The sequence below is a fragment of the Pongo pygmaeus genome, chromosome 2, assembly GCF_028885625.2.
Source record: "Pongo pygmaeus isolate AG05252 chromosome 2, NHGRI_mPonPyg2-v2.0_pri, whole genome shotgun sequence".
Classification (NCBI taxonomy): domain Eukaryota; kingdom Metazoa; phylum Chordata; class Mammalia; order Primates; family Hominidae; genus Pongo; species Pongo pygmaeus.
In genome coordinates, this window is record NC_085930.1 from 209,283,198 (window position 1) to 209,354,144 (window position 70,947).

At 53.6% G+C, this 70,947-nt stretch overlaps 2 pseudogenes; both read left to right on the forward strand.

Annotated features, from left to right (window-relative positions):
- Positions 1-22,660: 22,660 nt before the first annotated feature.
- LOC129033017 (interleukin-9 receptor-like) lies at positions 22,661-31,026 on the forward strand (annotated as a pseudogene).
- A 34,677-nt stretch (positions 31,027-65,703) lies between these two features.
- On the forward strand, positions 65,704-67,738 carry LOC129033270 (tubulin beta-8 chain-like; annotated as a pseudogene).
- Positions 67,739-70,947: the final 3,209 nt, after the last annotated feature.

The following is a 70,947-nucleotide window of genomic DNA, read 5'->3' on the forward strand; positions in this document are numbered from 1 at the left end:
GCCTCCGCTCCACCGTCGCCCGCCCGCCCGTGCCCCTGCAGCCTCCCAGCTGCCACCGTGGAGCGCCTGGCGGCTGAACGCAGACCCCAGGCCCCGCGCACGCCGGCGATGCCGACCATTCCAGGCGGGAGGGAAGGCGGGCAGAGATGGAGAGACGAACGGGAGACCCAGAGTGGCCGAAGGATGGGCGGAGGGAAGTTGGGAGGGAGGGAGGGAGGGAGGGAGAGAGAGGGAGGCAGTGAGGAACGGAGGGAGAGACAGAGCGACGCAGGGACAGAGGGCGGGCGGGAGGGAGCCAGGGACAGAGGGAGGAAGGCAGAGAGATTAAACGGTCTCTGGCCTCCGGGAGCAACGGGACCCCCGCGCTCCGGGAAAAGGGTAAGCGCCCGGCGCGGGCTGAGGGCTGGGCCCACGGCCGCCGCGTCGGGCCGGCGGGGCACCCATTCGCCCCGATTCCGTGGCCCAAGGAACGGGCGGCTTCCTCAGAGACAAAAGACCGGGACCCGGTTTGCCGTCGGGTTTTCAACCGCGTGGTTCACAGACCGCACATCCCCAGGCTGAGCCTCGCAACGGAGCGCCAGGCCGACAGCCCCGACCACAGAGGAGCCACACTCAGGACGACTGAAGCGTGATTTGGGATTCCACGCTGCTGTGCCCTCTGCAAGGGGGCCTGTTGCTCACGTCTCTCCGGCGCCTGAAAGGCTGAGCATGTTGACTGTTTGCTTCCGGAGCTCTGCGGGCACCCACAGGCATCCAGGGAAGGGTGGAAGACCGGCATGGTGTCTCTTCGCTCCCCTTGCCAGTTTCCAAACCGGCCACACTGCAGACTCCCCATGTTGCGGGACACAGGAATCCATCGTCAGGCCATCACGCCGGGGATGCATCCTTTCCCTGGGGTCTCGCTCTGGTCTTCTGCGTGGGAATGAACGAGAGCCACACGCCTGTGCGTGTGTGAGACGGTCACGGCCACGGCGACACCCACAGGCATTGCCTCCTTCACGGAGAGAGGGCCTGGAAAACTCAAGACTCCCACGGAGGTCCAGTTCCACACTCCCCTCCAGCCTTCCAGGCTGGATTCTCCCTGCTGAAGGCGCGTGGGAGCCCAGAGAGCGGCCTCCAGTTCCCGCGGGATTCCTGGAGAGGTCCGGAGAGCCAGCCCCCGAAACCCGCCCCCCTCACCCCTTCCCCCTCTCCCCCTTCCGCTTCGTCCCTCCCGCCCCCACCGCCACCCCCGCCCCCCCCACCAGCGTCACCACCACCACCACCGCCCCCCCTCCCCCCGGCCCCAGGGGGCCCCCACGCCCTGGGACCCTTCCGGAGGGCGGGCTGTCCCAGGGCTCACCGCCATTCATGAAGGGGTGGAGCCTGCCTGCCTGTGGGCCTTTATAAGAGCGGCGGGCTGGCTGTCCGGGCCGGTCTCCTGGCTGCACCTGCGCCCAGTGCACAGGCCGGCTGAGGTGCCCGGGAGCCCGCGGGCCTCTCTCTGCCCGTGTCCGTCCGTGAAATTCCGGCCGGGGCTCCCCGCGATGGCTCTCCCGACACCTTCGGACGGCCCCCTCCCCGCGGAAGCCCGAGGACGAGGACGGCGAAGGAGACTCGTCTGGACCCCGAGCCAAAGCGAGGCCCTGCGAGCCTGCTTTGAGCGGAACCCGTACCCGGGCATCGCCACCAGAGAAGGGCTGGCCCAGGCCATCGGCGTTCCGGAGCCCAGGGTCCAGATTTGGTTTCAGAATGAGAGGTCACGCCAGCTGAGGCAGCACCGGCGGGAATCTCGGCCCTGGCCCGGGAGACGCGGCCCGCAAGAAGGCAGGCGACAGCGGACCGCCGTCACCGGATCCCAGACCGCCCTGCTCCTCCGCGCCTTTGAGAAGGATCGCTTTCCAGGCATCGCCGCCAGGGAAGAACTGGCCAGAGAGACGGGCCTCCCGGAGTCCAGGATTCAGATCTGGTTTCAGAATCGACGGGCCAGGCACCCGGGACAGGGTGGCAGGGCGCCCGCGCACGCAGGCGGCCTGTGCAACGCGGCCCCCGGTGGGTGTCACCCTGCTCCCTCGTGGGTCACCTTCGCCCACGCCGGGGCGTGGGGAACGGCGCTTCCCGCACCCCGCGTGCCCTGCGCGCCTGGGGCTCTCCCCCAGGGGGCTTTCGTGAGCCAGGGAGCGAGGGCCGTCCCCGTGCTCCAGCCCAGCCAGGCCGCGCCGGCACGAGGGATCTCCCAAGCGGCCCCGGCACGCGCGGATTTTGCCTACGCTGCCCTGGCTCCCGCGGACGGGGCGCTCTCCCACCCTCAGGCTCCTCGGTGGCCTGCGCACCCGAGCAAAGGCCGGGAGGACCGGGACCCGCAGCGCGACGGCCTGCCGGGCCCTTGCGCGGTGGGACAGCCTGGGCCGGCTCAAGCGGGGCCACAGGGCCAAGGTGGGCTTGCGCCACCCGCGTCCCAGGGGAGTCCGTGGTGGGGCTGGGGCCAGGGTCCCCAGGTCGCCGGGGCGGCGTGGGAACCCCAAGCCGGGGCAGCCCCACCTCCCCAGCCCGCGCCCCCGGAGGCCTCCGCGCGGCAGGGGCAGGTGCAAGCCGTCCGGGCGTCCCCCCAGGCGGGGCTCCTCCAGGAGCCGGGGCGCTCGTCTGCACTCCCCTCCGGCCTGCTGGATGAGCTCCTGGCGAGCCCGGAGTTTCTGCAGCGGGCGCAACCTTTCCTAGAAACGGAGGCCCCGGGGGAGCTGGAGGCCTCGGAAGAGGCCGCCTCGCTGGAACCACCCCTCAGCGAGGAAGAATACCGGGCTCTGCTGGAGGAGCTTTAAAAGGACGCGGGGCTGGGACGGGGTCGGGGCAGGGCGGTGGCCGGTGGCCTCTCTTTCGCGGGGAACACCTGGCTCGGCGTGGAGGGGCGTGTGTTCCCTCCGGGCCGACCCGCCTGGGAGTCCTGCCTTCCAGGTCTAGGCCCGGTGAGAGACTCCACAGAGCGGAGAGCTGCCATTCTTTCCTGGGCATCCCGGGGATCCCAGCGCCGGCCCAGGTACCAGCAGGTGGGCCGTCTACTGCGCACGCGCGGGTTCGCGGGCAGCCGCCTAGGCTCTGGGAGCAGCAGCCCGGGCAGAGCTCTCGTGCCTTTCCGCCACCCCACCCCGGCCTGACCAACCCCTCGCCACCCCCACCCCCCACCCCCGGATAATGCGTCCTCCCCTGGGCTGGGTGGAGAACCCCGTCCCGCGAAACACCGGGCCCGCGCAGGGTTCGGGCCCTCCATCCCTCCGGCGGCGGCTCGCCTCCTCTGCGCCTCCGCTCCACCGTCGCCCGCCCGCCCGTGCCCCTGCAGCCTCCCAGCTGCCACCGTGGAGCGCCTGGCGGCTGAACGCAGACCCCAGGCCCCGCGCACGCCGGCGATGCCGACCATTCCAGGCGGGAGGGAAGGCGGGCAGAGATGGAGAGACGAACGGGAGACCCAGAGTGGCCGAAGGATGGGCGGAGGGAAGTTGGGAGGGAGGGAGGGAGGGAGGGAGAGAGAGGGAGGCAGTGAGGAACGGAGGGAGAGACAGAGCGACGCAGGGACAGAGGGCGGGCGGGAGGGAGCCAGGGACAGAGGGAGGAAGGCAGAGAGATTAAACGGTCTCTGGCCTCCGGGAGCAACGGGACCCCCGCGCTCCGGGAAAAGGGTAAGCGCCCGGCGCGGGCTGAGGGCTGGGCCCACGGCCGCCGCGTCGGGCCGGCGGGGCACCCATTCGCCCCGATTCCGTGGCCCAAGGAACGGGCGGCTTCCTCAGAGACAAAAGACCGGGACCCGGTTTGCCGTCGGGTTTTCAACCGCGTGGTTCACAGACCGCACATCCCCAGGCTGAGCCTCGCAACGGAGCGCCAGGCCGACAGCCCCGACCACAGAGGAGCCACACTCAGGACGACTGAAGCGTGATTTGGGATTCCACGCTGCTGTGCCCTCTGCAAGGGGGCCTGTTGCTCACGTCTCTCCGGCGCCTGAAAGGCTGAGCATGTTGACTGTTTGCTTCCGGAGCTCTGCGGGCACCCACAGGCATCCAGGGAAGGGTGGAAGACCGGCATGGTGTCTCTTCGCTCCCCTTGCCAGTTTCCAAACCGGCCACACTGCAGACTCCCCATGTTGCGGGACACAGGAATCCATCGTCAGGCCATCACGCCGGGGATGCATCCTTTCCCTGGGGTCTCGCTCTGGTCTTCTGCGTGGGAATGAACGAGAGCCACACCCCTGTGCGTGTGTGAGACGGTCACGGCCACGGCGACACCCACAGGCATTGCCTCCTTCACGGAGAGAGGGCCTGGAAAACTCAAGACTCCCACGGAGGTCCAGTTCCACACTCCCCTCCAGCCTTCCAGGCTGGATTCTCCCTGCTGAAGGCGCGTGGGAGCCCAGAGAGCGGCCTCCAGTTCCCGCGGGATTCCTGGAGAGGTCCGGAGAGCCAGCCCCCGAAACCCGCCCCCCTCACCCCTTCCCCCTCTCCCCCTTCCGCTTCGTCCCTCCCGCCCCCACCGCCACCCCCGCCCCCCCCACCAGCGTCACCACCACCACCACCGCCCCCCCTCCCCCCGGCCCCAGGGGGCCCCCACGCCCTGGGACCCTTCCGGAGGGCGGGCTGTCCCAGGGCTCACCGCCATTCATGAAGGGGTGGAGCCTGCCTGCCTGTGGGCCTTTATAAGAGCGGCGGGCTGGCTGTCCGGGCCGGTCTCCTGGCTGCACCTGCGCCCAGTGCACAGGCCGGCTGAGGTGCCCGGGAGCCCGCGGGCCTCTCTCTGCCCGTGTCCGTCCGTGAAATTCCGGCCGGGGCTCCCCGCGATGGCTCTCCCGACACCTTCGGACGGCCCCCTCCCCGCGGAAGCCCGAGGACGAGGACGGCGAAGGAGACTCGTCTGGACCCCGAGCCAAAGCGAGGCCCTGCGAGCCTGCTTTGAGCGGAACCCGTACCCGGGCATCGCCACCAGAGAAGGGCTGGCCCAGGCCATCGGCGTTCCGGAGCCCAGGGTCCAGATTTGGTTTCAGAATGAGAGGTCACGCCAGCTGAGGCAGCACCGGCGGGAATCTCGGCCCTGGCCCGGGAGACGCGGCCCGCAAGAAGGCAGGCGACAGCGGACCGCCGTCACCGGATCCCAGACCGCCCTGCTCCTCCGCGCCTTTGAGAAGGATCGCTTTCCAGGCATCGCCGCCAGGGAAGAACTGGCCAGAGAGACGGGCCTCCCGGAGTCCAGGATTCAGATCTGGTTTCAGAATCGACGGGCCAGGCACCCGGGACAGGGTGGCAGGGCGCCCGCGCACGCAGGCGGCCTGTGCAACGCGGCCCCCGGTGGGTGTCACCCTGCTCCCTCGTGGGTCACCTTCGCCCACGCCGGGGCGTGGGGAACGGCGCTTCCCGCACCCCGCGTGCCCTGCGCGCCTGGGGCTCTCCCCCAGGGGGCTTTCGTGAGCCAGGGAGCGAGGGCCGTCCCCGTGCTCCAGCCCAGCCAGGCCGCGCCGGCACGAGGGATCTCCCAAGCGGCCCCGGCACGCGCGGATTTTGCCTACGCTGCCCTGGCTCCCGCGGACGGGGCGCTCTCCCACCCTCAGGCTCCTCGGTGGCCTGCGCACCCGAGCAAAGGCCGGGAGGACCGGGACCCGCAGCGCGACGGCCTGCCGGGCCCTTGCGCGGTGGGACAGCCTGGGCCGGCTCAAGCGGGGCCACAGGGCCAAGGTGGGCTTGCGCCACCCGCGTCCCAGGGGAGTCCGTGGTGGGGCTGGGGCCAGGGTCCCCAGGTCGCCGGGGCGGCGTGGGAACCCCAAGCCGGGGCAGCCCCACCTCCCCAGCCCGCGCCCCCGGAGGCCTCCGCGCGGCAGGGGCAGGTGCAAGCCGTCCGGGCGTCCCCCCAGGCGGGGCTCCTCCAGGAGCCGGGGCGCTCGTCTGCACTCCCCTCCGGCCTGCTGGATGAGCTCCTGGCGAGCCCGGAGTTTCTGCAGCGGGCGCAACCTTTCCTAGAAACGGAGGCCCCGGGGGAGCTGGAGGCCTCGGAAGAGGCCGCCTCGCTGGAACCACCCCTCAGCGAGGAAGAATACCGGGCTCTGCTGGAGGAGCTTTAAAAGGACGCGGGGCTGGGACGGGGTCGGGGCAGGGCGGTGGCCGGTGGCCTCTCTTTCGCGGGGAACACCTGGCTCGGCGTGGAGGGGCGTGTGTTCCCTCCGGGCCGACCCGCCTGGGAGTCCTGCCTTCCAGGTCTAGGCCCGGTGAGAGACTCCACAGAGCGGAGAGCTGCCATTCTTTCCTGGGCATCCCGGGGATCCCAGCGCCGGCCCAGGTACCAGCAGGTGGGCCGTCTACTGCGCACGCGCGGGTTCGCGGGCAGCCGCCTAGGCTCTGGGAGCAGCAGCCCGGGCAGAGCTCTCGTGCCTTTCCGCCACCCCACCCCGGCCTGACCAACCCCTCGCCACCCCCACCCCCCACCCCCGGATAATGCGTCCTCCCCTGGGCTGGGTGGAGAACCCCGTCCCGCGAAACACCGGGCCCGCGCAGGGTTCGGGCCCTCCATCCCTCCGGCGGCGGCTCGCCTCCTCTGCGCCTCCGCTCCACCGTCGCCCGCCCGCCCGTGCCCCTGCAGCCTCCCAGCTGCCACCGTGGAGCGCCTGGCGGCTGAACGCAGACCCCAGGCCCCGCGCACGCCGGCGATGCCGACCATTCCAGGCGGGAGGGAAGGCGGGCAGAGATGGAGAGACGAACGGGAGACCCAGAGTGGCCGAAGGATGGGCGGAGGGAAGTTGGGAGGGAGGGAGGGAGGGAGGGAGAGAGAGGGAGGCAGTGAGGAACGGAGGGAGAGACAGAGCGACGCAGGGACAGAGGGCGGGCGGGAGGGAGCCAGGGACAGAGGGAGGAAGGCAGAGAGATTAAACGGTCTCTGGCCTCCGGGAGCAACGGGACCCCCGCGCTCCGGGAAAAGGGTAAGCGCCCGGCGCGGGCTGAGGGCTGGGCCCACGGCCGCCGCGTCGGGCCGGCGGGGCACCCATTCGCCCCGATTCCGTGGCCCAAGGAACGGGCGGCTTCCTCAGAGACAAAAGACCGGGACCCGGTTTGCCGTCGGGTTTTCAACCGCGTGGTTCACAGACCGCACATCCCCAGGCTGAGCCTCGCAACGGAGCGCCAGGCCGACAGCCCCGACCACAGAGGAGCCACACTCAGGACGACTGAAGCGTGATTTGGGATTCCACGCTGCTGTGCCCTCTGCAAGGGGGCCTGTTGCTCACGTCTCTCCGGCGCCTGAAAGGCTGAGCATGTTGACTGTTTGCTTCCGGAGCTCTGCGGGCACCCACAGGCATCCAGGGAAGGGTGGAAGACCGGCATGGTGTCTCTTCGCTCCCCTTGCCAGTTTCCAAACCGGCCACACTGCAGACTCCCCATGTTGCGGGACACAGGAATCCATCGTCAGGCCATCACGCCGGGGATGCATCCTTTCCCTGGGGTCTCGCTCTGGTCTTCTGCGTGGGAATGAACGAGAGCCACACGCCTGTGCGTGTGTGAGACGGTCACGGCCACGGCGACACCCACAGGCATTGCCTCCTTCACGGAGAGAGGGCCTGGAAAACTCAAGACTCCCACGGAGGTCCAGTTCCACACTCCCCTCCAGCCTTCCAGGCTGGATTCTCCCTGCTGAAGGCGCGTGGGAGCCCAGAGAGCGGCCTCCAGTTCCCGCGGGATTCCTGGAGAGGTCCGGAGAGCCAGCCCCCGAAACCCGCCCCCCTCACCCCTTCCCCCTCTCCCCCTTCCGCTTCGTCCCTCCCGCCCCCACCGCCACCCCCGCCCCCCCCACCAGCGTCACCACCACCACCACCGCCCCCCCTCCCCCCGGCCCCAGGGGGCCCCCACGCCCTGGGACCCTTCCGGAGGGCGGGCTGTCCCAGGGCTCACCGCCATTCATGAAGGGGTGGAGCCTGCCTGCCTGTGGGCCTTTATAAGAGCGGCGGGCTGGCTGTCCGGGCCGGTCTCCTGGCTGCACCTGCGCCCAGTGCACAGGCCGGCTGAGGTGCCCGGGAGCCCGCGGGCCTCTCTCTGCCCGTGTCCGTCCGTGAAATTCCGGCCGGGGCTCCCCGCGATGGCTCTCCCGACACCTTCGGACGGCCCCCTCCCCGCGGAAGCCCGAGGACGAGGACGGCGAAGGAGACTCGTCTGGACCCCGAGCCAAAGCGAGGCCCTGCGAGCCTGCTTTGAGCGGAACCCGTACCCGGGCATCGCCACCAGAGAAGGGCTGGCCCAGGCCATCGGCGTTCCGGAGCCCAGGGTCCAGATTTGGTTTCAGAATGAGAGGTCACGCCAGCTGAGGCAGCACCGGCGGGAATCTCGGCCCTGGCCCGGGAGACGCGGCCCGCAAGAAGGCAGGCGACAGCGGACCGCCGTCACCGGATCCCAGACCGCCCTGCTCCTCCGCGCCTTTGAGAAGGATCGCTTTCCAGGCATCGCCGCCAGGGAAGAACTGGCCAGAGAGACGGGCCTCCCGGAGTCCAGGATTCAGATCTGGTTTCAGAATCGACGGGCCAGGCACCCGGGACAGGGTGGCAGGGCGCCCGCGCACGCAGGCGGCCTGTGCAACGCGGCCCCCGGTGGGTGTCACCCTGCTCCCTCGTGGGTCACCTTCGCCCACGCCGGGGCGTGGGGAACGGCGCTTCCCGCACCCCGCGTGCCCTGCGCGCCTGGGGCTCTCCCCCAGGGGGCTTTCGTGAGCCAGGGAGCGAGGGCCGTCCCCGTGCTCCAGCCCAGCCAGGCCGCGCCGGCACGAGGGATCTCCCAAGCGGCCCCGGCACGCGCGGATTTTGCCTACGCTGCCCTGGCTCCCGCGGACGGGGCGCTCTCCCACCCTCAGGCTCCTCGGTGGCCTGCGCACCCGAGCAAAGGCCGGGAGGACCGGGACCCGCAGCGCGACGGCCTGCCGGGCCCTTGCGCGGTGGGACAGCCTGGGCCGGCTCAAGCGGGGCCACAGGGCCAAGGTGGGCTTGCGCCACCCGCGTCCCAGGGGAGTCCGTGGTGGGGCTGGGGCCAGGGTCCCCAGGTCGCCGGGGCGGCGTGGGAACCCCAAGCCGGGGCAGCCCCACCTCCCCAGCCCGCGCCCCCGGAGGCCTCCGCGCGGCAGGGGCAGGTGCAAGCCGTCCGGGCGTCCCCCCAGGCGGGGCTCCTCCAGGAGCCGGGGCGCTCGTCTGCACTCCCCTCCGGCCTGCTGGATGAGCTCCTGGCGAGCCCGGAGTTTCTGCAGCGGGCGCAACCTTTCCTAGAAACGGAGGCCCCGGGGGAGCTGGAGGCCTCGGAAGAGGCCGCCTCGCTGGAACCACCCCTCAGCGAGGAAGAATACCGGGCTCTGCTGGAGGAGCTTTAAAAGGACGCGGGGCTGGGACGGGGTCGGGGCAGGGCGGTGGCCGGTGGCCTCTCTTTCGCGGGGAACACCTGGCTCGGCGTGGAGGGGCGTGTGTTCCCTCCGGGCCGACCCGCCTGGGAGTCCTGCCTTCCAGGTCTAGGCCCGGTGAGAGACTCCACAGAGCGGAGAGCTGCCATTCTTTCCTGGGCATCCCGGGGATCCCAGCGCCGGCCCAGGTACCAGCAGGTGGGCCGTCTACTGCGCACGCGCGGGTTCGCGGGCAGCCGCCTAGGCTCTGGGAGCAGCAGCCCGGGCAGAGCTCTCGTGCCTTTCCGCCACCCCACCCCGGCCTGACCAACCCCTCGCCACCCCCACCCCCCACCCCCGGATAATGCGTCCTCCCCTGGGCTGGGTGGAGAACCCCGTCCCGCGAAACACCGGGCCCGCGCAGGGTTCGGGCCCTCCATCCCTCCGGCGGCGGCTCGCCTCCTCTGCGCCTCCGCTCCACCGTCGCCCGCCCGCCCGTGCCCCTGCAGCCTCCCAGCTGCCACCGTGGAGCGCCTGGCGGCTGAACGCAGACCCCAGGCCCCGCGCACGCCGGCGATGCCGACCATTCCAGGCGGGAGGGAAGGCGGGCAGAGATGGAGAGACGAACGGGAGACCCAGAGTGGCCGAAGGATGGGCGGAGGGAAGTTGGGAGGGAGGGAGGGAGGGAGGGAGAGAGAGGGAGGCAGTGAGGAACGGAGGGAGAGACAGAGCGACGCAGGGACAGAGGGCGGGCGGGAGGGAGCCAGGGACAGAGGGAGGAAGGCAGAGAGATTAAACGGTCTCTGGCCTCCGGGAGCAACGGGACCCCCGCGCTCCGGGAAAAGGGTAAGCGCCCGGCGCGGGCTGAGGGCTGGGCCCACGGCCGCCGCGTCGGGCCGGCGGGGCACCCATTCGCCCCGATTCCGTGGCCCAAGGAACGGGCGGCTTCCTCAGAGACAAAAGACCGGGACCCGGTTTGCCGTCGGGTTTTCAACCGCGTGGTTCACAGACCGCACATCCCCAGGCTGAGCCTCGCAACGGAGCGCCAGGCCGACAGCCCCGACCACAGAGGAGCCACACTCAGGACGACTGAAGCGTGATTTGGGATTCCACGCTGCTGTGCCCTCTGCAAGGGGGCCTGTTGCTCACGTCTCTCCGGCGCCTGAAAGGCTGAGCATGTTGACTGTTTGCTTCCGGAGCTCTGCGGGCACCCACAGGCATCCAGGGAAGGGTGGAAGACCGGCATGGTGTCTCTTCGCTCCCCTTGCCAGTTTCCAAACCGGCCACACTGCAGACTCCCCATGTTGCGGGACACAGGAATCCATCGTCAGGCCATCACGCCGGGGATGCATCCTTTCCCTGGGGTCTCGCTCTGGTCTTCTGCGTGGGAATGAACGAGAGCCACACGCCTGTGCGTGTGTGAGACGGTCACGGCCACGGCGACACCCACAGGCATTGCCTCCTTCACGGAGAGAGGGCCTGGAAAACTCAAGACTCCCACGGAGGTCCAGTTCCACACTCCCCTCCAGCCTTCCAGGCTGGATTCTCCCTGCTGAAGGCGCGTGGGAGCCCAGAGAGCGGCCTCCAGTTCCCGCGGGATTCCTGGAGAGGTCCGGAGAGCCAGCCCCCGAAACCCGCCCCCCTCACCCCTTCCCCCTCTCCCCCTTCCGCTTCGTCCCTCCCGCCCCCACCGCCACCCCCGCCCCCCCCACCAGCGTCACCACCACCACCACCGCCCCCCCTCCCCCCGGCCCCAGGGGGCCCCCACGCCCTGGGACCCTTCCGGAGGGCGGGCTGTCCCAGGGCTCACCGCCATTCATGAAGGGGTGGAGCCTGCCTGCCTGTGGGCCTTTATAAGAGCGGCGGGCTGGCTGTCCGGGCCGGTCTCCTGGCTGCACCTGCGCCCAGTGCACAGGCCGGCTGAGGTGCCCGGGAGCCCGCGGGCCTCTCTCTGCCCGTGTCCGTCCGTGAAATTCCGGCCGGGGCTCCCCGCGATGGCTCTCCCGACACCTTCGGACGGCCCCCTCCCCGCGGAAGCCCGAGGACGAGGACGGCGAAGGAGACTCGTCTGGACCCCGAGCCAAAGCGAGGCCCTGCGAGCCTGCTTTGAGCGGAACCCGTACCCGGGCATCGCCACCAGAGAAGGGCTGGCCCAGGCCATCGGCGTTCCGGAGCCCAGGGTCCAGATTTGGTTTCAGAATGAGAGGTCACGCCAGCTGAGGCAGCACCGGCGGGAATCTCGGCCCTGGCCCGGGAGACGCGGCCCGCAAGAAGGCAGGCGACAGCGGACCGCCGTCACCGGATCCCAGACCGCCCTGCTCCTCCGCGCCTTTGAGAAGGATCGCTTTCCAGGCATCGCCGCCAGGGAAGAACTGGCCAGAGAGACGGGCCTCCCGGAGTCCAGGATTCAGATCTGGTTTCAGAATCGACGGGCCAGGCACCCGGGACAGGGTGGCAGGGCGCCCGCGCACGCAGGCGGCCTGTGCAACGCGGCCCCCGGTGGGTGTCACCCTGCTCCCTCGTGGGTCACCTTCGCCCACGCCGGGGCGTGGGGAACGGCGCTTCCCGCACCCCGCGTGCCCTGCGCGCCTGGGGCTCTCCCCCAGGGGGCTTTCGTGAGCCAGGGAGCGAGGGCCGTCCCCGTGCTCCAGCCCAGCCAGGCCGCGCCGGCACGAGGGATCTCCCAAGCGGCCCCGGCACGCGCGGATTTTGCCTACGCTGCCCTGGCTCCCGCGGACGGGGCGCTCTCCCACCCTCAGGCTCCTCGGTGGCCTGCGCACCCGAGCAAAGGCCGGGAGGACCGGGACCCGCAGCGCGACGGCCTGCCGGGCCCTTGCGCGGTGGGACAGCCTGGGCCGGCTCAAGCGGGGCCACAGGGCCAAGGTGGGCTTGCGCCACCCGCGTCCCAGGGGAGTCCGTGGTGGGGCTGGGGCCAGGGTCCCCAGGTCGCCGGGGCGGCGTGGGAACCCCAAGCCGGGGCAGCCCCACCTCCCCAGCCCGCGCCCCCGGAGGCCTCCGCGCGGCAGGGGCAGGTGCAAGCCGTCCGGGCGTCCCCCCAGGCGGGGCTCCTCCAGGAGCCGGGGCGCTCGTCTGCACTCCCCTCCGGCCTGCTGGATGAGCTCCTGGCGAGCCCGGAGTTTCTGCAGCGGGCGCAACCTTTCCTAGAAACGGAGGCCCCGGGGGAGCTGGAGGCCTCGGAAGAGGCCGCCTCGCTGGAACCACCCCTCAGCGAGGAAGAATACCGGGCTCTGCTGGAGGAGCTTTAAAAGGACGCGGGGCTGGGACGGGGTCGGGGCAGGGCGGTGGCCGGTGGCCTCTCTTTCGCGGGGAACACCTGGCTCGGCGTGGAGGGGCGTGTGTTCCCTCCGGGCCGACCCGCCTGGGAGTCCTGCCTTCCAGGTCTAGGCCCGGTGAGAGACTCCACAGAGCGGAGAGCTGCCATTCTTTCCTGGGCATCCCGGGGATCCCAGCGCCGGCCCAGGTACCAGCAGGTGGGCCGTCTACTGCGCACGCGCGGGTTCGCGGGCAGCCGCCTAGGCTCTGGGAGCAGCAGCCCGGGCAGAGCTCTCGTGCCTTTCCGCCACCCCACCCCGGCCTGACCAACCCCTCGCCACCCCCACCCCCCACCCCCGGATAATGCGTCCTCCCCTGGGCTGGGTGGAGAACCCCGTCCCGCGAAACACCGGGCCCGCGCAGGGTTCGGGCCCTCCATCCCTCCGGCGGCGGCTCGCCTCCTCTGCGCCTCCGCTCCACCGTCGCCCGCCCGCCCGTGCCCCTGCAGCCTCCCAGCTGCCACCGTGGAGCGCCTGGCGGCTGAACGCAGACCCCAGGCCCCGCGCACGCCGGCGATGCCGACCATTCCAGGCGGGAGGGAAGGCGGGCAGAGATGGAGAGACGAACGGGAGACCCAGAGTGGCCGAAGGATGGGCGGAGGGAAGTTGGGAGGGAGGGAGGGAGGGAGGGAGAGAGAGGGAGGCAGTGAGGAACGGAGGGAGAGACAGAGCGACGCAGGGACAGAGGGCGGGCGGGAGGGAGCCAGGGACAGAGGGAGGAAGGCAGAGAGATTAAACGGTCTCTGGCCTCCGGGAGCAACGGGACCCCCGCGCTCCGGGAAAAGGGTAAGCGCCCGGCGCGGGCTGAGGGCTGGGCCCACGGCCGCCGCGTCGGGCCGGCGGGGCACCCATTCGCCCCGATTCCGTGGCCCAAGGAACGGGCGGCTTCCTCAGAGACAAAAGACCGGGACCCGGTTTGCCGTCGGGTTTTCAACCGCGTGGTTCACAGACCGCACATCCCCAGGCTGAGCCTCGCAACGGAGCGCCAGGCCGACAGCCCCGACCACAGAGGAGCCACACTCAGGACGACTGAAGCGTGATTTGGGATTCCACGCTGCTGTGCCCTCTGCAAGGGGGCCTGTTGCTCACGTCTCTCCGGCGCCTGAAAGGCTGAGCATGTTGACTGTTTGCTTCCGGAGCTCTGCGGGCACCCACAGGCATCCAGGGAAGGGTGGAAGACCGGCATGGTGTCTCTTCGCTCCCCTTGCCAGTTTCCAAACCGGCCACACTGCAGACTCCCCATGTTGCGGGACACAGGAATCCATCGTCAGGCCATCACGCCGGGGATGCATCCTTTCCCTGGGGTCTCGCTCTGGTCTTCTGCGTGGGAATGAACGAGAGCCACACGCCTGTGCGTGTGTGAGACGGTCACGGCCACGGCGACACCCACAGGCATTGCCTCCTTCACGGAGAGAGGGCCTGGAAAACTCAAGACTCCCACGGAGGTCCAGTTCCACACTCCCCTCCAGCCTTCCAGGCTGGATTCTCCCTGCTGAAGGCGCGTGGGAGCCCAGAGAGCGGCCTCCAGTTCCCGCGGGATTCCTGGAGAGGTCCGGAGAGCCAGCCCCCGAAACCCGCCCCCCTCACCCCTTCCCCCTCTCCCCCTTCCGCTTCGTCCCTCCCGCCCCCACCGCCACCCCCGCCCCCCCCACCAGCGTCACCACCACCACCACCGCCCCCCCTCCCCCCGGCCCCAGGGGGCCCCCACGCCCTGGGACCCTTCCGGAGGGCGGGCTGTCCCAGGGCTCACCGCCATTCATGAAGGGGTGGAGCCTGCCTGCCTGTGGGCCTTTATAAGAGCGGCGGGCTGGCTGTCCGGGCCGGTCTCCTGGCTGCACCTGCGCCCAGTGCACAGGCCGGCTGAGGTGCCCGGGAGCCCGCGGGCCTCTCTCTGCCCGTGTCCGTCCGTGAAATTCCGGCCGGGGCTCCCCGCGATGGCTCTCCCGACACCTTCGGACGGCCCCCTCCCCGCGGAAGCCCGAGGACGAGGACGGCGAAGGAGACTCGTCTGGACCCCGAGCCAAAGCGAGGCCCTGCGAGCCTGCTTTGAGCGGAACCCGTACCCGGGCATCGCCACCAGAGAAGGGCTGGCCCAGGCCATCGGCGTTCCGGAGCCCAGGGTCCAGATTTGGTTTCAGAATGAGAGGTCACGCCAGCTGAGGCAGCACCGGCGGGAATCTCGGCCCTGGCCCGGGAGACGCGGCCCGCAAGAAGGCAGGCGACAGCGGACCGCCGTCACCGGATCCCAGACCGCCCTGCTCCTCCGCGCCTTTGAGAAGGATCGCTTTCCAGGCATCGCCGCCAGGGAAGAACTGGCCAGAGAGACGGGCCTCCCGGAGTCCAGGATTCAGATCTGGTTTCAGAATCGACGGGCCAGGCACCCGGGACAGGGTGGCAGGGCGCCCGCGCACGCAGGCGGCCTGTGCAACGCGGCCCCCGGTGGGTGTCACCCTGCTCCCTCGTGGGTCACCTTCGCCCACGCCGGGGCGTGGGGAACGGCGCTTCCCGCACCCCGCGTGCCCTGCGCGCCTGGGGCTCTCCCCCAGGGGGCTTTCGTGAGCCAGGGAGCGAGGGCCGTCCCCGTGCTCCAGCCCAGCCAGGCCGCGCCGGCACGAGGGATCTCCCAAGCGGCCCCGGCACGCGCGGATTTTGCCTACGCTGCCCTGGCTCCCGCGGACGGGGCGCTCTCCCACCCTCAGGCTCCTCGGTGGCCTGCGCACCCGAGCAAAGGCCGGGAGGACCGGGACCCGCAGCGCGACGGCCTGCCGGGCCCTTGCGCGGTGGGACAGCCTGGGCCGGCTCAAGCGGGGCCACAGGGCCAAGGTGGGCTTGCGCCACCCGCGTCCCAGGGGAGTCCGTGGTGGGGCTGGGGCCAGGGTCCCCAGGTCGCCGGGGCGGCGTGGGAACCCCAAGCCGGGGCAGCCCCACCTCCCCAGCCCGCGCCCCCGGAGGCCTCCGCGCGGCAGGGGCAGGTGCAAGCCGTCCGGGCGTCCCCCCAGGCGGGGCTCCTCCAGGAGCCGGGGCGCTCGTCTGCACTCCCCTCCGGCCTGCTGGATGAGCTCCTGGCGAGCCCGGAGTTTCTGCAGCGGGCGCAACCTTTCCTAGAAACGGAGGCCCCGGGGGAGCTGGAGGCCTCGGAAGAGGCCGCCTCGCTGGAACCACCCCTCAGCGAGGAAGAATACCGGGCTCTGCTGGAGGAGCTTTAAAAGGACGCGGGGCTGGGACGGGGTCGGGGCAGGGCGGTGGCCGGTGGCCTCTCTTTCGCGGGGAACACCTGGCTCGGCGTGGAGGGGCGTGTGTTCCCTCCGGGCCGACCCGCCTGGGAGTCCTGCCTTCCAGGTCTAGGCCCGGTGAGAGACTCCACAGAGCGGAGAGCTGCCATTCTTTCCTGGGCATCCCGGGGATCCCAGCGCCGGCCCAGGTACCAGCAGGTGGGCCGTCTACTGCGCACGCGCGGGTTCGCGGGCAGCCGCCTAGGCTCTGGGAGCAGCAGCCCGGGCAGAGCTCTCGTGCCTTTCCGCCACCCCACCCCGGCCTGACCAACCCCTCGCCACCCCCACCCCCCACCCCCGGATAATGCGTCCTCCCCTGGGCTGGGTGGAGAACCCCGTCCCGCGAAACACCGGGCCCGCGCAGGGTTCGGGCCCTCCATCCCTCCGGCGGCGGCTCGCCTCCTCTGCGCCTCCGCTCCACCGTCGCCCGCCCGCCCGTGCCCCTGCAGCCTCCCAGCTGCCACCGTGGAGCGCCTGGCGGCTGAACGCAGACCCCAGGCCCCGCGCACGCCGGCGATGCCGACCATTCCAGGCGGGAGGGAAGGCGGGCAGAGATGGAGAGACGAACGGGAGACCCAGAGTGGCCGAAGGATGGGCGGAGGGAAGTTGGGAGGGAGGGAGGGAGGGAGGGAGAGAGAGGGAGGCAGTGAGGAACGGAGGGAGAGACAGAGCGACGCAGGGACAGAGGGCGGGCGGGAGGGAGCCAGGGACAGAGGGAGGAAGGCAGAGAGATTAAACGGTCTCTGGCCTCCGGGAGCAACGGGACCCCCGCGCTCCGGGAAAAGGGTAAGCGCCCGGCGCGGGCTGAGGGCTGGGCCCACGGCCGCCGCGTCGGGCCGGCGGGGCACCCATTCGCCCCGATTCCGTGGCCCAAGGAACGGGCGGCTTCCTCAGAGACAAAAGACCGGGACCCGGTTTGCCGTCGGGTTTTCAACCGCGTGGTTCACAGACCGCACATCCCCAGGCTGAGCCTCGCAACGGAGCGCCAGGCCGACAGCCCCGACCACAGAGGAGCCACACTCAGGACGACTGAAGCGTGATTTGGGATTCCACGCTGCTGTGCCCTCTGCAAGGGGGCCTGTTGCTGACGTCTCTCCGGCCCCCGAAAGGCTGAGCATGTTGACGGTTTGCTTCCGGAGCTCTGCGGGCACCCACAGGCATCCAGGGAAGGGTGGAAGACCGGCATCGTGTCTCCTCGCTCTCCTTGCCAGTTTCCAAACCGGCCACACTGCAGACTCCCCATGTTGCGGGACACAGGAATCCATCGTCAGGCCATCACGCCGGGGATGCATCTTTTCCCTGGGGTCTCGCTCTGGTCTTCTGCGAGAAGACCTCCCAAGGTGCTGGGATTACAGGTCAGAGCCACCGCGCCCGGCCTGTACTTGTGTCTTTTCCAAAATTGACTATTTTGGGATAAGCTTAACATCCTCACTGCCTGCCTTTGCCCCCCACAAGTAATTAGCATACGCCTAAATAAAGTTTAAGCAAGCTAGCTCCACTATTCCCAAGCATGTATTATCTAGGGTCTAGTCTTTAGAAGTATAAAGGACAAATTGTACGAGTACAACTACAGAAAATGTTGTACCCAAACTGGAAAGGCTTAAGTGATCAATTGACGGATTTGTGTTTCCTATGGAAGAGGGTAGAAGGCAGAGTGCTAATATAGATATATAGGGGAGAAGAGGACAGGGCTTTTATGAAATGAATGCAGTCAAATCTTGGGAAAAGTTTCTTAAGTAGCATGAATGCTAGAGAGAGGATTCATGCAATTTCAATTTTAGCCGTGTCTAAAAATATCAAGACATAGCCAGCAGTTTTTGAAAAATAAATTATTCTCAACAAAACTATTAATGAGACTGATGAGGTGTTTCCCTTATTTTTTGTCTTCCAGTTACTTGGGTTTCATAGTCACATATTCAAGGGAGCGTACGGCTGTTTGGTAAAATGAGAGAATTCCACATCATGTTTTTGTTTGTTTGTTTTTAAAGATGAAAGAGCTGAACAACCTTGTTTGGTGTTAGCAATACCACCAGATTGTTCAAATTTCTTTAGAATCGTACTCCTTAAATTACACTGTGATGTAGTTTCAAAAATGGTCTGTAATGGCCTGTGAATTGACAGCTCATTAGGACATTCTTCAGTTTGGCTGAAACCAAAAAACCTGAAACCGTCGAAATTGAAAAATAATGGGGTTTGCCAAATTCTGCTTCTTACACTTTCACCTACCACGCCGTGTTCAAATATTGTGCTTGATAAGTATCGGAAACTTAAGGTACTCTTAATTTCAGTATAGTTTCACCAAAGTGGTATTCTTTGTGAGAAAGCCATAATCTCATCAGTAATGCCTTTCGAAAAGATCCAACGGAAAATATGAGCTAGCAACTCATCATGACAAGAAAGTAAAATTCAGGAAAAATCCTAAGGCAGAGCAGCTTCAGGCTTCAGTGTGAAACTATCATAGTCTGGGCGCAGTGGCTCACGCCTATAGTCCCTTCATTTTGGGAAGGCAAGTTGGGGCAGATCACCTGAAGTCGGCAGTTGAAGACCACCCTGGCCCAAATGGTGAAACCTCCTCTACACTTTAAACAAAAGACAAAAATTTGCCTGGCGTGGTGGCATGCTCATTTAGTCCCAGCTACCTTGGAGGCTGAGGCAGGAGAATGCCTTGAGCCCAGGATGCGGAGGCTGCAGTGAGCTGAGCTCAGGCCACTGTAATCCAGCCTGGGGGACAGAGGGAGACTCTGTCTCAAAAATAAATAAATAAGTACATAAATAAATAAATAAAATGAAATGAAATTGAAATAATATTTTCATATTCCCCTCACCCAGCCCATTTTATTTTCAGAGTATTGGATAAACCACCTGTTTCCCTGTGCGTTAGAGATTTTTCTTCTCAGACATTGAAGTTTTCTAAGTGCAACTCCATAAAAAGTCTCATTTTTAGCGTAAATAGTTTCTTTATGGTTGTGAAACGTGAACTTTGCGATTCTGTGAGGAAGACTGAATTCTGAAATACCCCCTGCATTTCCCGCCCCTCGCGTCCCAGGGGAGTCCGTGGTGGGGCTGGGGCCAGGGTCCCCAGGTCGCCGGGGCGGCGTGGGAACCCCAAGCCGGGGCAGCCCCACCTCCCCAGCCCGCGCCCCCGGAGGCCTCCGCGCGGCAGGGGCAGGTGCAAGCCGTCCGGGCGTCCCCCGAGACGGGGCTCCTCCAGGAGCCGGGGCGCTCGTCTGCACTCCCCTCCGGCCTGCTGGATGAGCTCCTGGCGAGCCCGGAGTTTCTGCAGCAGGCGCAACCTTTCCTAGAAACGGAGGCCCCGGGGGAGGGTTAGTTGTGGAGGCTGAGGCAGGAGAATCACTTGAACCTGGAAGGCAGAGGTTGCAGTGAGCTGAGATCGCGTCGTTGCACTCCAGCCTGGGCAGCAGAGTGAGACTCCGTCTCAATAATAATAATAATGATAATAATAGTAATAATAATGATGATGGAGTAAAAAACCATACACTTTAAGCACTTTATGTTTTCACAAGCTTTGTACATTTGTCCGCCTAAGCTTTTTCCTGCTCCACACATGCTTTTACCACTGCCAGTTTTAACACATATTTACACTTCCTTTTTTGCTGCGTTAGTTTCTCATCTTTGGGCATATTCTTGCAGCAGTTACTGGTTTTTTTTTTTTTTTGGAGACAGGGTTTCACTGTCAGCCAGGTTGGAGTACAGTGGTGCAATAATGACTCACCACAACCTGAAATTGCCAGGCTCGGGAGATCCTCCCACCTCAGCCTCCCGAGGAGCTGGGACTATAGGCGTGGGCCACCCTGCCCAGCTAAGGGAGGGTGAAGGGCTGAGCTTGCCTGAAGACCCTCCCGTGGGTGTGGCAGAGCCTGTGGTCTGAGGGAAGGGTCTAGCTGCAGGGCAGCCCACAGCTTCATAGTGGCCCAGGGAACCAGGGCAGGCAGGCCGTGAGGCCCAGTGGTCATCTGGGCCAGGCCTTGATGCTGAGGCCATGGAACAGGTGAGGCTCTAAGAAGGGCCCAGAGTGACCATGGGCTGGAGGCTATGTCCACAGATCCAATGCAGGAGAGGGTGTGCTGGGCAGTGATGTCAGCCAGGCTTCCCAGCAGGACTGGAGGTGTCAGGGGCAGCTCTGTCCCAGGTGGCGGACACTGGCTTCCCCTGTTGCTCTCACAACTGTCCTGTGACCTGGTGTTGTCTGAGCTGTGGTGAGGCCTCCCTGGTGACATCCAGGAGCACGGAGCCTGTGGGTGTGGGGGTGTGTGCACCTGCCGACTGCCTGGTCCTGTGGTCAAGGATGGGGGAACGCAGGTCTGCCTGTAGCTTCACCCCATTTATAAAGCACTGTGGTGCCTTCTGCTGGGGCATGTGCTGAGGGTGCCTTGCAGGCACTGCCCTCGGGAAGTTCACAGGCTTGTGCAGAAGCTGGTGGGAATGTGCCAAGAACAGAGGTGTCAGGAGCCAGGTATTGGGCAGGTCCCAGGTCTCTGAGCCTCAGTTTCCTCATCTGTAGGAGGGTGGTAACCCTGCCCTGCTCAGCTTACCAGGTACAGCTGTGAGTTTTCAGTGCAGAGGAAAAGCAGAGACCTTCCCCTCAGATGGCCATACCCCCTTGTCACTGTACCCAACACTCCAGTGCTCCCCCAGGGGGTGTCCTGGCCTCCTCCTTTGTAGCTCTCAGGTGTCACATGTGGGTCTTGCCCTACCATCCCCTCTCCCTGTCTAGAAATGAGGACTGCTGAGCTTGGAGCCACCCCGCTCCCTGCTCTCAAGCCATCTGCTCCTGGGTTAGCCTGTGGCTGGCCTGGCCTGATTCTACACAAATGTGGGTGTTTCTCCACTGCCGGGGCAGCGGTTGTCCATCTTGGGGCCTGGGTCAGCTCTCAGCTGTGGCTGTTGTGCCTGTGCTTCCCCCAGGTCCTGGTGGTCACTCCAACCCTGCCCTCACATATCCCAAGAGCAGGCTGACTGTCTTCCCATTCCTACCTTTCCAGTAACTGCTGCAAGAAGGGACAGACATTGCTGCAGAGAACTTGCCACAGTGTTTCATGTTGTGGCCGGTGGTGCCAGACTGCACGCTCCATTCTAGGGAAGGGTGAGGCTTCCCGATCATCAGTCTTAACAGGGGACTGTCCTGTGGGTACCTGGGTAGGCTGCAGGAGTGGGGTTAGAGTAGTGCCTACTCCCTGTTGAGAGTGTGTGAGTTCCTTAAGAGCGTGCATGCTGGGCCAGGCATGGTGGCTTATGCCTGTAATCCCAGCACTGTGGGAGACTGAGGCGGGCGGATCATTAGGTCAGCAGTTCAAGACCAGCCTGACCAACGTGGTGAAACCCCGTCTCTACTAAAAACACAAAAATTAGCTGGGAGTGGTGGTACGCACCTGTAATCCCAGCTACTCAGGAGGCTGAGGCAGGAGAATCACTGGAACCCAGGAGGCAGAGTTTGTAGTGAGCTGAGATTGCGCCACTGTACTCTAGCCTCTGTCTCAAAAAACAACAACAACAACAACAACAACAAAGCGTGCATGCTGTATGTCTGTTTTTTTTCTCCTCCTTAACACTAGTCAGTCTTGTGTAACCAGGCTGGCCCTGCTTCCTGCTTAGAAGCTATTGGTGTATCATCTGGAGCTGCAAATAGGGTGATAGGGCATCAGTAGCCTTCCCACACTCGAGCTTCCTGACACCCAGCCCCTCATCTCCAGCCAGCCTCTGGCTCCCCCAGGAATCTTGGGGCTCACGCCTCACACTCCATCATAGAGGGCTTTGCCCTTCTGGTGTGCCTTCCCTTGGAGGCACCTTGGAACGGGTACAACAGAGCTCTGGAAGTGCTGTCTGTTGCATCGATACCCCGCTGCTGCCTTCGTCCACCTTCCTGGGACAGAATCGTGGGATGGGTCTTTATTTAAGAAGACAAAAGGGAGAGAGAATGCATAGAGGCTGGGCATGGTGGCTCACTCCTGTAATCCCAGGGCTTTGGGAGGCCGAGGCTGGTGGATCACTTGAGGTCACGGGTTCAAGACCAGCCTGGCCAACACGGTGAAACCGTCTCTACTAAAAATACAAAAAAATTAACTGGGTGGCAGTGGGCACCTGTAATCCCAACTACTTGAGAGGCTGAGGCAGAAGAATCACCTGAACCCAGGAGTCGGAGGTTGCAGTGAGCCGAGATCACGCCACTGCACTCCAGCCTCCAGCCTGGGCAACAGAGGGAGACTCCGTCTCAAAAAAAAAAAAAAAAGAGAGAGAGAGAAGAAAAAAAGAATGCATAGAGACCATCTGTGTGACCCTGCCCAAGTCATTTTCCCTGCTTCACTCCTTGGGACTCAGCCTGTGAATGGGGACAGTGCTTCTCCCTTACAGAGCTGTTCTGAGAATTTTCATAGAGAATGCACCTGTGGTGGTTGTAAGTAGTGACTGGTTCCCCCAATCCTGACTCCCCTGCAGAATGGGGCCTGGGCCCAGGGACAGGGGATGGGCTGGCAGAGGATGCCCATCCTAGAGAGGAGCCTTCTTGGTGGACATGGAGACCTAGCTAAGTCAGAGTCCAGATCTAAGTTTGAGGGTACATCTGACACCCTGAAGCCATGAGTCTTTGGCTGGGTCAAGTGCCTTTCTGAGCTTCAGTTCCTTATCAGTAAACTCTGGGTAGTGGTGCCCAGTGTCTTTCACAGGACACCGTGTGAGTGCAGATGGAGACCCATGGAGCACTCTGCTGGGGAGCAATTCATGGGGAGCACCCCTCCAGAGAGGGATGGCTCGCACGGGCCCTCAGCCCAGGCCCTTGCAGGCTGGACCTTGGAGAGTGAGGCCCTGAGGCGAGACATGGGCACCTGGCTCCTGGCCTGCACCTGCGTCTGCACCTGTGTCTGCTCTGGAGTCTGTCTCAGGGGAAGGATGAGGTGAGGGCTGGGCACTAGTGTCTGTATGAGGTGTGTGGAGAACTAGGGCATGTTTGGGGGACTGGTTTGTCTGATGTTGAGACCCTAGGGAAAGTTTGGCCCAAACTGTGCTGGGGCATGTCCTCTAGGGTTCAGCCTGGAACTCAGTCTCTATTCTTGCTTCCTTTACCTTCCTATCTTCAGTCCCTGGACAGACCTTAGTCTCCCTTCCTTCACCCTCTTGACGCCTCTCTGGGTCTGACTTGCCCATGTACCATGGGTCAGAGCCCATCACTTCCCAGGCCTCCCAGTGCTTTCCTGGACAGATTCTGGGATCATTCACTGGTAACTGCCCTGCTAGGGTGTCAGCTGTCAGATCCCCCCGCAACCCCCCAACTCAGCTCTGCCCTGAAGCACTCAATGTGGGCTCCCGACCTTCACTGTCTCCAGGGCCAAGGGCTGGAACCTCCACCTGCCTCACCAACAACATTCTCAGGATCGATTGCCACTGGTCTGCCCCAGAGCTGGGCCAGGGCTCCAGCCCCAGGCTCCTCTTCACTAGGTGAGGGTGGAGGGCCATGCCCACCTGGACAGGGATGAGGGTGAGGTCCCCAGGATTGCAGCAGATATGCCAGGATAGTGTAGCAACCCCGTGGTGCTGACACATGCCCTTTCCAGCAACCAGGCTCCTGGTGGCACACGTAAGTACATCTTGCGGGGCCGTGAGTGCACTGTTGTGCTGCCGCCCGAGGCGGTGCTCCTGCCGTCCGACAATTTCATCATCACTTTCCAAATGCGTGTCTGGGAGGGAGCAGGTCAGCCTGGTGGACCCGGAGTACCTGCCCCGGAGACACGGTGAGCAGCGGCTATAGGCCTGGGGTGGGGCCCCTTGGCAAGAACATCCTGGCTGCTTGGGGGCTGGGAGCAGGGCCCTGCAGCCTGGGACCCCTGTGGCCCAGTGAGTGTTCTCAGTCCCAGCCAAGTAAGATCCAGGGCTGGGGGCAGGCTTGGCCCCTGGGAGGGGAGGGCCCACGTGGTTACTGCAGGGGCAGGGTTTTGTAGAAATAAAGATGCAGGGCTGCCAGTTGGGGCAGTGGCTGGCACTTAAGTCATGTGAAATGCACTTCAGTCATACCAGGAAGGACTCCAGTAAGATGCTGGGAAGAACTCCCAGCAGCAGACTGTGAAGGAAAGGGGAAGCAAGATTTAGAAACCTCCTAGTCTAGCTGCAGAGGTCAGAGGAAGTCATTGCTGTCCTGTCCCTCCTGAAGGTTTTCTGGACCAGTCTCCCAGTGAGGTGCTTGGTCTGAGAGGGCCTTGACCATGCCCCTTGGGAATCTTTCAGATCCCCAGTCTTGGGTGTGCTGACTGACACACCCAGACCCATGGGGCTTCAGCCTGACGTAGATTCACTCTGTTCCAGTGAAGCTGGACCCACTCTGAGTTGCAGAGCTGTAGGGAAAAGAAAGAGAGATCAGACTGTCACTGTGTCTGTGTAGAAAGGGAAGACATAAGAGACTCCATTTTGAAAAAGACCTGTACTTTAAACAATTGCTTTGCTGAGATGTTGTTAATTTGTAGCTTTGCCTCAGCCACTTTGACCCAACTTGGAGCTCACAAAAACATGTGTCGTATAAAATCAAGGTTTAAGGGATCTAGGGCTGTGCAGGACGTGCCTTGTTAACAAAATGTTTACAAGCAGTATACTTGGTAAAAGTCATTGCCATTCTCTAGTCTCAATAAACCAGGGGCACAATGCACTGTGGAAAGCCGCAGGGACCTCTGCCCTTGAAAGCTGGGTATTGTCCAAGGTTTCTCCCAATGTGATAGTCTGAAATATGGCCTTGTGGGATGAGAAAGACCTGACCATCCCCCAGCCCGACACCCGTAAAGGGTCTGTGCTGAGGAGGATTAGTAAAAGAGGAAAGCCTCTTGCAGTTGAGATAGAGGAGGGCCGCTGTCTCCTGCCTGCCCCTGGGAACTGAATGTCTCAGTGTAAAACCCGATTGTACATTTGTTGAATTCTGAGATAGGAGAAAAGCTGCCCTGTGGCGGGAAGCGAGACATGTTGGCAGCGATGCTGCCTTGTTATTCTTTACTCCGCTGAGATGTTTGGGTGGAGAGAAACATAAATCTGGCTTACGTGTACGTCCAGGCATAGTACCTTCCCTTGAACCTAATTATGACATAGATTCTTTTGCTCACATGTTTTTTGCTGACCTTCTCCTTATTATCACCCTGCTCTCCTACTACATTCCTTTTTACTGAAATAACGAAAATAATAATCAATAAAAACTGAAGGAACTCAGAGACCGGTGCCGGTGCAGGTCCTTGGTGTGCTGAGTGCCGGTCCCCTGGACCCACTGTTGTTTCTCTATACTTTGTGTCTTATTTCTTTTCTCAGTCTCTCATCCCACCCAACTAGAAATACCCACAGGTGTGGAGGGGCAGGCCACCCCTTCACAGAGCAACATCAGCTCTGGCCACTGCATCCTGACCTAGAGCATCAGTCCTGCCTTGGAGCTGAGAACCACACTTCTCAGCTATGACCTGGCCTTCGAGAGGCAGGAAGAGGCCTGGGAGGTAACGCTTCGGCTTGCTTCCCCTGGGGGCCTCTCTCCTGGGAGCAGCAGTCCAGGGCAGACTACCCAGCCTACATAAGGAGAGGTCAACTTGGAGTGAAGAGGAGGGGAGGCGCTAGAGCCAGGTGTGTGTGTGCACACATGCTCACATGCACATGTGTGTGCTTCATGTGTGTATGTGAGTAGGGTGAGAGCGCCTGTGTTTATGTGTGTGCACATGTAAGTGTGCCCATGTTTGTGTTTGTAAGTGTACATGAGTGTGTGCCTCATGGTTGTATATGTGAGTGTGCACATGGGCATGCCTACAGGTATGAATGTGTATGTGAGTGTGGTGAGTTGCTTCTGTGCACACACTTGTGTTTATGAGTGTACATGCAAGTGTGATGAGTGTGAAAGTGTGCCTGTAGACATGTTTGCCTGTGTGTGCACATGTGTATTTGTGGGCAAACGCAGCTGTGTCTGTGTGTGAGTGTGAGTGTGCCTTCTCTCTGTGGGTGTGCACGTGAACGTGGTGAGTGTGCTTTTGTGAACACAGATGTGTTCCTGTGTGTATGTGAGCGTGTGTGTGTGTGTGTATTCTCGAGGGGGACCCAGCCCCACCTTCAGTACCTGCTAACTGTCCCCACCCCCACAGCGGGCCTAGCACAGGGATCACATTGTCGGGGTGACCTGGCTCATACTTGAAGCCTTTGAGCTGGACCCTGGCTTTATCCTTGAGGCCAGGCTGCGTGTCCAGATGGCCATGCTGGAGGATGACGTGGCACAGAAGGAGCGTTACACAGGCCAGTGGAGCGAGTGGAGCCAGCCTGTGTGCTTCCAGGCTCCTCAGAGACAAGGTGGCTGCTGCTATGGCTGCTGCACTTCCAGAGTCTGGGCTGGGTGTCCCCTGCACCCTTTCAGCCTCCTGGAAGCCCCTCCCTGAGGCAGCCAAGCCCCAGTTTGACCCCCTTCCTCTGAAGCTCTGACATCTGTAGGGAGGAAATAAACACCTGCCAACTCTGGGGCTTCCTGGGAACCCACAGTCAGTGGCTCCTGTTAGGAGTGAGGGTGGCAGGGCTGCACACTAGGGTTGGTGCTCCTGCCTGGAGGCTGGACATGACCTCAGTGTCCTTAGTGAGTGCTGGGCTGACCCTTGCGCACTGCAGTGCTGAGACAGCCCAGGGACCTTATGACCCACTGTGTGGCAGATGGGAAGAGTGAGGCCCAGGAGTGTGGCTCACACAAGGTCCTTCAGCAGGTGACACAAACCTCCAAGGCTCATCACAAACCTTCCACTTTGGCCCAGAGCACTAAAGGGTGCGCTTTTGCCAGGTGGGTTTTAGGGGAGCCTCCTGGCACTGACGCTGCTCATAGCCCTGGGCCCTTCCTGCCCACAGGCCCTCTGATCCCACCCTGGGGGCAGCCAGGCAACACCTTTGTTGCTGTGTCTGTCTTTCTCCTGCTGACTGGCCCGATCTAACTCCTGTCCAAGCTGTCGCCCAGGTAGGTAGCTGATGTGTGTGTGTATGTACATGTGTGAGCGTGTAAGAGTGTACATGTCAGTGTATGTGTGAGTGTGTGGTGGGTGGGCCGTCAAGGGCCACCTCTGTCTGGTTCCTCCCCTCCCCTCTCCACTGCCTGGTCCTGGATGGGGTGGGCTTTTCAAGTCTCCACTCTGGGCCAGTAGAGAGTTGTCAAGTTGCCAGGGGAGAGAAGGGAAGGGGCATCTGAGGCAGAGGCTGAAGATAAGGGCAGCTTGGTCCTGACCAGACTCAGAGTCACCGAGATCAAGAGCCTGGGGTCCTAGTCTTCTGCCTCTGGAGGAGCTTGGTTTGTTCATTTGTTCACATGTTCTACGAAAGGACAGTTGGGGCATCTAGTGTGCTCAGGACCCTGTTCTCACCCTGGCAGATGCCTTAGAGAACAAGATGGACAAGGGCCCTCCTTAAATAAACCATCACGCCTCATGCACCACATGTCAGGTTACAAGAGGGGGTGCAGGGGCCATGTCAGGCCGCGGATGTGAGGAAGAGGGTGTGGGGAGAGGGGTGTTGGGTGGTGCTAAGTGGGAGGGTGCTTGGCTTCTCCTTGGAGCAAAGGAAAGTGTGAAACTGTGTAACATGACCTAGTTTGTTTTGAGGAATGGATTGCTGGGAAAAGGGGGCATAGGGGAGCTGCTGGGGGCCAGTGGGGTGCCCACAGGGAGATGATTTGGCATGAGCCAGTGAAAGAAATGGAGGTAGAGCAAGGTGGAGGGAATTGCAGGGTCTTAGGAGAAGAAATAGAGGGGACGTGTGGCTGGATGAGATATGAGTGGTGACCCCTGAGGTGGGGAAATGGGGCACAGCCTTGCGGGAAGGTTGGCAAGGTCTATTTACACCTGTTGGGTTGGAGCCCCAGGTGACATCCTTATGAGAGGGTCAGTGGATCCTTGGCAGCAAGTCAGGTGCTCAGGGAGACACTGGGTGGGGTGGGAGCCACAGATGTGCTGATGGCAAAGACAGAGAGTCTGGAGGTGCGGCTCCCTCTGTGGGCTGAGGATCTAGCTGATAACTCCCTGTTCTGAACCCGCCATCGCAGCTCACGCTGTAAAGGATGCGCACCTCAGTATAAATCAGTTCTGTGCAGCCGTTAGGCAAGGAGGCCCAGTTGGGTCCTGCCCTGAGAGTGGGTTGGGATGTGATGAGATGGGAGAGAGGCAGTGGCAGGGATGAGCTGGGCGGGCCTCCTGCTGATGGAAGGAAGCTCTGCCTCTGCAGTGACCTCAGGCCACCTGGGTCCCTGTAGGCCTCTGACTGGCGTCTCCTGGCCTTAGGGTGAAGAGAACCTTCTACTAGAACGTGCCCTCTCCAGCGGTGTTCTTCCAGCCCCTCTATGGTGTGCACAATGGGAACTTCCAGGTGTGTGCAGAGACCACGGCAGGGCGTCGGGGGCAGGTGTTGCCCAGAGCTCTGGCCTGCCCGAGATGTTGGCTTTCATGAGGGTTGGCGGCCAGTATGGGAGCCTTGTCAGTGCTTGGAGCCTTTTTTGTATATTCAGTTTATTTCAATTTATACGCTGTGTCTCAAGTGGGGAAAAACTAGCTTTATTCTCCATTACTGATTTCTTTTTGTTCTCATGTCTCCAGTTCCACTGTTGATGGAAAAATGTAAGTTTCTCATGACTTGTCTCTGTCCCCTCTGGTTTGCGGCTGTCTGCACGCACCACGTGCCTCACCTCCTCCTTCTGCGAAGATGTCTGTCCTGTGGCAGTGGGGAAGGGTCTGTGGTGTGTGCACTGCCCTTGGGGCTCTCACTGCCTCTGGGCTCCTGCTCTGCCTGGTCCCTTGGTCCCCACGGATCACATGCTGGCACCACAGCTGTGGAGTGGGCTCTGCAATTCCCCATCTGTGCCCCTGTTGGGCCCCCACAGCCCAGGAACCAGTGAGCAACTTGGGGGTTGCATCAGCCCCTCCCCTCCCTGCTGGGCTGGCGGTTCATGCCCCCTGGGTGGGAGGAGGGGGAGAGGGAGGGCTCCATTGAATGGTCTCTGGTTTTTCCCCTCTGACTTCTCGCTTTGGGCAAAGGACAAGAAGCAGTGAGGGCCCCTTCCTGGGTTCTCAGCCAAGCTGACCCCTCTTCTCCAGGATCTTCCCTCCCTGTGCCCTAGGGCATCCCTGGGCCCTGTGTGGCAAGAATGTCCCTTCCACACCGTGGCTCCAGCTTACTATGCAGAAAAATCCTTTTCTCTCTCAATGAGGAGCCTAGTTTTCAAGATTTTTGTCCAAATGTTCAATTTGAACCATAAACCAGGCACCTGGCTCTTGGCAGAGTCTCCCCCTTTCCCCTAGGTGGTAGGTGTGACCATCATGGGCCTGGGCAGCCGAGTACAAGGCTGAGCAGGACACAGATCATGACTGTCCCCCGGACTGTCATCCTGTTGCAGGCACCAGCCCTTCCCTAGAGAATCAGGGCACCTGCCAGGGGTTATTTAGACCCGCGGGTGGGGATCTGGTGCCGTAGGTTTGTCTCCAGGGAGCAGTGCGGTGATGGAGGGTGTGTTGTGGGTTTAGGGAGCAGTGCAGTGATGGAGGGTGTGTTGTGGGTTTAGGGAGCAGTGCAGTGACGGAGGTGTGTTGTGTGTTGTGCATGGGATGGAGGTTCCTGGTCTCACCAAGGGAAGAGCTTCCTTTTGGAGGCGGGGGCCTCCTGTGTCCCCACAGAAAGATCCAGGTCTGCTAGCCTTAGCCCAGTGCTTTGAAAGTCACCAGTCCTGACGGCGACTCGTGTGTGTGTGTGTGTGTGTGTGTGTGTGTTTGTGTGTGTACATGTGGTGGGAATGCCCAGTCTCTGCAGCTGCTGAAAGGCCTTGAGGCACATGCTGTCAGGAGTTGGCTCTGTCCTGGGCAGACATCACCATCTGTACCTTGGTTCAGGCTGCCGTGAGCACCAGGCCCTGTGCTGGCGGAGTGGTGAGGAGCCTGAAGGGACTCAGGGTCCCATGATGAGGCTGGGCTGGCACATGGAGGAAAGACAGAATGTCCAAGACACAGGCGCTGCTTGGCCTCTGGGTGTGGACCTCAGGAGGGCTTCCTGGAGGAGGAGGGCTTCCTGGAGGAGGAGGGCTTCCTGGAGGAGGAGGGCTTCCTGGAGGAGGAGGGAGGCTGGGCTTGCCAGAAAGGAGGCAGCTGCTCCCAGGATGAGTTCCGAACATGCTACCTGAGCCCTTCCCTCCTCCTGCACTCTGTTCCAGACTTGGATGGGGGCCCACAGGGCTGGTGTGCTGCTGAGCCAGGACTGTGCTGGCACCCGACGAGGAGCCTCGGAGCCCTGTGTCCAGGAGGCCACTGCACTGCTCACCTGTGGCCCAGCGGGTCCTTGGAAATCTGTGGGCCTGGAGGAAGAGCAGGAAGTTGCTGGGACCTGAGCTCAGAGCATGTGCTGCCAGCAGGGTGTACGGAGTGGAGGGTACAGCCACTTGCCTATCTGCCACGGGAGGACTGGGCCCCCACGTCCCCCACCAGGGCATGTTACTCCCTTCTGTCCTTAGCAAGGCTCGGTCCTGGAGGTTCTAGGTCCCTGACTTGCTAGATGAATCATGTCCGTTTTTGGAAAATGGACTTAAGTCTCCGGAGCCCTTGTCTGGGACTGAACCTCCTGAGAATGGGCCCCTAGCAGTGGTCGGAGGTCCTGTCTGGATGGAGGCTCAGGGGCAGCTTCAGGGAGGAAGGATCCCTCCGCTCAGTGCCTGTAGGGAGGAACCTCTACCCTCAGCATCCTGCCCACAGGTTCCTCCTTTGGCTGTCCCTTTTCTTTATCCCTGGCCTCTCTGAGAAGAGGGGTGTGGTTTCTCAGCTGTTCCACCATCATCCCCTTAAAGGGCCAGCCTGGCCCCACTGGACACAGGTAAGGCACCACGACCACCTGGTGTGACCTCTCTGTGCCTTCCTGAGGCACCTTTCTAGAGATTAAAAGGGGCTTCATGGCTGCTCCAAAGTGCTGATGGCTGGGAAGAGGGGCCAGAGGAGGAGTGAGGGGTGAGGTTTGGCCAGCCCTAGGCTTTCTGGGCTCTAGGGATAGCACGATGGATGCTCAATGACAGTTTCGGGGACAGCAGGGTGGAGACTCAGGGACAGCTCCGGGGATAGCAGGGTGGAGTCTCAGGGGCAGCTCTGGGCTGAGGTCAGGGTGGAGGCTCAGGGGTAGCTCCGGGGACAGCAGGGTGGATGCTCAGGGACAGCTCTGGGCTGAGGTCAGGGTGGAGGCTCAGGGGCAGCTTCAGGGACAACAGGGTGGAGGTTCAGGGACAGTTCATGGGAGGCCAGAGGCCTCATTCCTCCTTGTCCACATCCTCCCACTTGCTCCTGGAAACAGAGCTGAGGCTGGAGCTCCCAGACAGTCAGTGCTGAAAGTGTCCATCCAGCAGTGATGGTGGCCTGTGAAAGGTCCTGCTTCTGTCCTCAGCCTCTCATGGGGTGGGCTTGGGGAGGAGCTGTGGTCTGGAGAGAGCGGCAGATGGAGCAGAACGTGCCTGCATTTGTTTCCTAGGGCTGCCGTAACAAAGTGCCACAAAATGGGTAGCTTAGAACCACAGAGATTTATCTCTGTCTCAGTTCCGAAGTCCAGAAGTTGGAAAGAAAGATGTTGGCAGTGTTCCCGACTACATGTTCTTCGGCTCCCATGAAACATAAGTTGATACAAGGCCAAGCAAGTTTCCCAGACAAGGCTTTATTAAGTCTTATGCCCTAAAGGTTGAGCAGAAGAGAGACATATTAAGTCTTATGCCCTAAAGGTTGGCCAGGAGGAAGGATTCTTGGCTGGCTCCCCAAGGGGAGTGCATTGTGGTGTCTTAAGGAGGGTGACATGCATAATTTATGAGTTAGGTGAGTGTCATTACACCTACAGGGTGGAGTGAAGGGTGCTCAGATGCAGTAAAGAATCGTGCTAACACACACGCTGCATGATCAGAAAATAGCAGATAAGCCCATATCTGGGTGGGGACTTTTGTATTATAATGAGGCCGGGGTAAGGATCAGTCATTCTCCTGGCCTCGTGCACAAGAGGGTGATAGAGTCAACTCCCTTGGGTAAGACTTACGGCGAGATGCTGCTTATCTTAGTGTATTTCAGACAGTTGGCAAGGTCTGGCCAGCGAGTATGGCACCTGGAGGGTGGCGCTGCAAGGGCTGGTGGTCAGCGGGCATGTACGGAACAACATGTTAGTGGGGGTGGGCTGAGTCCCATTTCTACTCTGTCTCAGCAGGGCCATGCTCCCTCTGAAGGCACTAGGGAAGGATCCATTTCGGGCCTCTCTTCAGCTTCTGTTAGTTTCTTGGCTTGTGACAGCAAAACTCCATTTTTTTTTTAAGATGGCATCTTGGTCTGTCACCCAGGCTGAAGTGCAGTGGCGTGATCTCAGCCCTCTGCAACCTCTGCCTCCCCGGTTCAAGTGATTCTCCTGCCTCCACCTCCCAAGTAGCTGGGATTACAGGCGCGAGCCACCACATCCAGCTAATTTTTGTATTTTTAGTAGATACAGGATTTTGCCATGTTGACCATGTCGGTCTCAAATTCCTGGCCTCAAGTGATTGCCTGCCTCCCCTTCCCAAAGTGCTGAGATTACAGACATGAGCCACTGTACCCGGGCATGTCATCTGTATATCTTTTTTGGTGAGGTGTCTATCTTTTAATTGGGTTGTTTTTCTTCTTGTTATTAGAATTTGTTTGTATATTTTGCACACAAGTCTTTTTCAGGTTTGTTTTTTAAATATTTTCTCTCAGTCTGTGGCTTGTTTTTTGATTCTTTTAATGGGATATTTCACAGAGTAGTCATTTTAATAAAGTCTACATTATCTTTTTTTATTTTATGAACTGACTTTTGGTATTGTATCTAAAGACTCATCACCAATCCAAAGTCATATGGATTTTCTTCTATAACTTTTACAATTTTATATTTGAAAATTTAAGTCTACAGACTATCTTGAGTGATTTTTTAGGGGTGAGCTATGAAGTCTGTATCTACATTCATTTTTTTCCTTATGGTTTCTGATTGTTCTGTCGCCATCTGTGGAACAGACTTTTCTTTCCCCATTGAATATTTTTGCCCCTTTGACAAAAGCAGTTGACTATATTTATTTGGGTCTTTTGGGTTCTGTATTCTATTCTGTTTATCTATTTGTCCATTCCTTCACCAATATCACTCTCTTCATTACTTTAGCTTTGTGGTAAAGCTAACAGTAATGAGTGTACTCCTCCTAAACAAGGAGTATCTGCATTTATTTATATATTTTTTATTCTTCCCAACCATGATCCAAGGTTTTCTGAATGCGTATTTGGATGTATTTTATTACATTTATACTTAATAAATTCAATTTTGGGGGTGCTATTGTAAATGGTATTTTTTTTAAATTTCAAGTTCAAATTATTCCTATACATTATTGCTGATAGAAAGTCAGGCAGTGCATGGTGGCTCACGCATGTAATCCTAGCACTTTGGGAGGCTGAGTTGGGGGGATCACTTGAGCTTGGGAGTTCTAGACCGGCCTGGGCAATATAGTGAGACCCACCCCCCCAATAAAAAATAAAAGAAAATAAAATAATTAAAATAAATAAAAGAAAATCAGGTGGGGCTGGGCACTGTGGTTCACACCTGTAATCCCAGTGCTTTGGGAGGCTGAGGTTGGAGAATCTCTTGAACCCAGGAGCTGGAAGCTGATCCCAGGAGCTGTGATTATGCCACTGTCCTCAAGCCTGGGTAACAGAACGAGACCCTGTCTCTTAAAAAGGAAAGAAAGAAAATCAATTTAGTTTTGTCTACTGGCCATCTTCTTTTTCTTTCTTTCTTTCTTTTTTTTTTTTGAGAAGGAGTCTCGCTCTGTTGCCCAGGCTGGAGTGCAGGGCACAATCTCAGCTCACTGCAACCTCTGCCTCCCGGGTTCAAGCGATTCTCCTGCGTCAGCCTCCAAAGTAGCTGGGATGACAGGCACGCGCCATCATGCCTGCTAATTTTTGTATTTTTAGTAGAGACGAGGGTTCACCACGTTGGCCCGGCTGGTCTCGAACTCCTGACCTCAAGTGATCCGCCCGCCTCAGCCTCTCAAAGTGCTGGGATTACAGGCGTGAACTGGCCATCTTCCTTGATTAGTATCTCAATGCGTTCCCGTCAAGGCACGGGATGGCGGGCTCCATTCCAGTTGAAAATTCCAAAATCTCGGCCTGGAAAAATCCAGACGCAGATTTTCGGAGATTCTCCAGAGCTGCCGCGAGGGGGCGCGTGGCCCGGCCAAACCCGGAGGGCTGCGGGCGCGAACCGTGTCCGGAGGGCTGCGCGCGGGAACCGTGTCCGGAGGGCTGCGCGCGCGAACCGTGTCCGGAGGGCTGCGCGCGCGAACCGTGTCCGGAGGGCTGCGCGCGCGAACCGTGTCCGGAGGGCTGCGCGCGCGAACCGTGTCCGGAGGGCTGCGCGCGCGAACCGTGTCCGGAGGGCTGCGCGCGCGAACCGTGTCCGGAGGGCTGCGCGCGCGAACCGTGTCCGGAGGGCTGCGCGCGCGAACCGTGTCCGGAGGGCTGCGCGCGCGAACCGTGTCCGGAGGGCTGCGCGCGCGAACCGGGTCCGAAGCGCACGGCGGCGTCCTGGGGCGTCCACTGTGAGGACGGAGCTTCCTCTCAGCACCCACCCAGGAGGGGCCGGGGCTTAGGACACGTGGGGCCACGCCCGCTGTGAGCACAGGGAGACGCTCCGGGACACCTGGGGCCGCCGAGGAGAAAGTGAGAAAAAGGCTTCCTGCCCGCGCTGTGACTGCGGCGGAGCGAGCGCGGCGCATTTCCCGTCTGGCCATTTGTACCCGGACTTCATTTTGTACCAGCGTCCCTTCATGGATGCTTGGGCGGGTCACCCCCAGCACAGGACAAGATGCCGGTTAAGGATGCGATTTTGTTTCTGGGGAGAGACCCTGGTCCCGGGAGAAGAGGAGAAACGTGGAGACGCCGTTGTGCCGTCGGAGGTTGGGGACTGGCAGGGGCCACAGCCTGAGGCGGAGGAAACAGACGCCCCCGATCTGTGCTCTTTTTTTTTTTTTTTTTTTGAGAAGGAGTTTCGCTTCGGTTTCCCAGGCTGGAGTGCAATGGCGCGATCTCGGCTCACTGCAACCTCCGCCACCCGCGTTCAAGCGACTCTCCTGCCTCAGCCTCCCGAGTAGCTGGAATTACAGGGACCCACCATCACGCCCAGCTAATTTTTTCTATTTGTAGTAGAGACGGGTTGCACTATGTTGGCTGGTCTCGAACTCCTGACCGCAGGCAATGCACCCGCCTTAGCCTCCCAAAGTGCTGGGATTACAGGCGTGAGCCATCTCGCCTGGCCAGTGCTTGGTGTTTTAAGGCTTATTTGTTAACATAGTGGAAACAACACAGGAAAATGGAAAAGTAGCACATTATCATGCTCACGGCACTGCACTCCAGTCTGGGCGACAGAGCGAGACCCTTTTTAAGAGTAAAAAGAAAAGAAAGAAAATAAATTGAGTTTTGTCTACTGGCCATCTTCTTTTTTTCTTTTTCTCTTTTTTTTTTTTTTGAGACAGAGTCTTGCTCTGTCGCCCAGGCTGGAGTGCAGTGGTGCGATCTTGGCTCACTGCAACCTCCTCCTCCCAGGTTCAAGCAATTCTCCTGCCTCAGCCTCCAGAGTAGCTGGGACTACAGGCGTGTGCCACCACGCCCAGATAATTTTTGTATTTTTAGTAGAGATGGGGTTTTACTATGTTAGCCAGAATGGTCTCGATTTCCTGACCTCAAGTGATCCGCCCGACTCGGCCTCCCAAAGTGCTGGGATTACAGGCGTGAACTGGCCATCTTCTTTGATTGCTATCTCCATGCGTTCCGGTCAAGGCACGGGATGGTGGTCTCCAGTTCAGTTGAAATTTCCAAAATCACCGCCTGGAAAAAATCAGACGCTGATTTCCAGAGATTCCCCAGAGCTGCCGCGAGGGGGCGCCCGGCCGTGCCAAACCCGGAGGGCCGCGCGCGCGAACCGTGTAGGATCCTCACGGCGGCGTCCTGGGGGGTCCACTGTGAGGACGGAGCTGCCTCTCCTCAGGACCCACCCAGGAGGGGCCGGGGCTTGGGACGCCGGGGGGCACCTGGGGCCGCGTCCGCTGTGAGGACAGGGAGACGCTGCTGCAGTTCCCGGGCACCTGGGGCCGCCTAGGCAAAGGTGAGGAAGAGGCTTCCTGTCCCCGCTGTGAGTGCAGCGGAGCGAGCGCGGCCGCGTTTCCCGTCGGGCTGTTTGTACCTGGACTTCACTTTGTGCAAAAGCGTCCCTTCATGGCGGCTTGGGCGGGTCACCCCCAGCGCAAGGCCAAGATGCCGGTTACGAATGCGAGTTTGTTTCTGGGGAGAGACCCTGGTACCGGGAGAGGAGGAGGAACGCGGAGACGCCGTCGGGCGTTCGGGATGTTGGGGACTGGCAGGCGCCACAGCCTGAGGTCGAGGAAACAGGCGCCCCCGGATCAGTGCTCATTTTTTGTTTGGTTTTGTTTTTTTTGAGACGGACTTTCGCTCTTGTTTCCCAGGTTGGAGTGCAATGGCGCGATCTCGGCTCACTGCAATCTCCGCTTCCCGGGTTCAAGCGATTCTCTTGCCTCAGCCGCCGGGGTTACAGGCATGCACCAGCACACCCGGCTAATTTTGTATTTTTAGTAGAGATGGGGTTTCTCCATGTTGCTCAGGCTGGTCTTGAACTCCCAACCTCATCAGGTGATCCACCCACCTCGGCCTCCCAAAGTGGTGGGATTACAGGCGTGAGCCACCTCGCCTGCTCAGTGCTCCGTGTTTTCAGGCTCATCTGTTAACACAGTGGAAACAACACAGGAAAATGGAAAAGTAGGCACATTATCATGCTCACGCCACTGCATTCAAGCCCTGGGCAACAGAGCGAGACCTTGTCTCAAAAAACAAAAACAAATGAAAACAAAACCAAAAAAGCCATTGTGTGCGTCTAACGGAAGTGAACTCGTCAACAACAGTTTTTCTTTTGTTGAGAAAGTCTGTTTAATTTGCAGTGTATTTGTAATGGTAGATAAAATGACGTGTGTTTTATAAACATTCTCATCCTAAGTTAGTTGAAATGTATTAACTATATCAAGCTTTGACATGATACCATAAAATTAATTGAAGAAAGTCACTACTCTTTTTTTCCCTTGGCCGTGACCATTTTAAATAAAATCAGATTTTGTTAAGGTTACTTAATACTGAGCTGTAAACCCCTCTGGCCCTGCAGTGTCTTTTCTTATCTTTTTTTTTCTTGTTTTTTTTTTTTTTTGAGATGGAGTCTAGCTCTGTCTCCCATGCTGGAGTGCAGTGGTGTGATCTCAGCTCACTGTAACCTCCACCTCCCAGGTTGAAGCAATGCTCTGTCTCAGCCTCCCCAAGAGCTGGGATTACAGGCGCCTGCTACAACACCCAGCTAATTTTTTTGTATTTTTAGTAGAGAAGGGGTTTCACCATCTTGGCCAGGCTGGTCTTGAACTTCTGACCTCGTGATCCACCCTCCTTGGCATCCCAAAGTGTTGAGATTATAGGCGTGAGCCACTGAGCCCAGCCTGTTTTTTTTGACATGGAGTCTCACTTTGTTGCCCAGGCTGGACCGCAGTGGCGCGATCTCCGCTTACTGCAACCTCCGCCTGCTGGGATCAAACACTTCTCCTGCATCAGCCTCCTGAGTAGCTGGGATTACAGGCCTGCATCACCACACTGGGCTAATTTTGTATTTTTAAAAGAGGTGGGGTTTCACCATGTTGGCCAGGCTGGTCTTGAACTCCTAACCTCAAGTGAGCCACTCGTCTCGGCTTCCCAAAGTACTGGGATTGCAGGCAGGCCTGAGCCACCACGCCTGGATGCTTTTTTTTTTTTTTTTAATTAAAAAAATTTTTTTTGTTTGTTTTTTGAGATGGAGTTTAGCTCCTGTTGCCCAGGCTAAAGTGCAATGTCCCCATCTTGGCTCACTGCAACCTCTGCCTCCTGGGTTCAAGCAATTCTCCTACCTCAGCCTCCTGAGTAGCTGGGAATACAGGTGTGCACCAGAATGCTGGCTAATTTTGTATTTTTAGTAGAGATGGGGTTTCATCATGTTGGTCAGGCTGATCCCTAACTCCTGACCTCGAGTGATCCACCTGCCTCTGCCTCCCAAATTATTGGGATTATAGGCGTGAGCCACTGCACCCAGCCTTTACATTTTTATTGATTGATTTTTTTTTTTTTTTTTTTTAAAGAGAGAAGGTCTTGCTCTGTCACCCAGGCTGGAGTGCAGTGGTGTGATCATGCCTCACTGCAGCCTCAACCTCCTGGGCTCCAGCAATACTCCTGCCTCAGCCTCCCAAGTAGCTTGGACTATAGGCACCAGCCACCATGCACTGCTAATTTAAGCAGGATCTTTACGTCGCTCAGGTTTGTCTTGAACTCCTGGGCCCAAGTGATCCTTACATGTCAGCCTCCCAAAGTGCTGGGATTACAGGCGTGAGCCACTGCACCAGCCTAAGGTCTCCCCCACTTTTTTTTTGAGACAGATTTTCATTCTTTTTTCCCAGGCTGGAGTGCAATGGTGAGATCTCGGCTCACTGCAACCTCTGACTCCTGGGTTCAAACGATTCTCCTGCCTTAGCCTCCCAAGTAGCTGGGATTACAGGCATGTGGCTAATTTTGTATTTGTAGTAGAGATGGGGTTTCACCATATTGGTCAGGCTTGTCTCGAACTCCTGACCTCAGGTGATCCCCCCGCCTCGGCCTCCCCAAAGTGCTGGGGATTACAGGTGTGAGCTACTGTGCCCGGCCCTGTGGTATTTTTCTTTTTTCTTTTTCTTTTTTTTTGAGATGCAGTCTCACTCTGTTGCCCAGGCTAGGGTGTAGTGGCGCGATCTCCGCTCACTGCAACCTCCCCTTCCTGGACTCAATCAATTCTCCTGCCTCAGCCTCTGAAGTAGCTGGGTCTACAAGTGTGCTCCATGATGCCCCGGTCATTTTTTGTGTGTTTTTAGTAGAGGTGGGGTTTCACCATGTTGGCAAGGCTGGTCTCAAACTCCTTACCTCAAGTGATCCGCCCGCCTTGTCCTCCCAAAATGTTGGGATTACAGGCATGAGCCACCACGCCCTGCCCCTGGGGTCCTTTTTTAATGGGTATCTCTAAGGGTCACTCCAAGCTTTTCTATGCTAATTGGCATATTTAAATTTTCCTTATTTTAGAGTCCATTTTGTTAATGTGTATTTTTACTAGGAAATCACCCATTTTCTCTCGGTTTCCAGTTTGATTCAATAAGTTTCTCCTTTTTTAATTTTTTATTTTTTGAGACAGGGTTTTGCTCAGTCTCCCATGCTGGAGTGCAGTGGTGCAGTGGAGATCTCGGCTGACTGCAGCCTCCGCCTCCTGTGTTCAAGCAATTCATCCTCAGCCTCTTGAGTAGCTGGGATTACAGGTCTGTGCCACCATGCCCGGCTGATTATTGTATTTTTAGTAGAGACTGGGTTTCGCCATGTTGGCCGTGCCATTCTCAAACTCCTGACCTCAGCTGATCCGCCCGCCTCGGCCTCCCAAAGTACTGTGATTACAGGCATGAGCCACCGTGCCTGGCCAATAAGTTTCTCTTATTTGACTTCTAATTTGTCTCTTTCTAGTTTTCAACAGAATTCTTAATGCTATGTATTTCTGCTATTTGTTTCCATCAATAATATTTTAAAAATCTACTTCTTAGTTTATCTTGTTTTCAATTGAGGGAATTGTTATATTAAACAATTTCTTATGACCCAATGACAAGCTTTAATTATTTTAAAATAATTCCTGCTTAACGCAACACCTTTTGCAGGAACGAGTTGTCAGTGGTATTTGTTACTGACCAGAGTTTCTTGGCTCTCCAGTAATAGAAATTGACATGAGGATGAGCAAGTTTCCCAGACAAAGCTTTTATTTAGGTGTTTTGTTTAGCTTGGTTAAATTTATTTCACAAAGCTTTTATTTTTATGTTTTATATTCAAACACAAAGGAGGCAGCAGAAGATAGAATTCTCTGTCTGGCTCCCTGAAGAGTCAGGAGGAGAGTGTTTCTAAGGTCTGGCCCAATTGCCCAGGCTGGAGTGCTCTGGCACCATCTTGGCTCACTGCATCCTCCTGGGCTCAAGCCATCCTCCCACTTCAGCCTCCCGAGTAGCTGGGACTACAGGTATATACAGCCGTGCTCAGCTAATTTTTGTATTTTTTTTGTAGAGACGAGGTTTTGCCATGTTGCCCAGGCTGGCCTCAGACACCCCCAAAGTGCTGGGATTACAAGCATGAGCCACCATGCCCGGCCCAGTGTGTTCTTATTAAATTTCAGTAATTAGTCATGCCATTTGCCTTTTGTTCAACACTGAGATTTCGTTTTTCTTTCTTAATTGTCTCATACTTGGACTTTGGTTCCATTAAACTATTATTTCCTTGATCTACAAATTGCGGGTGATTCTTGCAGATTATCTAAGAAATAATTATGTTTTGTTTTTAGAAAAACCACATTATTAACTTTACTACTGTTAGATACCACAACTGCTGTGACTTTAAGGATTTTGCTGGACAATGTCTTAGACAATTTGCTAAGGGTGGACATTGGGTGAATGGCTTTAGGGAATATGCATTAAATACTCGAGACACCCAGGAAGCTGCTCTGTCCCCATAAGATAGAGCATACGAGACTGCAGGCCATTGGGGTTGAATGCCTTGGAAAGGGCAGCTGCTGTGTCCCCATAAGAGAGGGCATACGAGACTGCAGGCCATTGGGGTTGAGCCTTGGAAAGGGCAGCTGGTGTGTCCCCGTAAGAGAGGGCATACGAGACTGCGGGCCATTGGGGATGAGCCTTGGAAAGGGCAGCTGCTCTGTCCCCGTAAGAGAGGGCATACGAGACTGTGGGCCATTGGGGTTGAGCCTTGGAAAGGGCAGCTGCTGTGTCCCCGTAAGAGAGAGCATACGAGACTGCGGGCCATTGGGGCTGAGCCTTGGAAAGGGCAGCTGCTGTGTCCCTGTAAGAGAGGGCATACGAGACTGCGGGCCATTGGGGTTGAGCCTTGGAAAGGGCAGCTGCTGTGTCCCCCTAAGAGAGGGCATACGAGACTGCAGGCCACTGGGGTTGAGCCTTGGAAAGGGCAGCTGCTGTGTCCCCATAAGAGAGAGCATACGAGACTGCAGGCCATTGGGGTTGAATGCCTTGGAAAGGGCAGCTGGTCTGTCCCCATAAGATAGAGCATACGAGACTGCAGGCCATTGGGGTTGAATGCCTTGGAAAGGGCAGCTGGTGTGTCCCCGTAAGAGAGGGCATACGAGACTGCGGGCCATTGGGGTTGAATGCCTTGGAAAGGGCAGCTGCTGTGTCCCCATAAGAGAGGGCATACGAGACTGCGGGCCATTGGGGTTGAATGCCTTGGAAAGGGCAGCTGGTGTGTCCCCATAAGATAGAGCATACGAGACTGCAGGCCATTGGGGTTGAATGCCTTGGAAAGGGCAGCTGGTGTGTCCCCGTAAGAGAGGGCATACGAGACTGCAGGCCATTGGGGTTGAGCCTTGGAAAGGGCAGCTGCTGTGTCCCCATAAGAGAGGGCATACGAGACTGCGGGCCATTGGGGTTGAATGCCTTGGAAAGGGCAGCTGGTGTGTCCCCATAAGATAGAGCATACGAGACTGCAGGCCATTGGGGTTGAATGCCTTGGAAAGGGCAGCTGGTGTGTCCCTGTAAGAGAGGGCATACGAGACTGCAGGCCATTGGGGTTGAGCCTTGGAAAGGGCAGCTGCTGTGTCCCCGTAAGAGAGGGCATACGAGACTGCGGGCCATTGGGGCTGAGCCTTGGAAAGGGCAGCTGCTGTGTCCCCGTAAGAGAGGGCATACAAGACTGCGGGCCATTGGGGTTGAGCCTTGGAAAGGGCAGCTGCTGTGTCCCTGTAAGAGAGAGCATACGAGACTGCGGGCCATTGGGGCTGAGCCTTGGAAAGGGCAGCTGCTGTGTCCCTGTAAGAGAGGGCATACGAGACTGCGGGCCATTGGGGTTGAGCCTTGGAAAGGGCAGCTGCTGTGTCCCCATAAGAGAGGGCATACGAGACTGCGGGCCATTGGGGTTGAATGCCTTGGAAAGGGCAGCTGGTGTGTCCCCATAAGATAGAGCATACGAGACTGCAGGCCATTGGGGTTGAATGCCTTGGAAAGGGCAGCTGGTGTGTCCCCGTAAGAGAGGGCATACGAGACTGCAGGCCATTGGGGTTGAGCCTTGGAAAGGGCAGCTGCTGTGTCCCCATAAGAGAGGGCATATGAGACTGCGGGCCATTGGGGTTGAATGCCTTGGAAAGGGCAGCTGGTGTGTCCCCATAAGATAGAGCATACGAGACTGCGGGCCATTGGGGTTGAGCCTTGGAAAGGGCAGCTGCTGTGTCCCCATAAGAGAGGGCATACGAGACTGCAGGCCATTGGGGTTGAATGCCTTGGAAAGGGCAGCTGGTGTGTCCCCATAAGATAGAGCATACGAGACTGCAGGCCATTGGGGTTGAATGCCTTGGAAAGGGCAGCTGGTGTGTCCCCGTAAGAGAGGGCATACGAGACTGCAGGCCATTGGGGTTGAGCCTTGGAAAGGGCAGCTGCTGTGTCCCCATAAGAGAGGGCATACGAGACTGCGGGCCATTGGGGTTGAATGCCTTGGAAAGGGCAGCTGGTGTGTCCCCATAAGATAGAGCATACGAGACTGCAGGCCATTGGGGTTGAATGCCTTGGAAAGGGCAGCTGGTGTGTCCCCGTAAGAGAGGGCATACGAGACTGCAGGCCATTGGGGTTGAGCCTTGGAAAGGGCAGCTGCTGTGTCCCCGTAAGAGAGGGCATACGAGACTGCGGGCCATTGGGGCTGAGCCTTGGAAAGGGCAGCTGCTGTGTCCCCGTAAGAGAGGGCATACGAGACTGCGGGCCATTGGGGTTGAGCCTTGGAAAGGGCAGCTGCTGTGTCCCTGTAAGAGAGAGCATACGAGACTGCGGGCCATTGGGGCTGAGCCTTGGAAAGGGCAGCTGCTGTGTCCCCGTAAGAGAGGGCATACGAGACTGCGGGCCATTGGGGTTGAGCCTTGGAAAGGGCAGCTGCTGTGTCCCCGTAAGAGAGGGCATACGAGACTGTGGGCCATTGGGGTTGAGCCTTGGAAAGGGCAGCTGCTGTGTCCCCGTAAGAGAGGGCATACGAGACTGCGGGCCATTGGGATTGAGCCTTGGAAAGGGCAGCTGCTGTGTCCCCATAAGAGAGAGCATACGAGACTGCGGGCCATTGGGGTTGAATGCCTTGGAAAGGGCAGCTGGTGTGTCCCCATAAGATAGAGCATTCGAGACTGCAGGCCATTGGGGTTGAATGCCTTGGAAAGGGCAGCTGGTGTGTCCCCGTAAGAGAGGGCATACGAGACTGCAGGCCATTGGGGTTGAGCCTTGGAAAGGGCAGCTGCTGTGTCCCTGTAAGAGAGGGCATACGAGACTGCAGGCCATTGGGGCTGAGCCTTGGAAAGGGCAGCTGCTGTGTCCCCGTAAGAGAGGGCATACGAGACTGCAGGACATTGGGGTTGAGCCTTGGAAAGGGCAGCTGCTGTGTCCCCGTAAGAGAGAGCATATGAGACTGTGGGCCATTGGGGTTGAGCCTTGGAAAGGGCAGCTGCTGTGTCCCCGTAAGAGAGGGCATACGAGACTGCGGGCCATTGGGGTTGAGCCTTGGAAAGGGCAGCATGCAGGAGCACGCAGTGTGTGGAGGTCGTGGTCAGTCCTGTGCTCCTTGTTCTAAGGCCAGTGGGAACCCATTGTAAAAGTCAAATCAGAGAGTGACATGATGAACCTTCGGTTTGAAAATGAGAATTCTGCCATTATAAAGTTGAGATCACCAGGTGTGGGCAGGTGGATTGTGCTCTTTCTGGTGGGTTGCACTGAGGAGAGCAAGCACTGGGCTGAGGTGTTTCTGCTGGGAACGCAGGGTCTGCGTCTGCTCAGGAGGAAACACGGGGCAGACCCAGCTTGGAGTTATCTGCCAAAGTTGTGAAACTGAGGGACAGCTCAGGAACATTCCAGAAAAAGGAAAACCCAATCCAAATGGAAAGAGACCTTTTCTCCCAGTAGGGGCAGGCAGTGAAGTGAAATGGGTCTGTGGATTGGATTGTCAGGTAGAGACCTTGCATTTCCTGATTTGGGGGTTACGTGGTGGTTAGCTGGGAGGCTGTCTTTGCTTTGGTAAAATACACTGGAGTGTTTTGTGTGGAGTTGCCGTAACTGCTGAGGAATCTAAGAGAAGGGATAAGTTACACTTTACACTGCTATTGCAAGATTCCTAGAAGTATGAAATTACTGTAAAGTAAATTATAAACAACCACAGTAATACCATGTCAGTAAAGCAGAGACGACATCAAACTTCACTGTAGAGGCCAAACCCAATCCAAATTCAGGTCAGTGGAAGCTGTGTACCAAGCACCCCAGTGAGAGTCTGGATGCTATATCAGTATTGCGGCTGAAATATCAGTATTGCGGCTGAAATATCAGTATTGGGGGTGTCATAGGAGTATTGTGGGTGTCATATCAGTATTTCGGGTGTCATATCTGTATTGTGTGCATCATATCAGTATTGCAGGTATCCCATCAGTCTTACAGGTGTCATATCAGTATTATGGGTGTCATATGAGTCTTAGGAGTGTCATGAATCTTGTGGGCTTCACATCAGTCTTACGGGTGTCACAGCAGTCTTGTGGGTGTCATATGAGTATTACAATATGCCATGATATGTTATACCAGTATGATACCTCTTCTGAAAACACCTTCACAGGCATACCCACACATAGTGCTTTAACAGCTCTCCGTGTATTCCTTAATCTGGTAAAGTTGACACCTAAAATTAACCATCACAGTATTTATGCCTGATTCATGGCTAAAATTTTAGAAAGAAAGTTGGGCACCATTGCCAGACACCGTCCCTACAGAAATATTAAAAAGTTAACTGGTTGTACTTGCACACATGTGTAGTTCCAGTTACTCTAGAGGCTGAGGTGGGAGGATCTTTTGAGCTCAGGAGATTGATGCTGAAGAGCTAGGATTGTGGCACTGCATTCCAGCCTGGGTGACGGTGTGAGACTCTCTCAAAAAACCATCAACAGTAATAATATTATTTGGAATAAATTTAACCAAGGTACAAGACTTGTACATGAGGCCGGGCATGGTGGCTGAAGCCTGTAATCCCAGCACTTTTGGAGGCCAAGGCGGGTGGATCCACGACATCAGGAGATCGATACCATCCTGGCTAACACGGTGAAACCCCATCTGTACTAAAAATACAAAACATTAGCCAGGCATGGTGGTATGCGCATGTAATCCTAGCTACTTGGGAGGCTGAGGCAGGAGAATTGCTTGAACCCGGGAGGCAGAGGTTGCAGTGAGCCAAGATCTCGCCACTGCACTCCACCCTGGGTGACAGAGTGAGACTCCATCTCTGGAAAAAACAAAAAACAACAACAAAATAACTTGTACCTGGAAAATTTCAAAACATTGTTAAAGTAAATTTAAGAAAGCATACATAAATTTAAAGACACCTCATATTCATAAACTAGAAGACTTAACAATTCTTAAGGTGGCAGTACTACACAAAGCCATCTACAGATTCTTTGTGATTCCTGTTACAATCCCAACGTCCTTTTGGCAGAAATCAACAGGCTGATCCTGTCATTTATACGAAATATCAAGGGATGCAGAATAGCCAAAATAGTGTCAAAAAAAAAAAAAACAAACTCAGAGGCTCACATTTCCAAATTTCAAATCTTACCACAAAGCAACAGTAATAAAATCAACATGATTCTGGTATAATCAATTGAATAGATCAATGGAACTGAATTTTGAGTTCAGAAATAAACCCATATTTCTATGAGCAATTGCTTTGTGTTTACTTTTTTGAGACAGGGTCGCACTCTGTCTCCCAGGCTGGAGTGCTGTGGCACAATCATGGCTCACTGCAACCTCTATCTCCTGGGCTCAAGTGATCCTCCTGCCTCAGCCTCCAAGTAGGTGGGACTACAGGTGTGCACCACCACATCTGGCTAATTTTTTGATTTTTTATACAGGTAGGGTCTTGCTGTCCTGCCCAAGCTGGCCTCAACCTGCTGTTCTCAAGTGATACTCCTCTCTTGGCCTCCCAAAGCATTGGCATTACAGGTATCAGCTACCATGTCCTGCCTGTTGATTTTTAACATGTAATTTCTTTTTCTTTTATTTTCAAGGCACGGTTTTGCTCTGTTGGCCAGGTTGGAGTGCAGTGGTGCGAATGTGGCTTATTGCAGCCTAAACCTCCTGGGCTCAAGCAGTCCTCCCTCCTCTGTCACCCGAGTAACTACGACTACAGACATGCACCATCACACCTAGCTAATTTTTAAGTTATTTGTAGAGAGAGAGTTTTCCTGTGTTGGCCGGACTGGCCTGAAACTCCTGGGTTCAAAAGATCTTCCCACCTCAGCATCTCAAAGTGCTGGTATTACAGGTATGAGCCACCACCCCCAGCCTGGAATGGTTTTCATAATTACATTCTCATGTTGTTTGTTGCTAGTGTCTGGAAATACAGCAGATTACTGTGTATTGACATTTTGTGTTGTAATTTTGTGTTGTAGTTTACTAGTTTTAATAATATTTTGGGGGTTCGTCATGATATTTCTGTACATAAGATAGCTCCTGTGATCTGTGAGTAGCCGTTTTTACTGCTTTCTAACACATATAAGTGCTCTTTACTTCTTTTTCTCTCCTATTTGTTGTGGATGGAACTTCCCATACAGTGTTGAATACAGTGATGAAAATGAGCATTGGTGCCTTGGTCCTGATCTTAGGAGTAAAGCACTGGGCCCTGACAATGGAGATGGTGCTGAAGTCCTATTGTGGTGTTTAGAAAATTCCTATCCTTGGTTTGTTGGGTGTTTTTATGATGAAATGGTGTTGAGTTTGTTTAAAGTACTTCCTGCGTCTATTGAAATTACTCTGTGGGTTTCTTCTTTATTCTGTTTATTTGATGTTCATTTGCAGTGATGGCTTTAGTATGCCAAACCAGCTTGATTTTCTGAGAAAAGGATGTAGTGATCATGTTGTGTAATCCTCAAAATACGTGCTAGTATGAAATTACAATTATTTTCTTGAGCATTTTTTTTTTTTTTTTAATTTTTTTGAGACAGAGTCTCACTCTTGTCGCCCATGCTGGAGTGCAATGGCGCGATCTCGGCTCACTGCAATCTCTGGCTCCCAGGTTCAGGCGATTCTCCTGCCTCAGCCACCTGAGTAGCTAGGATTACAGGCTCCCGCCACCACGCCTGGCTAATTTTTGTATTTTTGGTAGAGACAGGGTTTCACCATGTTGGCAAGAGTGGTCTCAAACTCCTGACTTCAGGTGATCTGTCTGCCTTGGCCTCCCAAAGTGCTGGGATTTCAGGTGTGAGCCACCGCACCTGGCCTCTTGAGCGTTATTAATTGAATAATTATACTAGACATTGATCTGTAACTTTCTGTTCTTGTGATGTCAAGTCCTAGTGTGGTTTTAGTATTAAATTGGGGATGGGATTGGGTATGGGTTGGTTTACTATTTAGCGTATTAAGTGTTAGAAGTTTAGGGGAAAAAAATTAGCAGAAAGAAAACATACCTGAGGAATTGCGGGGAAGAGTATGATGAGGTCTGGGTCAAAGTCAGGGTTTAGGGTTAGCAAGAGAGTGCCTGTAGCCTTTGCCAACAGTAAATATCAGTCCTTTTCTTGAGACAGGTTCTCACTCTGTTGCCCAGGGTGGAGTGCGGTGGTGCAGTCTTGGCTTATAGCAACCTCCGACTCCCGGGTTCAAACGATTTTTAGGTCTCAGCCTTCCAAGTAGCTGGGAACACAGGCACGTGCCAACATGCCCAACAATTTTTTTTTTTTTTTTTTTTTTTTTTTTTTTTTTTAGTGGAGATGGGGGTTTCCCCATGTTGACCAGGCTGGTCTCAAGCTTCTGGCCTCAAGTGATCCACTCACTTCTGCCTCCCAAAGTGCTGCGATTATAGGCAGGAGCCACCACATCCAGCCTGCACACAGGCAGGCAAAGATATTTTAATATTTGTTTAATTGGCACTTCCTTCAGTATTAGTCAGTGTAAGCAACTTTTAGTTTATTTCTTAGCTGAGAGTTCTTTGGGTCACAAATCAGATGACTTTTCAGTATGTGTAGGGGTATGCCTATGTGAGTGTGTTGATGTGTATGTGTGAGAGGAAGTACAAACATAAGTATGACAGAATGAATATGCACACCTCTGCTCTTATGTGCCTAGTGTGTTAGGGTTTGCTTAGAGTTTGATTTAGGGTTGGGGTAATGGTTAGGTTTAGGTTATGGAGAAGGGTTAGATGGTTAGTGTTAGGGTTAAGGGTTAGGGTGAGGGTTAGGATTAGGGGTTAGTGTTGGGGTTGGATTTAGGGTTTTAGGGTTAGGGTTAGGGGTTAAGGGTTAGGGTTGGGGTCAGTGGTTAGGGGTCATGGTTAAGGGTTAAGGGTTGGGGTTAGGGGTTAGGGTAAGGGTTAGGGCTAAGGCTAGGGCTAGGGTTAGGGTTTGGGGTTAGGGTTAGGGCTAGGGCTAGGGCTAGGGCTTTGAATAAACTTATATGGTAGCCAAGTTGTGGTTACAGTGGGCCTTGGGTGAGACCAAGTTCTGTGCCTACTTCAAGTGTGAACCAGCACAGTCTCAGTGGTGGTGGCCTCAGGGGTGCTTATGTTACCCCAACTCCAGCTCCACATGCCTCAGCACAGAAAGAGAGACTGCTGGTTTCAGAGAAAGAAAGGGAAGATAACAAGAATCTCTACTTGATAAATCAAGAGAATTTTTCTTGATGTTAATCCAAGACCACCAAAGCAGTACCTCTCTGTGTTTGCTACTGTGTTATTGGACTTGGGACCTAAGTCTCTTTGAACACCTGGAAAATTTTCCCAAAAATAATGGGCACAAACAAGCCCAGACTGTGAAGACTACAATAAAGACTGACCTCTTCAATGCCCAGATACAGATGAACATCTACAAGTATCAAGGCCATCCAGGAAAACATGACCTCACCAAACAAGCTAAATAAGGCACCAGGGGCAAATCCTAGAAAAATAGAGATATGTGATGTTTCATACAGGAAATCCAAAATAGCTGGTTGAGGTAATTCAAAGAAATTCAATATAATGCAGAGAAGGAATTCAAAATTCTATCAGATAAATTTAACAATGAGATTGAAATAAAAAGAATAAAGCAGAAATTCTGAAATTAAAATGCAATTATCATACTGAAGAATGCATCAGAGTTACTTAGAAAAATTGATCAAGGAGAAGACAGATTTAGTGAACGTGAAGTCAGACTATTTGAAAAGACAAAGTCAGAGGAGACAAAAAAGAATAAAAAATAAAGCATGCCTACAGAAGCTAAAAAATAGCCTCAAAATAGGAATCTAAGAGTTATTGGCCTTAAAGAGGTGGTGGAAAAAGAGATAAGAGTTAAGCATTTATTGGCCCGGTGCAGTGGCCCACACCTGTAATCCCAGCACTTTGGGAGGCTGAGGCAGGTGGATCACAAGGTCAGGAGATCAAGACCATCCTGGCTAACATGGTGAAACCCCATCTCTACTAAAAATACAAAAAGAAATTAGCCGGGCGTGGTGGTGGGTGCCTGTAGTTCCAGCTCCTTGGGAGGCTGAGGCAGGAGTATGGCATGAACCCAGGAGGCGGAGCTTGTAGTGAGCTGAGATCACACCATTGCACTCCAGCCTGGGCTACAGAGCGAGACTCCGTCAAAAAAAAAAAAAAAAATCAAACATTTATTTAAAGAAATAATATTAAATAATATTAAACGATTCCCCAACATTTGATATCAACATTCAAGTACAAGAAAGTTACAGAACATCAAGCAGATGTAACCCAAAGAAGACCACCTCAAGGCACTTAACTGAACTCCCAAAGGTTAAGGATAAAGAAATGATTCTAAAAGCAGCAAGAGAAGAGACACAAATAACATTCAGTGGAACTCCAATACATCTGACAGCAGACTTTTCAGGGGAAAATTTACAGGCTGAGAGAGTGGCATGACATATTAAAAAAGCTGAAGAAAAAAAGACTTTTACTTTAGAATAATGTGTCTGGCAAAAAGTCCTTTAAACTTGACAGAGAAATAAGAACTTTTTCTGACAAACAAAAACTGAGGTATTTCATTAACACCAGACCTGTCCTACAAGAAATGCTAAAGGGAGTTGTTAACCTGAAAGATAAAAAGTGAGTGAGCAATAAGAAGTCATCTGAAGGTACAAAACTCACTAGTAATAGCACATGGAAAAACACAGAACATTATAACATGGTAATTATGGTGTGCAAAAATCTCAAATAGAAAGAGTAAATAATAAACCAATAAAAAATAACTACAACATATTTCCAAGACATAGACAGTAAAATAGGGAAGGAAGAGAAACAACAAAAAGTTTAAAAGAATGGCGATGGAGTTAAAGTGTAGAGTATTAGTTGCTTTGCTTGTTTCTTTGTTTATGCAATCAATGTTAAATTGTCCACAGTCTAAAACGATGTGTTATAAGATATTATATTCAAGCCTCATAATTTTAAATCAAAAAGCATACCACAGATGAACAAAAAGTAAAAAGCAATAAATTAGATAATATTAAAAGATAAATCACCTTCGCTAAAAGGAAGACAGGAAGAAAGAAAAGAACGATGAGAGGACGAAAATCAATCAGAAAACAAGTAACAATGGCAGGAGTAAGTGCTTATCAATAATAACATTGAATGTAAATGAACTAAATACTCCAATCAAAAGACAAATAGTGGATGAATGGATAGAAAAGCAAGACAATAATCTGTGACCTACAAAAAAACACTTTACCTATAAAGATACATTTAGACTGAAAATAAAATGATAGAAAAAGTTATTCCATGCCAATAGAAACCAAAAAAGAGCAGAAATAGCTTTACTTATACCAGACAAAAATAGATTTCAACAAAAGACTGTAGGAGGGTATTAAGAAGGTCATTATATAATAATGAAGAGATCAATTTTTCAAGAGGATATAATTGGAAATATATATGCACCCAACACTAAAGCACCTAGATAAATGAAGCAAATACTATAAGAGCTAAAGAAAGAGACATCAGTACAATAATGGGCTGGACACTTCAACATCCTACTTTATTCATTGGATAGACCTTCTGGACATAAAATCAACAAAGAAACATCAGACTTAATCTGCACTGTATAACAAATGAACCTAATAGATATTTACAGAAAATTTCATCCAACAGCTGCAGAATACACATTCTTCTTCTCTGCACATGGGTTTTTCAAGGATAGACCATATGTTAAGTAACAAGTCTAAAAACATTAAAAAAGATTGAAGTAATATCAAGCATTTTCTCTGACTACAATGGAACAAACTAGAAATCAATTAAAAAATGAATTTCAGAAACTATACAAACATTTGGACATTAAACAATATGCTCTTGAATGATCAGTAGGTCAATAAAAATGTTAAAAAGAAAATGGAAAAATTTCTTGAAACAAATGATAATAGAAACATAGCATAGCAAAACCTGTGGAATATGGTAAAAGAGGTACTATTATAAAAGGAAAATTTATAACTGTAAGTGCCTATATAAAAATCAGAAAAACTGCAAATAAATAACCTAACAATACATCTTAATTCACTAGAATAAAAAGGCCAAACCAAACTCAAAATTAGAAGAAAAGAAATAATAAAAATTAGAGCAGAAATAAAATGAAGAAAACAATGCCAAAGATCAATGAAATAAAAAGTTGATTTTTTGAAAAGTAAAACAATTGACAAATATTTAGACAGGCTAGCTAAAAAACAGAGAAGATACAAATTAATAAAATCAAAGGTGGAAAAGGAGACATTACAAGTAACGTTTCAGAAAATCAAAGTATCATAAGTGGCTACTATAAGTAATTGTATGCTAACAAATTAGACAACCTAGAGGAAATTAATTCTTAGACACACACAACTTACCAAGAGTGAACTAGGAAAAAATCCAAAACCTGAACAGACCAATAACAAGTAAGAAAATTAAAGCCATAATAAAAAAATGTCTGTAGGACCAGACTGAAAAATAGAGAAGGAAAGAACATTTCCAAACTCATTCTTTGAGGCTAGTATTACACTGATATCAAAACAAGACAAAGACACATTTAAAAAGCAAACTACGGGTCCATATTTGAGAATATTGATGCAAAAATTTGCAAAAAACCTAGCAAACTCAATTAAACAATACATAAATAGGTAATTCGTAATGACCAAGTGGAATTTATCCCAGAGATACAAGGATGGTTCAACATGCAAATCAGTCAATGTGATATATCATATAAACAGAATGAAGGGGCCAGGCACAGTGGCTCACGCCTGTAATCCCAGCACTTTTGGAAGCCGAGGTAGGCAGATCAACTGAGTTCAGGAGTTCAAAACCAGCCTGGCCAACATGGCAAAACCCCATCTCTACTAAAAATACAAAAATTAGCCAGGTGCAGTGGTGGGCACCTGTAATCCCAGCTACTTGGAAGGCTGAGGCAGGAGAATTGCTTGAATCCGGGAGGCGGAGGTTGCAGTGAGCTGAGATCATGCCATTGCACTCCAGCCTGCGTGACAGAGGAAGACTTCATCTCAAAAAAAAAAAAAAAAAAAAAAAAAAGAATGAAGGACAAAATCCATATAATCATTTCCATTATGCTAAAAAAGTATTTGATAAAATTTAATATTCTTTAATAATAAACTCTTTGAAAACTGGGTATGGAGTGAACATATCTCAATATAATAAAAGTCATATATGACAGACCCACAGCTAGTATCATACTAAGTGGGGAAAAACTAAAAGCCTTTCCTCTAAAATCTGGAAGATGACAAGAATATCCACTTTTACCACTGTGGTTCAACATAATTCTGAAAGTCCTATCTGGAGCAATCAGACAGGAGAAAGCAATAAAATGCATCCCAATTGGAAAAGAAGTCAAATTATTGCTTTTGCCAGTGATATAATCTTATATTTGGAAAAACGTAAAGACTCCTCTGATAGGGTTTGAATGTGTGTCGCCTCCCAAATCTCATATTTAAATGTAATTCTCAGTGTTGGAGCTGGGCCAGGTGAAAGGTGATGTAACCATTGGGGTGGATTACTCATAAATGGCTTAGCACCATCCCATTTGGTACTATCTTCATGATAGTGAGTGAGTTCCCATAAGACCTGGTTATTTAAAGGTGTGTAACAACTCGCCCCTCTGTTGTTTGCTCCTGCTTTTTGCCCTATGATGTGCAAGATTCTGCTTCAACTTTTGCCATGACTGTAAACTTCCAGAGGCCTTCCCAGAAGTGCATGCCAGTGCTGTGTCTTCTCTACAGTCTGTAGAATCATGAGCCACTTAAACCTCCTTTTTAAAAAATAAATTACCCAGTCTCAGGTATTTATAGTGATGGGAAAAAAGCTTAATACAGAAAATTGGCACAAAGGAGTGGAAAATTGTTATAAGAATACCTGAAAATGTGGAATCAGCTTTGTAATTGGGTAAACAGGCAGAGGTTGGAAGACTTTGTAGGACTCAGAAGAAGACAGAAAAATGAGGGAAAGTTGACATTTTCTTAACTTTGAATGGCTGTGACCAAAATGCTGATAGTGATCTGGACAGTGAAGGCTGAGCTGAGGAGGTCTCAGATGAAAATTAGAAACTTATTAGGACCGAAGCACAGGTCATTCATGTTGTCTTAGCAAAGTGGTTGGCTGAATTTCTGTCATGCCCTAGGGATATATAAAAGTTTGAATTTGAAAGTGATGATTTAGGGTTTCTGTTGGAAAAATGTCTAAGCATCAAAGCATTCAAGATGTGGCCTGGCTGCTTCTAACAACCTATGCTTACATGTTGGAGCAAAAAAAAGTAAGTTGTAATTTATTTTTACTTACAAGGGAAGCATAATGTAAAAGCTTAAAAACTTTGCAGCCTAGTCATGTGGCAGAAAAATAAAAAGCTTTTACAAGAGAGGAACTCGAGCAGGCTGTGGAGCAATCACTTGTTAGAGATATTTGTATAACTTAAAAAAAAAAAAGCAAGTGTTGATAGCCAAGACAATGGGAAAGAGGAATTGAAGGCATTTTAGAAATCTAAAAGGCAGCCCCCAATCACAGACCCTAAGGCCTAAAAGAAGAGAATAGTTTCTGGGATCAGGCCCAGGAACTGCTGCCTTGGGTAGCCTTAGAACATGGCTCCCTGCATCCTGGCCACTGCTTCTGCTCCAGGTGTAGCACAAATTGGCCCAGTTACAACTCCAGTCACTGCTTCAGAGGGTGCAAGCCATAAGCCTTGGTAGCTTTCATATGGTGTTAGGCCTGTGAGTGTACAAAACGCAAGAGTTGAGACTTGGGAGACTCCACCTTTACTTCAAATAATGTATAAAAAAGCCAGGGTGTGCAGGCAGAAGCATGCTGCAGGGGTGGAGCCCTCATGGAGAACCTCTACTAAAACAATTCAGAGAAGAAATGTAGGGTTACAGTCCCCATGTGGGTTCCCCACTGGGGCGTGGCCTAGTAGATCTGTGAGGAGAGGATCACTGTCCTCCAGACCCCAGAATGGTAGATCTAGCTACAGCCTGCACTTTGCACCTGGAAAAGCCAGAAGCACACAAAACCAGCCAGAGGCACACAATACCAGCCCATGAGAGCAGCTGTGGGGGCTGAACCATGCAAAGCCACAAGGTCTAAATGTCCCAAGGCATTAATGTGCCCTGGAAATGGGACATAGAGTCAAAAATAATTATTTTAGAGCCTTACAATTCAATAACTCCCCTTCTGGGTTTCAGACTTGTATGGGTCCTGTGGCCTCTTTCTTTTAGCTGATTTCTTCCTTTTAGAATAGGAGTATTTACCCAATGCTGATGCCCCATTTGTATCTTGGAAGTACCTAATTTGTTTTTTATTTTACAGGCTTATAGGAGGAATAAACTAGCTTTGTCTTAGATGAGACTTTTGACTTTTGAGTTAAGGCTGAAATGAGTTAAGACTTTGGGGATTATTGGGATATCATGATTGTATTTTGAAATATGAGAAGGATATGAGATTTGGAATGGCCAGGGGCAAAATGATATAGTTTAGGTGTGTGTTCCCACCAAAATCTTATATTGAAATGTAATCCTCAATGTTGGAAGTGGGCCTAGTGGGGAGGTGATTGAATCATGAAGGCAGGATTTCCATGAACAGTTGGGCATAATTTCCTTTGGTGCCATTCTCATAATAGTAAGTTTTCATGAGAGCTGGTTATCTACAAGTGTGTAGCACTTCCCCCCTGCCCTCGCACTTACCATGTGATGTGCAAGCACAGGATTTATTTTTCACCTTGATTGTCAGTTGTCAGAGGCTTCACCAGAAGCAGAAGCCACTGCTATGCTTTCTGTACAGCCTGTAGAGCCATGAGCCAATTAAACCTATTTCCTTTATAAATTAACCAGTCACTGATTATTTTTACAGCAATGTGAGAATGGCCTAATATATCCATCAAAATACTATTAGAAGTAATAACTTGAGTAAATTTGCAGAATATAAAATCAACATATACAAATCAGTAGGATTTCTATATGCCAACAGTCAACAAACTGAAAAAGAACTCAAAAAAGTAATCCTATTTGCAGTAGCCACAAATAAAACAAAATGTGTGGGAATTTACCAAAGAAATAAAAGTTCTCAACAATTAAAAATGTAAAACACTGATAAAAGAAATGAAAGAGAAGACAAAAAAATGGAAAGTTATTTCTATGTTCACAGATTTGAATAATCAGTATTTTAAAAAATGTCCATATGTTCCAAAGCAATCTATACATTGCATGCCATCTCTATCAAAATAACAATGACATTCCTCACAGAAACAGAAAAAAGCCTGAAATATATATGGAACCACAAAACACCATAATAGATAGTCAAAGCTATTCTGAGTATATAAATCAAAACTGGAGGGATCCTATTACCTGGTTTTAAATTATACTATCAAGCTATAGTAATTAAAACAGCATGACACTAGAATAAAAAGACATAAAGACAAATGGAATGAAATAGAGAACTTAGAAACAAACTCATACAGCTAAACTAAACTTATTTTCAACAAAAGTGTCAATAACATACAACAAAAAAAGGCAGGGGTTGCAATCCTAGTCTCTGATAAAACAGACTTTAAACCAACAAAGATCAAAAGAGACAAAGAAGGCCATTACATAATGGTAAAGGGGTCAATTCAAGAAGAGCTAACTATCCTAAATATATATGCACCCAATACAGGAGCACCCAGATTCATAAAGCAAGTCCTGAGTGACCTACAAAGAGACTTAGACTCCCACACAATAATAATGGGAGACTTTAACACCCCACTGTCAACATTAGACAGATCAATGAGGCAGAAAGTTAACAAGGATACCCAGGAATTGAACTCAGCTCTGCACCAAGCGGACCTAATAGACATCTACAGAACTCTCCACCCCAAATCAACAGAATATACATTCTTTTCAGCACCACACCACACCTATTCCAAAATTGACCACATAGTTGGAAGTAAAGCTCTCCTCAGCAAATGTAAAAGAACAGAAATAAGAAACTGTCTCTCAGACCACAGTGCAATCAAACTAGAACTCAGGATTAAGAAACTCACTCAAAACCGCTCAACTACATGGAAACTGAACAACCTGCTCCTGAGTGACTACTGGGTACATAACGAAATGAAGGCAGAAATAAAGATGTTCTTTGAAACCAAAGATGTTCTTTGAGAACAAAGACAGAACATACCAGAATCTCTGGGACACATTCAAAGCAGTGTGTAGAGGGAAATTTATAGCACTAAATGCCCACAAGAGAGAGCAGGAAAGATCCAAAATTGACACCCTAACATCACAATTAAAAGAACTAGAAAAGCAAGAGCAAACACATTCAAAAGCTAGCAGAAGGCAAGAAATAACTGAAATCCGAGCAGAACTGAAGGAAATAGAGACACAAAAAACCCTTCAAAAAATTAATGAATCCAGGAGCTGGTTTTTTGAAAGGATCAACAAAATTGATAGACCGCTAGCAAGACTAATAAAGAAAAAAAGAGAGAAGAATCAAATAGATGCAATAAAAAATGATAAAGGGGATATCACCACCGATCCCACAGAAACACAAACTACCATCAGAGAATACTACAAACACCTCTACACAAATAAACTAGAAAATCTAGAAGAAATGGATAAATTCCTCGACACATACACTCTCCCAAGACTAAACCAGGAAGAAGTTGAATCTCTGAATAGACCAATAACAGGATCTGAAATTGTGGCAATAATCAATAGCTTACCAACCAAAAAGAGTCCAGGACCAGATGGATTCACAGCTGAATTCTACCAGAGGTACAAGGAGGAACTAGTACCATTCCTTCTGAAACTATTCCAATAAATAGAAAAAGAGCGAATCCTCCCTAACTCATTTTATGAGGCCAGCATCAACCTGATACCAAAGCCTGGCAGAGACACAACCAAAAAAGAGAATTTTAGACCAATATCCTTGATGAACATTGATGCAAAAATCCTCAATAAAATACTGGCAAACTGAATCCAGCAGCACATCAAAAAGCTTATCCACCATGATCAAGTGGGCTTCATCCCTGGGATGCAAGGCTAGTTCAATATATGCAAATCAGTAAACGTAATCCAGCGTATAAACAGAACCAAAGACAAAAACCACATGATTATCTCAATAGATGCAGAAAAGGCCTTTGACAAAATTCAACAACCCTTCATGCTAAAAACTCTCAATAAATTAGGTATTGATGGGATGTATCTCAAAATAATAAGAGCTGTCTATGACAAACCCACAGCCAATATCATACTGAATGGGCAGAAACTGGAAGCATTCCCTTTGAAAACTGGCATAAGACAGGGATGCCCTCTGTCACCACTTCTATTAAACTAAAGAGCTTCTGCACAGCAAAAGAAACTACCATCAGAGTGAACAGGCAACCTACAAAATGGGAGAAAATTTTCGCAACCTACTCATCTGACAAAGGGCTAATATCCAGAATCTACAATGAACTCCAACAAATTTACAAGAAAAAAACAAACAACCCCATCAAAAAGTGGGCAAAGGATATGAACAGACACTTCTCAAAAGAAGACGTTTATGCAGCCAAAAGACACATGAAAAAAATGCTCATCATCACTGGCCATCAGAGAAATGCAAATCAAAACCACAATGAGATACCATCTCACACCAGTTAGAATGGCAATCATTAAAAAGTCAGAAAACAACAGGTGCTGGAGAGGATGTGGAGAAATAGGAACACTTTTACACTGTTGGTGGGTAAACTAGTTCAACCATTGTGGAAGTCAGTGTGGCGATTCCTCAGGGATCTAGAACTAGAAATACCATTTGACCCACCCGTCCCATTACTGAGTATATACCCAAAGGACTATAAATCATGCTGCCATAAAGACACATGCACATGTATGTTTATTGCAGCACTATTCACAATAGCAAAGACTTGGAACCAACCCAAATGTCCAACAGTGATAGACTGGATAAAGAAAATGTGGCATATATACACCATGGAATACTATGCAGCCATAGAAAATGATGAGTTCATGTCCTTTGTAGGGACATGGATGAAATTGGAAATCATCATTCTCAGTAAACTATCACAAGGACAAAAAACCAAACACTGCATGTTCTCACTCATAGATGGGAATTGAACAATGAGAACACATGGACACAGGAAGGGGAACATCACACTCTGGGGACTGTTGTGGGGTGGCGGGGGGGAGGGATAGCATTAGGAGATATACCTAATGCTAAATGATGAGTTAATGGTTGCAGCACACCAGCATGGCACATGTATACATATGTTACTAACCTGCACATTGTGCACATGTACCCTAAAACTTAAAGTATAATAATAATAAAAAAAACATACAACAAAAAATAAGACAGTTTCTGTAATAAATAGGGCTGGGAAAACTGGCAAGCTATAGGCAGAAGAATGAAACTAGAACCCTATTTCTTGCCACATACAAAAATCAAATTAAAATGAATTAAAGACTTAAACCTAACACCTCAAACTATCAAAATTTTACAAGAAAACACTGGGGAAACTCTTCAGGGCATTGGTTTGGGCAAAAATTTCTTAAGTAATGCCCCATAAGCACAGACAACCAAAGCAAACATGGACAAATGGAATTACAGCCAGTCAGAAAGCTTTTTTAAAGTGGAGGGAACAATAAAGAGTGAAGAGAAAACCCACAGAATGGGAGAAAATATTTGTAAATTACCCATCTGAAAAGCAATTAATAGCTATATGATATGGTTAGACTTTGTGTCCCCACCCAAATCTCATATTGAATTATAATCCCCAAGTGTTGAGGGAGAGACCTGGTAGAAGGTGATTGGATCATGGGGGTGGTTTCCCCCAGGCTGTTCTTCTGATAATGAGTGAGTTCTCATGAGATCTGATGGTTTTATAAGGGGCTCTTCCCTCTTTGCTTCACATACATGTTCTCTCACCTGCTGTCATGGAAGAGGTGCCTGCTTCCCCATCTGCCATGATTGTAAGTTTCCTGAGGCCTCCCCAGCTATGTGGAACTGTGACTCAGTTAAACCTATTTCCTTTATAAATTACCCAGTCTCGCCAGGTGCAGTGGCTCCTGCCTGTAATCCCAGCACTTTGGGAGGCTGCAGCGGGTGGATCACGAAGTCAGGAGTTCAAGACCAGCCTGGCCAAGATGGTGAAACCCCGTCTCTACTAAAAATACAAAACTTAGCTGGGCATGGTGTCAGGTGCCTGTAATCCCAGCTACTCAAGAGGCTGAGGCAGAGAATTCCTTGAACCTAGGAGGTGGAAGTTGCAGTGAACTGAGATCATACCAGTGCACTCCAGCCTGGGCAACAGAGCAAGACTTCATCTCAATACATAAATAGATAAATAATTCAGTCTTAGTTTTTTTATAACAGTGCAGAAACAGACTAATACACTACAAGATATTGAGTTCAAAACATTCTATAGAAAAAAATATCATCAGTTAAAGAGTGGACAAAAATTTAAATGGACATTTATGAAAAGAAGACATACAAATGGCAAACAGGCAAATGAAAAGGTGCTCCACATTACTGATCATCATAGAAATGCAAATCAAACCCAAAATCAGATATCATTTCACCTCAGTTAACGTGGCTGTTATCCAGAAGTCAGTCGAAAACAAATGTTGCTAATAGCAAAGATTTGGAAGAAATCTAAATGTCCATCAACAGATGACTCGATAGAGAAAATGTGGTACATATACACAGTGGAGTACTATTCAGCTATAAGAAAGAATGAGAGTCTGTCATTTACAGTAACAGAAATGGAACTGAAAGTCTTTATGTTAAGTGAGATAAGTCAGGCACAGAAAGAGAAATGTCACATGTTCTCACTTATTTGTGGGGGCTAAAATTTGAAACAATTGATGTCATAGAGAGTATAAGGGTGGTTCCCAGAGGCTGGGAAGGGCAGTGGGGGAACAGGGAGTTAGTGGGGATGCGAAATGGGTACAAAAAATTGTTAGAAAGAATGAGTAAGACAGTATTTGATAGCACAACAGGGTGATTATGATAAAAAGTAATTTAATTATACATTTTATAAAAACTAAAATAGTATAATTGGATTGTTTATAACACAAGCTATAAATGCTTGAGGGGACGGATACCCTGTTTTTTATTATGTATTACTCATTACATGCCTGTATCAAAGTATGTCATATACACCCATAAATATATACACCAACTATGTACCCACAAAAATAAATTAAAAATTAAAATTAAAACCAAAGGGAGGAGAGTCTAATGAGGCAGGTGTGACCCAGGGCTTGAACTAGCTTTTCAGGTTAACTTTGGAACATCCTTATCTAAGAAGAGGGGTCCATTTAGTCAATAGAGGCTTAGAAATTTATTTTTAGTTTATAAGTGGAAAAAAGAAGAATTTTTAATCCTGAGCCATAGCTCTCAGTCAGTCAGTCCCTGCAGGGAACCCTGTTCTTTACTCTGGAGATAAACACTAGTTTTCTTTCCCACTGAATAACACCACATTTCAAAATGAGGGGAAACACCTTGAAACTAAGAGGTATGGCCTTATTAAATTTGATTTGGTTTCCATTGTAATTAATTTAATCACATGTATTCTAGAGTTTGTCCTCAGTCTTCTCCTACTTTAGGCCCATGATCTGTTGAATTTGCTCAGCTCCCTGCTCAACAGCAGGAAATCAGAATTATTTAAAAACCTCATTGTGTCTGGGAGCAGTGGCTCATGCCTGTAATCCCAGCAATTTGGTAGGCCAAGGTGTCAGGGGTTTGAGACCAGCCTGGGCAACAGAGTGAAACCCCATTTCTACTAAAGATACAAAAATTATCTGGGTGTGGTGATTCATACCTGTAATCCCAGCTATTTGGGAGGCTGAGGCAGGAGAATCACTTGAACCTGGGAGGCAGAGGTTTCAGTGAGGCAAGATGGTGCACTGCACTCCAGCCTGGGCAACAGACCAAGACTCTGTCTCAAAATGATAATAATAAAATAAAAATCTCATTGTGTTTCAAACAAAATTTCTTTTGCATATCAACTGTGTCAACTTGCATATTAACTATAATCATTTTGTTTACTTTATATCCAATCTTGAGAAATCTTTGAAGACTAATTTCACTCTTTTCTGCCATTTTGGTAAACATACCAAATGCCATCAAACAAAATGCACAAAATTCCTGAGAAATACATTTTCTCCTTGAGGAGTAGACTTGCTGTGTTAGAGGAACTCATGGTTACCAAGCTTCTAGTTTAATAAACATGACTAGAATACTCTGTCTTAATATGAGTAGCTAGGTACTCACAAGGCATCTAGAAGGTTAATACCTATAGTCTGAAAATAGCCACATTTTTTTACTGGCCACAAATTACAACTGCAGAATATTTATGGCCATACAAGACATCTTCCACCAAGCCTGAAAAATGTGTAAATGTCCTAGGAGTGCAGCATTTTTTCTTAAAGATAATATTAATGAGCTAGCTTAGTTCAACGGGTTAATGGTCGTTGTTAAAACCAATAGCCCCGACTTTAGTGAGTACATCTTCACCTTCCAAGTTTAATTGTAAATCTTTCTCTTTATAGTTAGAGTAGAGACACTAACAAAAGACAATGCATTCCTGCTCTTGCTTTCTGAGGATGTCCAACTCTAATGGAGTCATTTCTAGTAAACTTGCTTCTTTGACTTTGCTCTCTGACTCACCTCAAATTTTTTCCTGCACAAGATCTAAGAATCCTACTTTGTGGTCTGTATCAGGACCCTCTTTTCCAGCAACATCTTTCAGCAACACCATGAAGGGACACCAAGACAAGACCCCCACTCCAAGGAAAACAATCCACACAGAATCAATCAGCTGGCAAGTGGGCTGTCTTTTAGAGTCGTGAAGCCATTCAGGTTGGCAAGAATGATTATCCACTATTACTTAAGTGAGAGGCCTTAGGGTATAATATTAGGATGAGAGACTCAGCCCAAAGTTAGAGACCTGGGGGTGTCATACTCAGAGTAGAGGCCAAGCCCACAGGGTTAGAGGCCCTGGGGAATATTGAGAAGAATGGATTTGGCTAAACAAGATGTTTGCCACTGTCTCTTTTTGGACTGTCCACCTTGTGCTCTTTGTCCTTCACCTGAGTGCTCTGCATATTGTTGCCTTTCTGCTCACCGCCTCCGTTTTGTAGTAGCCTGGAGGTTGCCCCAGGAAAGAGGCCCCAAACAGTTTGGCTTTTACTTTCCTCAGTGATCCTCTGACTTTTAGCCTTGATGTCTTAGAGCTATTGCCACTACCACTTTTCTAGTTGGCAAAGCTAATAAACTAACATTAGAAGAGCATCTACAGGTTTTTGACCCCACACAAAGGGAAGGTGGTCCTAGAAGCTAAAGGGCAGCAGTGGATAATAGGAGAATATTTATGAAAGCATCAGGCCTTATTGCTAGACACTCCAGATATCACCCTTAAAGCCTGCCAAACCATAAACCCAGCTACTTATCTGTCAGAGTCCACAGGTGCTCCCAGCCTTTCTGGCATACAGGTTGTATTAGTCTGTTATCGTGCTGCTAATAAAGACCTATCTGAGGCTGGGTAATTTGTAAAGAAAAGAGGTTTGATTGACTCACAGTTGCACATAGTTGGGGAGGCGTCACGCTCATGGCAGAAGGCAAGTGAGGAACCAAGTCACATCTCTCACATGGCAGCAGGCAAAAGAGCTTGTGTAGGGAAACTCCCCTTTATAAAACCATCAGCTGTAATCCCAGCACTTTGGGAATCCAAAGCAGTGGATGACCTGCGGTGAGGAGATCGAGGCCAGCCTGGCCAACATGGTGAAACCCCGTCTATACTGAAAATACAAAAATTAGACAGGCATGATGGCGGGTGCCTGTAATCCCAGCTACTCGGGAGGCTGAGACAGGAATCGCTTGAACCCAGGAATCAGAGGTTGCAGTGAGCCAAGATCATGATAATGCACTCCAACCTGAGCAACAGAGCAAGACTCTGTCTCAAAAATAAATAAATAAATAAACCATCAGATCTCATAAGGCTTATTCACTGTCACGAGAACAGCATGGGAAAGACCCATCCCCTGATTCGATTACCTCCCACTGGGTCCCTCCCACGATATATGGGAATTATGGGAGCTACAATTCAAGATAAGATTTGACGGGACACAACCAAAGCATGTCACAGGTTATGAAACAAATTTATTCTAGCAGGCCAGACTTAGGAGAGATGGCCCCTTGACCATCCCAAGGCAGAGTGGTTAACAGATGCAAGTTGTTTTATGCATCAGGAAAATAGGAGGGCTAGATATGCTATTAGTAGTCAGCACAAGAGAATCAAGACACAAGCCTTGCTGGCCTCGACCTCAGCTCAAAAAGCTGAGTTAATTGAACTTACTAGGCCCCTGCAGTTGGAAAGGATTTAAAAGTTAACATTTACACTGATTCCAAGTATGATTTTTTAGTGCTTCATGCTTATGCTGCAATTTGGAATGGGTAGGGACTCCTGACCCCAAAGGGCTTTTCCATACAACATCATTCAGATTTTGAGCTTGTTAGAATGCTGCTTTGCTGCCAAAAAGGGACTATAATTAATTGCAGAGGACATCAAAAGAGAGACTGACCGTGTAAAAGGAAATGCCCTTGTAGATGCCACAGCCAAGGCCCCTGCACTGAAAGGGCCAGTGAAGCTTATGGACGTGCTGGTCAGCATACATAGTACTGGGCCAGAACACTCTGAAGAAGAACAAAAATGGGCCAGGGATTGCATTTCAGTCCAGGGCCCCTCGGGCTGGCTGAATGATGGTAATAAATTACTAATGCCAAGTACCAATCACAGGAAGATAACTCAGCACTTTCATGGTTCTTTTCACCCTAGAAGGGATTCCTTGTTTCTGTTAATGTCTCATTTGTTTATAGGGGTAAATCTTTTCAAGACACTAAAACAGGTGACTCAGCACTGTGAGCTCTGTGCCTGACACGACCCAAACGGCCAGCAATTTTCTCCTTCTCCAGTTAAACCTGTCCAAAGTTGAGGAACCTATCCAGGTGAGAACTGGCAACTCTAATGTAACCCATGCCTTTCTGCAGGAGATTCAAATATTTGCTAATGCTTACTGATACCTTCACTGGTTAGATCGAGGCATTCCCCACCCCATCTGAAAACGTTTACCAGAAGAAATAACTCCTCAGTTTTTTCTGAGGAGGGTAATCTAAAAGCCTGCAAAGTGACAATGGCCCATCTTTCACAGCAGGCGTACCCCAACACCTATCCTCAGCTTTAAGAATCCAATATTACCTTCACTCTGTGTGGAGACCGCAGTCCTCTGGAAAGGTGAAAGGGCTAATCCTACTCTAAAGAAGACTCTAGCTAGATCAGAGGCCTGACTATCTCTGACACCCATAGCTTACTGCGGGTTTGAACTGCTCCAAAGTAAAACGTATAATTAAGTCCTGTTAACATATGGAAGGCCTTTCCTAACCACAGGTCTCCTAATAGATGAAAGGACGCATCCATTACAAAAATATGTCATCAATCTAGGACAGGTGCAAAGGCACTCTGTGAATACGGAAACAAGAGTCTTCCCCTCCCACATGGGAGGAAAATTCAGTTTCAGCTCAGCTAGAGATCTAGTCTTACTAAAGACGTGGGAGGAAGTTCTCCAGCTGAGCAGCTTTCCCCAACGTGGAAAGGACCATGCAAGGACACCTGAGCTCTCCAACAGACGTTCAACGCCAAGGGATTCACAGGTGGGTGCACCTGTGTGGAAATAAAGCTGCTGCTTATTCTGGGAGCCGAATCCGAGGCTGGGGGAGGTGGGTGCGGGGCTATTTAAGCGTTGGCGGAGGGCGGGCTGGGTCGCTGCACGTTTGCTCCTCCTTCTCGCACTTCTGCTGCCGCCCTGATCCCGCCTTGGCCATGAGGGAGATTGTGCTCACGCAGGCCGGGCAGTGCGGGAACCAGATCGGCGCCAAGGTTGGCAGCCGGGGCTCTGAGGGCCCAGCCCGGGCCTGCCTGGGGCCGGGGAAGGTGTTGGCAGTGGCGGGGGCGGAGTCCCTGCATTGCGGCCCTTGGGCTCCCTGTCGGGGACGCGGTGGAACTGGGCGGCTGGCGAGGCGGCCGGGGTGGACCCCAGGGACATGGCGGCCTAGGGATGGGGGTGCGGATGAGGGTCGGGGTGGGAGAGGGGGGCTGCGGCGCCTCCGTGACTCAGCCCTGGCCTGTCGGGCCCCTCCCATCTCTGGCGGTTCTGGGAGGTGATCTCTGATGAGCACGCCATCGACTCCGCTGGCACCTACCACGGGGACAGCGACTTGCAGCTGGAGCGCATCAACGTGTACTACAACGAGGCCAGCGGTGAGACCCCCGTTCTTCCCCCACCGCCCTCCTGGGAACGCGGCCCTCCCCTCGCTCATGCGCTCTCGCCCCACGCAGGTGGCAGGTACGTGCCCCGCGCTGTGCTCGTGGATCTGGAGCCCAGCACTATGGACTCTGTGCGCTCAGGGCCCTTCGGGCAGGTCTTCAGGCCAGATAACTTCATCCTCGGTGAGCTGCGGACGAGGACTGGGGTGCGGCTCCTTAGCCAGGGCAGCCCAAAAATCTAGGAATGCCCCCAAGCTCATCCTGTGGGAACTGTGGAGCTAGGGCCCTCCTATCTTCCTAGTCGAGTTGCTCAATGTGCCTCTCCTAAACGGGCTTTGGGAGGAAGGCCCGGGTGTGTCCTCAAGGTGAGGAGCTACTGATGTCCCTGCCGGGAGCTGAGCTGGGGCTGTGGCTACTGCCTTCCCTGAAAATGGGCAGGAGCCACCTGCAGCGAGGTCTGTTAGCCCGTCTCAGGTTTGACTCCTGTCTTAATTTCTAACAGGGGAAGCTGCTGTCCTGTAACTCTGGGGAAGGGGGCTTCATTTGCTCCACCTGCAGGGCGAATGGTGCTCTCACCTCACACGTGACACTTGGCCCTTTTTGCATTATGGTGGTGACCATTGATGACCGTACACCTGGCCATCGAGTGACCGGCTGTACTGTCTTACAGGTCAGTGTGGGGCTGGAAACAACTGGGCCAAGGGACACTACACAGAAGGCACGGAGCTGATGGAGTCAGTGATGGATGTTGTCAGAAAGGAGGCTGAGAGCTGTGACTGCCTGCAGGGTTTCCAGCTGACCCACTCCCTGGGTGGGGGGACTGGGTCTGGGATGGGTACACTTCTGCTCAGTAAGATCCGGGAGGAGTACCCAGACAGGATCATAAACACATTCAGCATCCTGCCCTCGCCCAAGGTGTCGGACACCGTGGTGGAGCCCTACAACGCCACCCTCTCAGTCCACCAGCTCATAGAAAACGTGGATGAGACCTTCTGCATAGATAACGAAGCGCTGTATGACATATGTTCCAGGACCCTAAAGCTGCCCACATGCACCTATGGTGACCTGAACCACCTGGTGTCTGCGACCATGAGTGGGGTCACCACGTGCCTGCGCTTCCCAGGACAGCTGAATGCCGACCTGCGGAAGCTGGCCGTGAACATGGTCCCGTTTCCCCGGCTGCATTTCTTCATGCCCGGCTTCGCCCCACTGACCAGCCGGGGCAGCCAGCAGTACCGGGCCTTGACCGTGGCTGAGCTCACCCGGCAGATGTTTGATGCTAAGAACATGACGGCGGCCTGCGACCCCCGCCATGGCCGCTACCTGACGGCGGCCCCATTTTCAGGGGTCGCAGCCCATGAGGGAGGTGGATGAACAGATGTTCAACATTCAAGATAAGAACAGCAGCTACTTTGCTGACTGGCTCCCCAACAACGTAAAAACAGCCGTCTGTGACATCCCACCCCGGGGGCTGAAAATGTTGGCCACCTTCATTGGGAATAACACAGCCACCCAGGAACTCTTCAGGCGTGTCTCAGAGCAGTTTACAGCAATGCTCAGGTGCAAGGCCTTCCTCCACTGGTACACGGGCGAGGGCATGGATGAGATGGAATTTACTGAGGCCGAGAGCAACATGAACGACCTGGTGTCTGAATATCAGCAATATCAGGATGCCACGGCTGAGGAGGAGGATGAGGAGTGTGCTGAGGAGGAGGTGGCCTAGAACCTCTCCCTTCCTAGGTAAAGAGGGGAAGCAGTGTGGATTCTTTACTGTGTTCTGACAGCCATGTGTCACTACGCACTTGTTCGTTTCTGTCTTCACATCTTCTCCTGCTGCTTTTTAAAGCATTTTTATAGTATGGTTTAGACTAATAAAGTACTCTCATAGCATCTGGTTTCACCTCGGACTTTTTTCTGTGGGCCCTCTGGCTACTGTTGCCGGATGCACACAGTTGTCCTGCAAGGCTGAAGCTGTCTGGGTTTATTACATGCCCAGGAACAAGCGTTCCAGTGGCTCCAGGAGGGGACGGTGTGGGCTGTGGACATGGCAGGCAGGCTTCACATGAACTTGGGGATGCCCTGGGCCTTGGGCATCGATGTGGTGGAAAACCTGTTCCTGAAGGCAAGCTTTGGCTTATCCTATGTACCAAACTTCTCGGGGACCAGCTGGCCACGTGTCTGGAACTTTAAAAGGGGTCAGCGACCCTGGTGGACAATGTCCCCCAAAGTCCCATCTCGGGGTAGGAATGTGGTCAGACAGCTGGCTCTGAAGCAGCAATGAAGGCTGGGCAAGTGGGACCCCAGCCACTCCATCACCATGACGGCCTGGGTGTGTTTGTGTGGGCTCATTCTCTTAATGAGGTGGGCATGGGATATCTGGCAGGGACTAGGCAGTAATCGAGCCCAGTGTCTGCTAACATGCACTGAACCCTATGTAGAAGGTGATTAGGTCCTGGGGGCCATAGATGTGGTTGCTGGGCCTGTGTGCTCAGGGCAGTCTCTCCAAAGGCACAGATGGAGTTTCTGAGCAGGACCTGGGGAGACAGGCAGGTGTTCACAAATGCTGCTTCCCCCAACTGGGAACCAGTGAGAAAAACGCCTGAGTGGAGGTCTGACCTGCCCCAATCTGGAGGGCTGATGCTCTCCGGAAAGGTGGGTGATGCGTACTGTCTGCTGTCTCCCTGTCCCCCACTCCAAAACTTCAGGCAAAAATAACCCGAGATTGTCAGGATGAGCCTGGTGAGGGTGGCACCTTTGGGGACAGGCCCTTCAGCCTGGCAGTCTCCTCCCCAGGCTTCTCAGGGAGCCTGGACTTCAAAAGCCTGCTTTGGGGAAGCTGTCAGATGAGAGATGTGTGTGTGAGCTGGGTGCTGGGCAACATGCACGGACAGGGCTCTTCTCCCTGGCTCTTGCAGAACTTGTCCATGGCCTGTGTGATGGTCTCTTGATAATTCCCACCCCCACCCCCACCCCCACCACACAGATAAGATGAAGGCAGCATAGCCTGGGGGTGGGCAGATGTACAGGTTCTACCCCAGGTTCCCTGGGAATGCCCACCTGCCTCCGACGTGTCAGGGAAAATAGGTGAGGCCCCTTTTTCTCTGAATGTTGGCAATGGTCTATTGCAGCCAAATGGGAACAGGCAGGCAGGAGAGTGCCTCATCTTGAAAGAAGTGGCTCCTGGAAGCAGCTGGGAGGTGGGAGAGGTCCCCCATACTCCCCCAACCTGTTCTAGGAGCAGGAAAAGGGGCCTCTGACAGCCCCCCTCAGTGGTTCTCACTCTCTGAGGGGTGTCCTTGCCCAAGCCAGGTGCACACCCGTCTGAGATGGCCTTGCAGGGATCTGGTTGGGAAGGTTCAGCTGCAGCAACCACTGGAACCTGCCCACACCTGGTGTCTCCACTCACACGTGGGGCTAGATGTTCCTCCCTCCTGTAGTGGTACAGCCAGTGGCAGAGGGGGCAAGTCACTGCTGCAGTTCCCACCTGGGTCTGAGTGGGGGTCCGGCTTGGTGCCCATGTATTTTCCAATTACCTGGTTCCATGTGGGGGCTTCATGGACAGGAGTGGTGCTTTTCCAGGCCTCTTTTCCACATGCCAGCTACAGGCCCAGGTTTCCCAAGTTTCTGAAGCCCGTCTTCCAGCCTGTCAAGCATGGCGTGTTGTGGGGCAAGGACATCAGGCCTACAGGCAGCAGAACCTGTCTGGGTATGTTCTCTCCACCTGGAGGCCTCTGGTTGTTTACCTCTTTGGGTGAGAGTCGGCTTGGGATCTCAACATTCTTGTAAGACTTCAGAACTGTACAGACAGGGGCCCAGGAGGGAACAGGGGCTGGGACTGGCAGCTAACCAGAGTGGTGGGTGTTGTAGGGCTCAGTTTGATCTTGCAGGGAATTCAGGGAGGCTTGGATTTGCTGAAGCTCTAGATGAGCTTGGGCTTGGATATGGAAACAGCATACAGCAGGGGCCCTTCTGCACGCTGGACTCTGAGTAGTTGCACCCTGGTGCATCCATAGGTGTTCCCCACCTGGAGCACAGCTGTGGATAGAAGCCGGGAGAGCTGTGGAGGGAAGAGGAGGAGGAGGGAGTCTCAGGGCAGCCCCAGCATCCAGGCAGGGCCTCTGCAAGTGAGATGCAGATCCAGCCTGTTGGCCACTTAGCTGCTCGGTCGGCTGCAGATCACCTGACCTCTGTTCACCAGTAAATGGGGGTCGCAGTAGCACTTACCTTCTGCGACTCCTGCAGCTTGAAGGGGCAGCACACTCCACATGCTGAGAAGGTGCCTAACTCAAGCAAGCTTCTCCAAGAGCACCACATCAGATTGACACCCAACCTGTACAGGACACCATCAAATCTCCCCATCCCTCATTCCAACGGAAGAAAAGGGAGTCTCTGTCCTAGGGGAGCAAGCACAGGCCTATCTATGCAGTGGGCACATGGCCCAGGTGGGGAAAGGCCCTTGGATACATGCTGGTTTCACCAACCATCTGGGGGTTGGGTTTGGCCTGGACCTCTCTACCCCAGGAGGCTGGCAGCCCCCTGCATGGGAGAAGACTGGGAGGTGGGTGGGAGGGCTGAGCTTTGAGGGAAGCCATTATTTGGCCTCATGGGAAGTGGTGCAGGTGGTTGTTGGTGGCTCAGTTTTGCAGGATCTGGGTGATCACCCAAGGAGTGAAAATGGCCTTTTTATGATAAATTGCCAAAATTGATGCAAGCTCATCAGTTGAAAAGGTGAGTAATGCTGACAGTTGGCTTCACCTGCCCCTTCCCCACAAGTAACTGGTGTTCAGAGGTGGATTTGGTTCCTTCCCAGCCTTTCCCCTTTGCACGTAGCTGTGTGCATGTACTTTTGTGTGTACACACACACATGTTCCCTGGAGGGGTTACTTTTATTTTTTTATTTGGGGGGATAACTAGTGATGCAGCCTGACACTTGCTGATCTTGTCTTTTAAGTGGTGAGTCCTCCATGGAGTGGGCATCAGGTACTTCCTAGCTGGCCTCTGCCAGCCGTGTGGCTGCCCCAGTTTCTGCCCTTCACAGACATGCTGGCCACCTGGTGTGACATTCAGTGGCCTTGTCTGCAGCTAGTATG